Raw genomic sequence first — 72,089 nt, 5'->3', positions numbered from 1 at the left:
CCAAAAATAGCGCGATTTTTGCCGCTAGCGGCCAAAAACCGTGCGATTTTCGCCGCTAGAGGACAAAAATCGGGCGATTTTTGCCGCTAACGGCCGAAAACCGCGCTATTTTGCGCAAAAACAATGCGATTTTCGCACCTGGCAGGCAAAAATCGCGATTTTCGGCGCTACCGGCCAAAAATAGCGCGATTTTCGCCGCTAGCGGCCAAAAACCGTGCGATTTTCGCCGCTAGAGGACAAAAATCAGGCGTTTTTTACCGCTAACGGCCGAAAACCGCGCTATTTTGCGCAAAAACCATGCGATTTTTGCACCTGGCAGGCAAAAATCGCGATTTTCGCCGCTACCGGCCAAAAATAGCGCGATTTTCGCCGCTAGCGGCCAAAACCCGTGCGATTTTCGCCGCTAGCGGCCAAAAATCAGGCGATTTTTGCCGCTAACGGCCGAAAACCGCGCTATTTTGCGCAAAAGCATGCGATTTTCGCAGCTGGCGGGCAAAAATCGCGATTTTCGCCGCTACCGGCCAAAAATAGCGCGATTTTCGCCGCTAGCGGCCAAAAACCGTGCGATTTTCGCTGCTAGCGGCCAAAAATCGGGCGATTTTTGCCGCTAACGGCCGAAAACCGCGCTATTTTCGACGCTAGCGGCCAGAAACCATGCGATTTTTGCAGCTGGCGGTCAAAAATAGCGCGATTTTTGCCGCTACCTGCCAAAAACCGCGCGACTTTTGCCGCTAGCGGCCAAAAACCATGCGATTTTTGCAGCTGGCGGGCAAAAATAGCGCGATTTTTGCCGCTACCGGCCAAAAACCGCGCGACTTTTGCCGCTAGCGGCCAAAAACCATGCGATTTTTGCAGCTGACGGGCAAAAATAGCGCTATTTTCGCCGCTACCGGACAAAAACCGCTCGATTTTCGCTGCTAGCGGCCAAAAACCATGCGATTTTCCCAGCTGGCTGGAAAAATCGCGATTTTCGCCGCTACCGGCCAAAAATCGCGCGATTTTTGTCGTCTAGCGGCGAAAATCGCACGGTTTTTGGCCGCTAGCGGCAAAAATCACGCTATTTTTGGCCGGTAGCGGCGAAATTCGCGCGATTTTTGGCCGCTAGCAGCGAAAATCGCACGGTTTTTGGCCGCTAGCGGCGAAAATCGCACTATTTTTGGCCGGTAGAGGCGAAAATCGCGATTTTTGCCCGCCAGCTGCGAAAATCGCTTGGTTTTTGCGCAAAAAAACGCGGTTTTCGGCCGTTAGCGGCTAAAATCGCCCGATTTCAGGCCGCTAGCGGCGAAAATCGCGCTATTTTTGGCCGGTAGCGGCGAAAATCGCAATTTTTGCCCGCCAGCTGCGAAAATCGCATGGTTTTTGGCCATTAGCGGCGAAAATCGCGCGGTTTTTGCCCAGTAGCGGCGAAAATCGCGCGATTTTTCCCGCCAGCTGCAAAAATCGCATGGTTTCTGGCCGCTAGCGTCAAAAATAGCGCGGTTTTCGGCAGTTAGCGGCTAAAATCGCACGGTTTTCGCCGCTAGCGGCCAAAAACCATGCGATTTTCGCAGCTGGCGGGCAAAAATTGTGATTTTCTCCGCTACCGGCCAGAAATAGCGCGATTTTCGCCGCTAGCGGCCAAAAATCGCGCGATTTTCGCCACTAGCGGCCTAAAATCGGGCGATTTTTGCCGCTAACGGCCGAAAACCGCGCTATTTTGCGCGAAAACCATGCGATTTTCGCAGCTGGCGGGCAAAAATCGCGATTTTCGCCGCTACCGGCCAAAAATAACGCGATTTTTGCCGCTAGCGGCCAAAAACCGTGCGATTTTCGCCGCTAGAGGACAAAAATCGGGCGATTTTTGCCGCTAACGGCCGAAAACCGCGCTATTTTGCGCAAAAGCCATGCGACTTTCGCAGCTGGCGGGCAAAAATCGCGATTTTCGCCGCTACTGGCCAAAAACCATGCGATTCTCGCAGCTGGTGGGCAAAAATCGCGATTTTCGTCGCTACCGGCCAAAAATCGCGCGATTTTCGCTGCTAGCGGCCAAAAATCGGGCGATTTTTGCCGCTAATGGCCGAAAACCGCCCTATTTTGCGCAAAAACCAAGCGATTTTCACAGCTGGCGGGCAAAAATCGCGATTTTCGCCGCTACCGGCCAAAAATAGCGCGATTTTCACAGCTACCGGCCAAAAACCGCGCGATTTTCGCCGCTACCGGCCAAAAACCATGCGATTTTCGCAACTGGCGAGCAAAAATCGCGATTTTCGCTGCTACCGGCCAAAAATAGCGCGATTATCGCCGCTACCGGCCAAAAACCGCGCGATTTTCGCCGCTAACGGCCAAAAACCGCGCTATTTTGCGCAAAAACCATGTGATTTTCGCAGCTGGCGGGCAAAAATCGCGATTTTCGCCACTACCGGCCAAAAACCATGCGATTTTCGCAGCTGGCGGGCAAAAATCGCGATTTTCGGCGCTACCGGCCAAAAATCGCGCGATTTTCGCCGATAGCGGCCAAAAATCGGGCGATTTTCGCTGCTACCGGCCAAAAATAGCGCGATTTTCGCCGCTACCGGCCAAAAATAGTGCGATTTTTGCCGCTAGCTGACAAAAACCGTGCAATTTTCGCCGCTAGAGGACAAAAATCGGGCGATTTTGCGCAAAAATCGGGCGATTTTTGCCGCTAACGGCCGAAAACCGCGCTATTTTGCGCAAAAACCATGCGATTTTCGCACCTGGCAGGCAAAAATCGCGATTTTCGCCGCTACCGGCCAAAAATAGCGCAATTTTCGCCGCTAGCGGCCAAAAACCGTGCAATTTTCGCCGCTAGCGACCAAAAATCGGGCGATTTTTGCCGCTAACGGCCGAAAACCGCGCTATTTTGCGCAAAAGCCATGCGATTTTCGCAGCTGGCGGGCAAAAATCGCGATTTTCGCCGCTACCGGCCAAAAACCATGCGATTTTCGCAGCTGGCGGGCAAAAATCGCGATTTTCGCCGCTACCGGCCAAAAATCGCGCGATTTTCGCCGATAGCGGCCAAAAATCGGGCGATTTTTGCCGCTAACGGTTGAAAACCGCGTTTTTTTGCGCAAAAACCATGCGATTTTCGCAGCTGGCGGGCAAAAATCGCAATTTTCGCCGCTTCCGGCCAAAAATAGAGCGATTTTCGCCGCTAGCGGCCAAAAACCGTGCGATTTTCGCTGCTAGCGGCCAAAAATCGGGCGATTTTTGCCGCTAACGGCCGAAAACCGCGCTATTTTCGACGCTAGCGGCCAGAAACTATGCGATTTTTGCAGCTGGCGGGAAAAATCGCGCGATTTTCGCCGCTACCGGGCAAAAACCGCGCGATTTTCGCCGCTAGCGGCCAAAAACCATGCGATTTTCGCAGCTGGCGGGCAAAAATTGCGATTTTCGCCGCTACCGGCCAAAAATAGCGCTATTTTCGCCGATAGCGGCCAAAAATCGTGCGATTTTCGCCGCTAGGGGCCTAAAATCGGGCGATTTTAGCCGCTAACGGCCGAAAACCGCGCTATTTTGCGCAAAAACCATGCGATTTTCGCAGCTGGCTGGCAAAAATCGCGATTTTCGCCGCTACCGGCCAAAAACCATGCGATTTTAGCAGCTGGCGGGCAAAAATCGCGATTTTCGCCGCTACCGGCCAAAAATAGCGCGATTTTTGCCGCTAGCGGCCAAAAACCGTGCGATTTTCGCCGCTAGAAGACAAAAATCGGGCGATTTTTGCCGCTAACGGCCGAAAACCGCGCTATTTTTCGCAAAAACCATGCGATTTTCGCACCTGGCAGGCAAAAATCGCGATTTTCGCCGCTACCGGCCAAAAATAGCGCTATTTTTGCCGATAGCGGCCAAAAATCGCGCGATTTTCGCCGCTAGCGGCCAAAAATCGGGCGATTTTAGCCGCTAACGGCCGAAAACCGCGCTATTTTGCGCAAAAACCATGCGATTTTCGCAGCTGGCGGGTAAAAATCGCGATTTTCGCCGCTACCGGCCAAATATAGCGCGATTTTTGCAGCTACCGGCCAAAAACCGCGCGATTTTCGCCGCTACCGGCCAAAAACCATGCGATTTTCGCAGCTGGCCGGCAAAAATCGCGATTTTCACCGCTACCGGCCAAAAATAGCGCGATTTTTGCCGCTAGCGGCCAAAAACCGTGCGATTTTCGCCGCTAGAGGACAAAAATCGGGCGATTTTTGCCGCTAACGGCCGAAAACCGCGCTATTTTGCGCAAAAACAATGCGATTTTCGCACCTGGCAGGCAAAAATCGCGATTTTCGCCGCTACCGGCCAAAAATAGCGCGATTTTCGCCGCTTGCGGCCAAAAACCGTGCGATTTTCGCCGCTAGAGGACAAAAATCAGGCGTTTTTTACCGCTAACGGCCGAAAACCGCGCTATTTTGCGCAAAAACCATGCGATTTTCGCCGCTACCGGCCAAAAATAGCGCGATTTTCGCCGCTAGCGGCCAAAAACCGTGCGATTTTCGCTGCTAGCGGCCAAAAATCGGGCGATTTTTGCCGCTAACGGCCGAAAACCGCGCTATTTTCGACGCTAGCGGCCAGAAACCATGCGATTTTTGCAGCTGGCGGTCAAAAATAGCGCGATTTTTGCCGCTACCTGCCAAAAACCGCGCGACTTTTGCCGCTAGCGGCCAAAAACCATGCGATTTTTGCAGCTGGCGGGCAAAAATAGCGCGATTTTTGCCGCTACCGGCCAAAAACCGCGCGACTTTTGCCGCTAGCGGCCAAAAACCATGCGATTTTTGCAGCTGACGGGCAAAAATAGCGCTATTTTCGCCGCTACCGGACAAAAACCGCTCGATTTTCGCTGCTAGCGGCCAAAAACCATGCGATTTTCCCAGCTGGCGGGCAAAAATCGCGATTTTCGCCGCTACCGGCCAAAAATCGCGCGATTTTTGTCGTCTAGCGGTGAAAATCGCACGGTTTTTGGCCGCTAGCGGCAAAAATCACGCTATTTTTGGCCGGTAGCGGCGAAATTCGCGCGATTTTTGGCCGCTAGCAGCGAAAATCGCACGGTTTTTGGCCGCTAGCGGCGAAAATCGCACTATTTTTGGCCGGTAGAGGCGAAAATCGCGATTTTTGCCCGCCAGCTGCGAAAATCGCTTGGTTTTTGCGCAAAAAAACGCGGTTTTCGGCCGTTAGCGGCTAAAATCGCCCGATTTCAGGCCGCTAGCGGCGAAAATCGCGCTATTTTTGGCCGGTAGCGGCGAAAATCGCAATTTTTGCCGCCAGCTGCGAAAATCGCATGGTTTTTGGCCATTAGCGGCGAAAATCGCGCGGTTTTTGCCCAGTAGCGGCGAAAATCGCGCGATTTTCCCCGCCAGCTGCAAAAATCGCATGGTTTCTGGCCGCTAGCGTCAAAAATAGCGCGGTTTTCGGCAGTTAGCGGCGAAAATCGCACGGTTTTCGCCGCTAGCGGCCAAAAACCATGCGATTTTCGCAGCTGGCGGGCAAAAATTGTGATTTTCTCCGCTACCGGCCAGAAATAGCGCGATTTTCGCCGCTAGCGGCCAAAAATCGCGCGATTTTCGCCACTAGCGGCCTAAAATCGGGCGATTTTTGCCGCTAACGGCCGAAAACCGCGCTATTTTGCGCAAAAACCATGCGATTTTCGCAGCTGGCGGGCAAAAATCGCGATTTTCGCCGCTACCGGCCAAAAACCATGCGATTTTCGCAGCTGGCGGGCAAAAATCACGATTTTCGCCGCTACCGGCCAAAAATAACGCGATTTTTGCCGCTAGCGGCCAAAAACCGTGCGATTTTCGCCGCTAGAGGACAAAAATCGGGCGATTTTTGCCGCTAACGGCCGAAAACCGCGCTATTTTGCGCAAAAGCCATGCGACTTTCGCAGCTGGCGGGCAAAAATCGCGATTTTCGCCGCTACTGGCCAAAAACCATGCGATTCTCGCAGCTGGTGGGCAAAAATCGCGATTTTCGTCGCTACCGGCCAAAAATCGCGCGATTTTCGCTGCTAGCGGCCAAAAATCGGGCGATTTTTGCCGCTAATGGCCGAAAACCGCGCTATTTTGCGCAAAAACCAAGCGATTTTCACAGCTGGCGGGCAAAAATCGCGATTTTCGCCGCTACCGGCCAAAAATAGCGCGATTTTCGCCGCTTGCGGCCAAAAACCGTGCGATTTTCGCCGCTAGAGGACAAAAATCAGGCGTTTTTTACCGCTAACGGCCGAAAACCGCGCTATTTTGCGCAAAAACCATGCGATTTTCGCCGCTACCGGCCAAAAATAGCGCGATTTTCGCCGCTAGCGGCCAAAACCCGTGCGATTTTCGCCGCTAGCGGCCAAAAATCAGGCGATTTTTGCCGCTAACGGCCGAAAACCGCGCTATTTTGCGCAAAAACCATGCGATTTTCGCAGCTGGCGGGCAAAAATCGCGATTTTCGCCGCTACCGGCCAAAAATAGCGCGATTTTCGCCGCTAGCGGCCAAAAACCGTGCGATTTTCGCTGCTAGCGGCCAAAAATCGGGCGATTTTTGCCGCTAACGGCCGAAAACCGCGCTATTTTCGACGCTAGCGGCCAGAAACCATGCGATTTTTGCAGCTGGCGGTCAAAAATAGCGCGATTTTTGCCGCTACCTGCCAAAAACCGCGCGACTTTTGCCGCTAGCGGCCAAAAACCATGCGATTTTTGCAGCTGGCGGGCAAAAATAGCGCGATTTTTGCCGCTACCGGCCAAAAACCGCGCGACTTTTGCCGCTAGCGGCCAAAAACCATGCGATTTTTGCAGCTGACGGGCAAAAATAGCGCTATTTTCGCCGCTACCGGACAAAAACCGCTCGATTTTCGCTGCTAGCGGCCAAAAACCATGCGATTTTCCCAGCTGGCGGGCAAAAATCGCGATTTTCGCCGCTACCGGCCAAAAATCGCGCGATTTTTGTCGTCTAGCGGTGAAAATCGCACGGTTTTTGGCCGCTAGCGGCAAAAATCACGCTATTTTTGGCCGGTAGCGGCGAAATTCGCGCGATTTTTGGCCGCTAGCAGCGAAAATCGCACGGTTTTTGGCCGCTAGCGGCGAAAATCGCACTATTTTTGGCCGGTAGAGGCGAAAATCGCGATTTTTGCCCGCCAGCTGCGAAAATCGCTTGGTTTTTGCGCAAAAAAACGCGGTTTTCGCCCGTTAGCGGCTAAAATCGCCCGATTTCAGGCCGCTAGCGGCGAAAATCGCGCTATTTTTGGCCGGTAGCGGCGAAAATCGCAATTTTTGCCGCCAGCTGCGAAAATCGCATGGTTTTTGGCCATTAGCGGCGAAAATCGCGCGGTTTTTGCCCATTGCGGCGAAAATCGCGCGATTTTCCCCGCCAGCTGCAAAAATCGCATGGTTTCTGGCCGCTAGCGTCAAAAATAGCGCGGTTTTCGGCAGTTAGCGGCGAAAATCGCACGGTTTTCGCCGCTAGCGGCCAAAAACCATGCGATTTTCGCAGCTGGCGGGCAAAAATTGTGATTTTCTCCGCTACCGGCCAGAAATAGCGCGATTTTCGCCGCTAGCGGCCAAAAATCGCGCGATTTTCGCCACTAGCGGCCTAAAATCGGGCGATTTTTGCCGCTAACGGCCGAAAACCGCGCTATTTTGCGCAAAAACCATGCGATTTTCGCAGCTGGCGGGCAAAAATCGCGATTTTCGCCGCTACCGGCCAAAAACCATGCGATTTTCGCAGCTGGCGGGCAAAAATCGCGATTTTCGCCGCTACCGGCCAAAAATAACGCGATTTTTGCCGCTAGCGGCCAAAAACCGTGCGATTTTCGCCGCTAGAGGACAAAAATCGGGCGATTTTTGCCGCTAACGGCCGAAAACCGCGCTATTTTGCGCAAAAGCCATGCGACTTTCGCAGCTGGCGGGCAAAAATCGCGATTTTCGCCGCTACTGGCCAAAAACCATGCGATTCTCGCAGCTGGTGGGCAAAAATCGCGATTTTCGTCGCTACCGGCCAAAAATCGCGCGATTTTCGCTGCTAGCGGCCAAAAATCGGGCGATTTTTGCCGCTAATGGCCGAAAACCGCCCTATTTTGCGCAAAAACCAAGCGATTTTCACAGCTGGCGGGCAAAAATCGCGATTTTCGCCGCTACCGGCCAAAAATAGCGCGATTTTCACAGCTACCGGCCAAAAACCGCGCGATTTTCGCCGCTACCGGCCAAAAACCATGCGATTTTCGCAGCTGGCGAGCAAAAATCGCGATTTTCGCCGCTACCGGCCAAAAATAGCGCGATTATCGCCGCTACCGGCCAAAAACCGCGCGATTTTCGCCGCTAACGGCCGAAAACCGCGCTATTTTGCGCAAAAACCATGTGATTTTCGCAGCTGGCGGGCAAAAATCGCGATTTTCGCCACTACCGGCCAAAAACCATGCGATTTTCGCAGCTGGCGGGCAAAAATCGCGATTTTCGGCGCTACCGGCCAAAAATCGCGCGATTTTCGCCGATAGCGGCCAAAAATCGGGCGATTTTCGCTGCTACCGGCCAAAAACCGCGCGATTTTCGCCGCTACCGGCCAAAAACCATCCGATTTTCGCAGCTGGCGGGCAAAAATCGCGATTTTCGCCGCTACCGGCCAAAAATAGTGCGATTTTTGCCGCTAGCTGACAAAAACCGTGCAATTTTCGCCGCTAGAGGACAAAAATCGGGCGATTTTGCGCAAAAATCGGGCGATTTTTTGCCGTTAACGGCCGAAAACCGCGCTATTTTGCGCAAAAACCATGCGATTTTCGCAGCTGGCGGGCAAAAATCGCGATTTTCGCCGCTACCGGCCAAAAACAGCGCGATTTTCGCCGCTACCGGCCAAAAACCGCGCGATTTTTGCCACTACCGGCCAAAAACCATGCGATTTTCGCAGCTGGCGGGCAAAAATCGCGATTTTTGCCGCTACCGGCCAAAAATAGCGCGATTTTTGCCGCTAGCGGCCAAAACCCGTGCGATTTTCGTCGCTAGAGGACAAAAATCGCGCGATTTTTGCCCGCCAGCTGGGAAAATTGCATGGTTTTTGGCCGGTAGCGGCGAAAATCGCGCGATTTTTGCCCGCCAGCTGCGAAAATCGCATGGTTTTTGCGCAAAATAGCGCGGTTTTCGGCCGTTAGCGGTAAAAATCGCCCGATTTTTGGCCGCTAGCGGCGAAAATCGCACGGTTTTTGGCGGCTAGCGGCGAAAATCGCGCTATTTTTGGCCGGTAGTGGCGAAAATCGCGATTTTTGCCCGCCAGCTGCGAAAATCGCATGGTTTTTGGCCGCCAGCGGCGAAAATCGCGCGGTTTTTGGCCGGTAGCGGCAAAAATCGCGCTATTTTTGCCCGCCAGCTGCAAAAATCGCGTGATTTTGGCCGCTAGCGGCGAAAATCGCGCGGTTTTTGGCAGAGAGCGGCGATATTCGCGCGATTTTTGCCCGCCAGCTGCAAAAATCGCATGGTTTCTGGCCGCTAGCGTCGAAAATAGCGCGGTTTTCGGCCGTTAGCGGCAAAAATCGCCCGATTTTTGGCCGCTAGCAGCGAAAATCGCACGGTTTTTGGCCGCTAGCGGCGAAAATCGCGCTATTTTTGGCCGGTAGCGGCGAAAATCGCGATTTTTGCCCGCCAGCTGTGAAAATCGCGTGGTTTTTCGCAAAATAGCGCGGTTTTCGGCCGTTAGCGGCAAAAATCGCCCGATTTTTGGCCGCTAGCGGCGAAAATCGCACGGTTTTTGGCCGCTTGCGGCAAAAATCGCGCGATTTTTGGCCGGTAGCGGCGAAATTCCCGATTTTTGCCCGCCAGCTGCGAAAATCGCACGGTTTTTGGCCGGTAGCGGCGAAAATCGCACGGTTTTTGGCCGGTAGCGGCGAAAATCGCGCTATTTTTGGCCGGTAGGGGCGATAATCGCGATTTTTGCCCGCCAGCTGCGAAAATCGCATGGTTTTTGCGCAAAATAGCGCGGTTTTCGGCCGTTATCGGCAAAAATCGCCCGATTTTTGGCCGCTAGCGGCGAAAATCGCACGGTTTTTGGCCGCTAGCGGCAAAAATCGCGCTATTTTTGGCCGGTAGCGGCGAAAATCGCGATTTTTGCCCGCCAGCTGCGAAAATCGCATGGTTTTTGCGCAAAATAGCGCGGTTTTCGGCCGTTAGCGGCAAAAATCGCCCGATTTTTGGCCGGTAGCGGCGAAAATCGTGCGATTTTTGGCCGGTAGCGGCGAAAATCGTGCGATTTTTGGCCGGTAGCGGCGAAAATCCCGATTTTTGCCCGCCAGCTGCGAAAATCGCCAGGTTTTTGGCCGGTAGCGGCGAAAATCGCGCGGTTTTTGGCCGGTAGCGGCAAAAATCGCCCGGTTTTTGGACGCTAGCTGCGAAAATCACGCTGTTTTTGGCCGGTAGCGGCAAAAATCGCCCGATTTTTGGCCGCTAGCCACGAAAATCGCACGGTTTTTGGCCGCTAGCGGCGAAAATCGCGCTATTTTTGGCCGGTAGCGGCGAAAATCGCGATTTTTGCCCGCCAGCTGCGAAAATCGCATGGTTTTTCGCCGCTAGCGGCGAAAATCGCTTTGTTTTTGGCCGGTAGCGGCGAAAATCGCGCTATTTTTGCCCGCTAGCTGCAAAAATCGCCCGATTTTTGGCCGCTAGCGGCGAAAATCGCGCGGTTTTCGGCCGTTAGCGGCAAAAATCGCCCGATTTTTGGCCGCTAGAGACGAAAATCGCGCGGTTTTTGGCCGCTAGCGGCGAAAATCGCGCTATTTTTGGCCGGTAGCGGCGAAAATCGCGATTTTTGCCCGCCAGTTGTGAAAATCGCATGGTTGCAGGCGATGAGTCACAATAACGTGGCTGAAGTATGTTGACCAGACCACACACTAGAAATTGAAGGGACGACGACGTTTCGGTCCGTCCTGGACCATTCTCAAGTCGATTGTCTTTCAAATCTCAAAAAATTTGCATTAAATTTCCATTCTCAAATCGCATGGTTTTTGGCCGCTAGCGGCGAAAATCACGTTGTTTTTGGCCGGTAGCGGCGAAAATCGCGCTATTTTTGCCCGCCAGCTGCAAAAATCGCATAGTTTCAATCCGCTAGCGGCGAAAATCGCGCGGTTTTTGGCCGGTAGCGGCGAAAATCGCGCTATTTTTGCCCGCCAGCTGCAAAAATCGCATAGTTACTGGCCGCTAGCGGCGAAAATCGCGCGGTTTTTGCATGGTCGCTAGCGGCTAAATTCGCACGATTTTTGGCCGCTAGCGGCGAAATTTGCACGATTTTTGGCCGCTAACGGCGAAAATCGCCCCATTTTTGCCCGCTAGCGTCGAAAATAGCCCCTTTTTTGGCCGCTAGCGGCGAAAATCGCGCGATTTTTGGCCGGTAACGGCCTAAATCGCGCGATTTTTGCCCGCCAGCTGTGAAAATCGCACGGTTTTTGGCCGCTAGCGGCGAAAATCACGCGGTTTTTGGCCGTTAGCGGCAAAAATCGCCCGATTTTTGGCCGCTAGCGGCGAAAATCGCACGGTTTTTGGCCGCTAGCGGCGAAAATCGCGCTATTTTTGGCCGGTAGCGGCTAAAATCGCGATTTTTGCCAGTCAGCTGCGAAAATCGCATGGTTTTTGGCCGCTAGCGGCGAAAATCGCGCGGTGTTTGGCCGGTAGCAGCGAAAATCGCGCTATTTTTGCCCGCCAGCTACAAAAATCGCATAGTTTCTGGCTGCTAGCGGCGAAAATCGCGCGATTTTTGGCCGCAAGCGGCGAAATTCGCAAGATTTTTGGCCGCTAGCGGCGAAATTTGCACGATTTTTGGCCGCTAGCGTTGAAAATCGCCCCATTTTTGGCCGCTAGCGGCGAAAATAGCCCCTTTTTTGACCGCTAGCTTATTTTCTGTTTCAAATTACGACTTTTCATACCGAAAAGATGCCAATTACTGAAAACGACGATGGGTCATATTTTGCCCAAACCCCCCTGCAGTTTTTAAGCACTTTGGCGCATTCCTGCAGACCGTCGTTGTCACCAATATTATTAATCACACCGCACGCGTGCCCCTCTCGGGAGTCACGAGCAAAAATATTTGTATAAAATCCATTTATTATCCGATCAACTTGGGAATAGTTTACAAATGTTTGCCATGAAATTTACAATTTCTCTAATAGCCGAACAGCTTATTAAAGAAAACGGCGTGGCAGTGAATCATCGTGGTAAAACAATTGTATTATTGACACGACGAGTATAATCGACGTAGTTTTTATATATGTTGCCGGTCGAACGCATCCTTATGTGACCTTTAATACTTATGTTCTTATAGAACAATCTATTGCGAGCACATTGGTACAAAAATGAAATACATACATTGACAAATAATGTCAGGACAGTGAATTGAATATACACTTTTCAAAGCGAGTTTCGCCGATATGCCGCCGCGGGTAACACTTCGGCCACTTCCCACACTGTTTTGGGTGGGCTACGACATTGAATCTATATTTATATGTATATGTCCGTGTAGAGAATTTTATTGCGATTCCAATGATTCCACAATTAGCGATGCAGGACAACTGTAGGCTTCGCAACCATTAAGAGAGTGGAAACATTTTGTTGCTGTTTGGCGCTCTCGGCTAGTGATCTGAATAGTTTTTTTATTTGGTGTTGATAATCCTTATGCTTTGGCGGCATTTTATAGATATGTTCTTATAGACAATTTTATTGCAAACACAGTGATACCAAATTTAAATACGTGCGCCTTCAATTATTGTCAGGACAGTCAAAAGAGTGTACACTTTTTCGGTCTTACCGCATAGGCGCGCGAAGCGCCGAAAGCATCTGGGGTATGATTTTTTTTTTAAATGTCTGAAATGTCGGAAATTTGACTCCTGAGCGTGATTTTTGAGCCGAATTCTGACTCTCTGCACCTATTTTCAGTTTCAAATTACGACGTTTCATACCGAAAATATGCCAATTACTGTAAACGGCGATGGGTCATATTTTGCCCAAACCCCCCCTGCAGTTTTTAAAATGTCTGAAATGTCGAAAATTTGACTCCTGAGCGTGATTTTTGAGCCGAATTCTGACTCTCTGCACCTATTTTCAGTTTCAAATTACGACGTTTCATACCGAAAATATGCCAATTACTGTAAACGGCGATGGTTCATATTTTGACCAAACCCCCCTGCAGTTTTCAAAATGTCTGAAATGTCGGAAATTTGACTCCTGAGCGTGATTTTTTATCCGAATTTTGACTCTATGCACCTATTTTCAGTTTCAAATTACGACTTTTTATACCGAAAATATGCCAATTACTGAAAACGGCCATGGGTCATATTTTGCCCAAACCCCCCCTGCAGTTTTCAAAATGTCTGAAATGTCGGAAATTTGACTCCTGAGCGTGATTTTTTATCCAAATTCTGACTCTCTGCACCTATTTTCAGTTTCAAATTACGACTTTTTATACCGAAAATATGCCAATTACTGAAAACGACGATGGGTCATATTTTGCCCAAACCCCCCTGCAGTTTTTAAACACTTTGGCGCATTCCTGCAGCCCGTCGTTGTCACCAATATTATTAATCACACCGCACGCGTGCCCCTCTCGGGAGTCACGAGCAAAAATATTTGTATAAAATCCATTTATTATCCGATCAACTTGGGAATAGTTTACAAATGTTTGCCATACAATTTACGTTTTCTCTAATTGCCGAACAGCTTATTTAAGAAAACGGCGTGGCAGTGAATCGTCGTGGTAAAACAATTGTATTATTGACACGACGAGTATAATCGACGTAGTTTTTATATATGTTGCCGGTCGAAGAGCTATGACATGTTTATGTGCCTCTGTAACCTTTTCCACTACCGCCCACAAGATGATATATGGGGTGCATAATTAATGAACTAAACTAAGTAAACATGTTTAGAATCGAGAATTATATGAACGGACAGCATAAAACTTCCACTAGTGTCACAATGACAGTGTGACATTGTAATTGCCAGAATTAGGGTAGGATATCGATATGTATCGCAGGTGGCTGCAGGTAATGAATAGCCCCCAATGGCGAATATTCCAATTGTAAACTATGTGAACAAGAGCTGGGACATACTCACCAACACTATATCTGTGATTGCCCTGTTATAAGTGACTTCAGACCAAATGGTATAAGGTACTTTGAACTCTGTAATTACTTCATACACTTAGGAATATTGGAAGATATTCTTATGCTGCACCCGGATTTTGCTAACGGAGGCTAATAGATCAGCCTTATATTTTATGTTCTCACCTGATTGTTACCTTGAGGTAGGCCCGTAAGTGGTAGTCCTCTTGATCCATTAACAGTATCAATAGATGATACTGGAGATCTGTGGAGGTGCGACTGGACCCTGCGTGACGGGAGATGTATCCCTTGTTTCTTGTGATTGATTGATGAGGATTAAGCCACCCAAAAGGTAGCACGGGCATGAATAGCCCGTAAGTGGTGTTCTTGTTAGTCAACAGTTGATTTTTTGTTTATTGAGGCTGGTATTTTATCCCCTGATTCCATGTATAACTAACCATCCTGTGAGATGGGAATATTTAATGAACTTATAGCTAGTTTTTGATATACACTGTGTAATCTTTCATATAGAATAGGGTAGCAGCACATTACTGTGTATACCTAAGCTTGTTAATAATAACAAAAAAAAAAGTTAGTTTCTATCGATAGGGAGAGCGATGGTTCAAAAATCCTTCTTTAAAATATGAATATCTTTGCTATCTCACTAAGATCTAATCTCTGTGATTAAAATGCAAAATTGACTTTGTCACTGCCTTTTTGATAACGTATACAATCATAAGCTTATTTGTGAATCTCTATTAAACAGTAAATCAGAGAGCGTGTAAGGTTCCGTGTTCCATGTCCGAAGAAACAGGGAGATTTTACATAAATACAGTACATGATAGTTTAAGTAGCGAACGCATACCAACAAATAACGATTAGTATCTATAACAAAAATATTGTTCTATGGAGTTGATTTAACTTCCAACCATGTATTTCTAAATAATCTTTAACGTTTTCTGGCTAGTTATGTTAGATTTGATTAAAAATACGCATTCTACTTGTTAATATCGTTAGATTTGATTAAAAATACGCATTCTACTTGTTAACATCATAAATTAAATTTGCGATAATTTGAGCAGAGAAGTTCGACGACTGGATCACTGTCTACAGAAGGTTGATACGCCAGCAAACACTTTCCAGAGAGCAATATATCTTGGATAAGTCGCTCCACGATATTGTTGCTTGGACCATCGACTTCCTTTGATATTACATATTTACATCTTATTTTGTTATGAAATTATATTTTTTCAGAGTAAAATTATGTTTTCTCATTTTCTGCATCAAGCATCCACATTATAGTGAGTAAATATACCATATTACTTCATTGCTTACGTAATGCTAGGAAGGTTTGAGTAGCTTTGGGTCTTTAGTGGACAGAATCTCCAATAGATGGGGCGAGAGTCGCCCCATCTCTCTCGACCGGGCGGGACTCGAAACTTAAATTAAAATTGCTATATCATTGGTCTCCAACATGATATATTTCCTTTGATGCACTCACAATAACGATTATAGCTCTGTCTTTCTGGAGGCATGTAATATTTTAGGCTTTATTAGCGTATCTTTGTTAATTACACAACATATTGGCAAGTTCTTAAATGCAAACCATGCTCTGAAACTCTCCCTGGACAGATGTAATAGGACCCATTATCACCACACCAGAAATAAATATCTCTTTGATATCCCCAGGGTCAAACTTAATCTGTGTAAACACTCTATGCAAATTAAGGGACCTAGTCTATGGAACTCACTCCCTAGTGAATTGAAAAACTGTAAAACTTTTGCCTTATTTAAAAGCAAAACCAAAAAGTACCTAACTTCATCTATTTAGTTTCCTACACTGAGCTTTAAATTTGCTCTGTACCTAGTGGTACCCAATCTCCTAATTTTTATGTAATATCAAACAACCTTATCATTGTGTTCATTGCTGTCTTCTTTTATGTGCTAGCCATATGCTGTATTGTGACTACCAATTTTTGTCAACTACCATTCAAGCTGTCATTGCAATCAATCTTATATTGTTTCTGCTGTATTGTGCCTACCAATTTGTTGTCAACTACCATTTTAAGCTGTCATTGCAATCAATCATAGCTACCTATGTGCTTTAATATACTGTACCTATAATTTTCTCTCATCTTTTTTTTTTTTTCATTCCATGTAATCTGTTATCATTTTTTTGTCTATAAATTTTGCAAGTATTTACCTCCTTAAAATTTTCTTAGATTAAGGACCTGCCCGAAACGCTGCGCGTGCTAGTGGCTTTACAAGACTGTAATTACCATAATTGTATCCTCACATTCCTTATGTACATTCTTGTATATGCATAAATAAATAAATAAATAAATAAATAAAGTGCGTAGGCGTCTGCACTCCATGACTGAAAAGCTACTGAACGCCACTATAAAAACATATATATCTTCACTTGAGCTTTAAATATGTCTAATGTAATGTATTTAAAATAAAGCTTATATTTCTATCTTTCTTAAGACGTGTAAAACATGTGTTTATTAACGAATTTACGTAAAATAAACATTCTTCTGAGTGCTCTGTCGCTCAGTCTATGCGGGGGTCGGAGCTCGGCGATTATTAAAATACATGAATCTTCATTAGAACTTTAATTATGTCTATGATAAAGTGTTTAAAATGAGCCTTATATTCCTATCTTTCTTGAGGCATATAAAAAATTTACGATTATTTACAAATTTACGTGAAATAAGCATTGTTCTGAGAGAGAGTTGCTCCGTCGATCGATCTGTCCGGAGTCGGAGCTCGGCTATTATAAAAGTACACGTATCTTCGCTTTAAATTTAAATATGCCCATGGTAAGGTATTTAGAACGAAGCTTATATATCTGTCTTTCTTGTGACATAAAACTCTTACGTTTATTAAGGAATCTGCGTGAAATAGGCATGGTTCTGAGATGAATGCTGCGGTTTTGGAGTTTGACGAGCGATGAAAACTGCCACTTTTATACAACTACAAATATCTCCGGTTTTACTTAAAATATTTGTCTGGTAGAGGTTTTACATATAGATCGCATTTCTGTCTTTCTTCTGACTAATAAATAATTTTGGTTTAATCAGTTATCAAGATGTTTTCAACAATATTCTTTCAGCGTTCGTCTTTTCCAACTTGAGCGACCCTTTTGGAAGCGCGATACTTGGGTTAACCCATCCTATAGTTGGGTCTGTTTCCAACTGGGGTTCGAATATATATAATCAGCTATGTAACTGTAATCTTGTATAATAAACTGTACAACAATAATAATAATAATAACAGAAAAAGGGGGTGGTAGGAGCAAATACTCATAAATTCAGAGTCAAACGATAAGTTTTCTCTAAATGCTCTTTATTCCCTTTTCTGAGGCTATGGGTCCCTACAATTGCACCAGAGGTGGTACCCCGCACATGCATGCATGCACACATACATACATACATATAAATATAAAACAGGCTGCATGAACACGCTAGCCATAGATCACTAACAACTCTAAATGACTCGACCAGAATTCCAACCAATGCCACTCAAGATTACCCATGAACGTACACAGTACTGTGACCACCTCACCAATTTTAGTCTAGATGTGGTCTAACTCCAAGTCACTAATGGTAGACTATCATTGGTGAGGTGCTAACAGTACTGTGTACATTTACGGGGTGATCCAGAGTGGCATGGGTTGGAATCCTGGTCGGGTGATTTAGAGTTCATAGTAATACCTGTATTGTATATATAAATTACTCATTTCTGTAATGAAGCTGTTAAAATACATATAAATTGTAACTTATAACTATTGTGCAGTTAATTATTGTAAATGGAAAAAAATATCACTTTACCTTTCTAGTATGTTGCATTTACTGTGGTTGTGCTATTAAAAGAAAATTTCCTTTTGAATGTATAAACTTATGAAGTAGCAGCAATATCTAAAATTAGCAATACATTTAGACAATATTTATAATTCTTGTGTAAATAATATTGCAGCATATATAAAAGCACCCTCTCAACCAGTTGCTGCAGGCAATGATGAAATTACTGTAGTTACAGTAGTTGGCACAACTTAATGATGTGACAGACCAAAGCAAGAGTTTATTTTACTATTTTTACAATTGGTTTCATATATTCTATCACTTTAAAGGTTTTTAGCTTTTGGCATACTGAGGTGATTTTATTGTGAAAATATTGCAAAATAATTTACACCATAGAAATGTAGAAATCTCTCATTCACAGCCTTTATATGTATGTTAATACTGTGGAGCATCTAGAAACCAAAATGTCAGGAGGGGGGGGGGGTAAAGGCCAAGCAATATGTACATTAAACATTTGTTTGGTTTGTATAACCTGCATGCCACCAATACAGTACTTTATCTGTATTTAACGGGATGCATGAAAATAATACACAGTGTACAACACAAGTATGGCCAGGGAACAGAAGCCTACAACCTACTGTTCTCATGGTTACTACACACACTCAAACCTAAAACTACATAAATAATGTTGCAAAAACAATATTGTGCGTTGTTTCAAAATCAAGCTCCGTTCCAGTACTACCGTTTCCTCCTGGTCTAGGGTCTTGACTTTCAATTGGGGTATTCAATATTTGGTTCCCAAGTAGGACAGAAATGGCTGGTATATGTTTCCTTTCACCTAATGCCTCTGTTCATCTGGCAGTAAGTATCTGGGATTTAGGCAATTGGTGATGGGTTGCATCCTGGGGATGATCAGTAGTCCACCTTGGAGGAGACCTCGGTATAAGTCTTAATGTATGTGTAATTAGAGGATGAGAGCTACACTTGTACTGTCCTGTCATCCCAGTATTCTGTCACATAATGCTTTGAACCTATTGACAGTTTTGGCCTCAACCACCTTCTCACTTAATTTGTTCCAACCATCTACCACTTTGTTTGCAAAAGAAAACTATCCTAATATTTTTTTTGGCACCTTTGTTTCCTTTTGAAGTTGCTGGCTTCAGGAATTTGTCAATTCCTGTTATTATTTTGTAAGCTTTATTTTATTTTATTTTATTTATACTGTATATACAAGAGTTCCTTTGTATGTAAAGAGTTTTACATTGTTCCTTTGAATGTAGTGTGTTTTACATTCTTGTAAAACCACTAGCATGCATAGGGCTTCTGGTAGGTCCTTAATCCTAATATTTTCCTTGGAATAGGACCCACCTAATCGTTTAACAATCAGGTACCCATTTACTGCTGGGGGAACTGCTTTGCTACAGTTAAGGATTGGCACCCAATCAATCCTCCCCGGACACGATACGAACTCAGGCCGAAGCGCCGGGCAAGTGCTTTACCACTACGCAACGAGGACTGCAAGGTGGTGATTATATCACCTCTTTTCTATCTTTGGCATATTTAACATTTCTCTTAACTCTGTTTTTCAATTCCGGAGGCCATTTTGTAGCATGTCCAGTTTATTGATGTGCTTCTTGAGATATGGGCACCATACAACTGCTGCATTTTCTAATTTTGGCCTCACAGAAGTCGTGAACACTAGAACCTCAGTACTCAAACTTACCGGTAATTTGTTCCAGAAGGCCATTCGAATACCGATCTGTTAAGAGTACTGAATAATCTTTTCCCATAATACAATAATGTGAAATTAATTTATTCCAGACCCCCAAAAATACACCAAATACAGTAAATGAGAATTTAATCTCACTTTACCTGTACTGAAGGCAGTTTATGCCATGTGGAAGGTGGTAAATTAGACGAGAGATGATGCTTGTTTATGCAAATCGGCAACAATTTCTCAGCCTCTTCAATTGGTTGAGAACTTTTGGTGAGGTTTCTGCTTTCACACCTTTGATAGCCTTTATTTTGCAATATCGTAGGTCTAGGTATACCAAACCTTGTAGCAAGAAGCGACATGCAAACACCACTTTCTGATTTTGCTACAGAGTTCTTATTTTCATCTCGTCGCGGTTGTAACATTTTCTTTTCATTTGGCTCTCATCATTAACCTTCTTAGGTGCCATGGTGACTTATTTAAGCTAAGGATATAAAAAATATCAAAGACAACCAGAGAAAGTTTAGTGGGGGTTGTGCACTGAATGACAGCTCTAAGTGTATGTGGATATACATGTGAAAATCATTGAGGCCATGGACCTACATTCAGTTGAATCCCAGACACATGCCCTAACCGACTTTTCCATGATGGCTCAAAAGCCAACCAACCCCAAACTCTATCGAATTCACTCGAAAGTTCTGGGGGGTTGGGTCCCAAACCAGATCTCAACCATGATTTTACAGTCTCCAGTGTGTGGTCGGTCAACTGTATAGACCATTTTTGGGCTCCGGTTTGGTGCCCCCCAGAACCTCCACGTGAATTCAAGAGTGTTTGAGGTTGGTTGCCTTCTGAACCATCGTGGCAAAATCAGTTAGGGCAGGTGTCGGATTTACCACAATGCAGGTCCATGGCCTCAAAATGATTTTCATATTTATATATCATACCATTGTGATTATATATCACACACTGTACATTATGTACACAAGTTTTGTGCCTGTCCCCTCCACCCCACCCCAACAAACTATTACTCAAACCAGACGACATTGCAATTTCAGAGTGGTCGTGCACATGTACAAAATGTTTTACTACTAAATGACTTGCCACAGCCATAGCCTTTACATAGGCTATGTTTATAAAGCTTGCCACATTGTGCTGCCTTCAATTTAAAATAACTGTAGTGTATATGTACACTATTTGAGCAAACTATATTGCAGGTCTATTTACTCCAAAGAAAATTGCTTTTTACTTAACATATAGGCAAGTGGTAGCCTAATGCTGTCAAGGGTAACAAATATGGGCACTATTGTACCTTAATGTTTTTTCAATCTGTCGAATGTGCAGGCCTATTCTTATCTACATGAAGTAATATCTCAAGTCTCCCCCTAGCCTCAGGCTACACTTTGAGCAGCAGCAAGTATGCTTCAACTCCTAATAAATGTTTAAATTATTCTGTACAGTATTAGACACAGGTATATTCTCAAATTAATATATTAACCCTTAGCTACTATGGAAATATAGTCATACCTGCCTATGTGCAAGCAAATAAATTTCCAAACAAAAAATTTAATTCAAGAATTATAAACTTGTATGCAAAAAATGTAATATTTTCAAATATTTTCTTTCATTTCATTGGGTGGAGATGGTTTCGAGTGGCTGTCAATACCTGGTGTCCGACTCTGCTGCCGCTCCCAGTGTTATCCTTAGATGTTTCACAGATTATCACTTATCTTTATTTAGAAGTGTGTAAACTGTGTGTAAAACTCTTGTAAACAGTTTTTAATTCAAACAGTATGGTGACTGGATTACTGAGAGCCTTTGAGAAGAAGGGCCATCATCATCTTCAATCTTTGGAGGTCCTCCCCTCCTAGCTATTTGTATCCATTTGAAATGTCCCCCCCCCCCATTCTGCCATAAATGTTATAACTGTGGCTTTAGGGTGCCTTCACATTACTAGGCTTGTTCACCACACTTCATACATACAAGTGTTCTTTTATGTTTCCTTGGCCCCATTTATAGTTCCAATGTCCACCTGCCTTCTTGTCTCATTTTCCCTAATTTCAAATCTTTTGTCCACCTTGTTTATTCCTTCACTCGAGTCATTACATTGCATAATCTTGAAAGTCAGTCTTCATGGCTTAGATTTCTTAATTTGTGCAATATTCTTATTTCAAGTAGGTGTTGTGCATTCTAGCTTAAGAGGTATACAAGTGCAGTGGTGTGGCCATGTATCAGTGTGTCCTGATGTGTGGAAGTGATAAGTTTAAAGGCATGTACATATTATTGACACGCATGTATGTGTCCTTGTGAATGCCATTGTTCATGTGTATATAAATGTTATTGGTACACATCAAAGTGTGCATGTTCACGAGTACAAATGCATCCGACATTGTATATTTATCCCTTTTTGTATATAAATTTTCCCCTTGAAATTTCAAGTTTATGAGCAAGAGCAGTGCAACCCGTCATACAGAAATGATAGATTATTATGAGTGGGTGCAACAGTCCATAATAGACTGTTGCTCAAAAATGCCCCCATTTTGTAGAGGGTATAACAAGGCAACCAACACATCCTATGCCTAGTATAAACCTATTCTGTACTAAATTAGGCCTACATTTGCCTATTTGGATATAGGACCAGTCAAGTTACGCTAACCAAAATTACAGCTGCACCTCCAAAATCCAGAAATTTGCTCTTATTTGGCTATTTATCACACTTTTTAACTTTCGTTCATTCATTTTTACATGGCACCTTTCATCTCTTTTTTCCAGAATACCTGGAGAGAGGATTTTGAGAGTAGTTCTACTGAGAAACCAGCCTGGGGCCAGACTATTCATGGTACATAGAATAGTTTTAATTATACTCTTAGGCATTCACAGGGAACCAAACTTCTAATGTTGGTGGGGGGGGGGGGGGGGTGATGCATACAAACACATGCATACAGGTATGTATATGCTTGTACACTTTCTAAATATGGAGGAAATCCTGCGACAAATTTCATCCATTGTCTAGATACATTACAGGGTAGTACAAATTTAGGTGGTGCCACTATATTACTGAAAAGAAATAGGGATGAAATTATACCAAAACTTGTATTGTTCTAACAAAATACATGCCACTATGCTTATTTTTCTGTACAGTTTGCTGCAGGTTCACTACTGATATTACCAAGTTGAATCCAAATACAAAATTTTACTGTTTAAAGTTATTCTTTCAAAAGAAATTGAAAGATTCTTTTTTCCCCCCCTTTTTAATAGCCATAATAAAAGTTAGTAATTTAGTATAATGGGAATCTTCGTAAATCATCCCTACACACAAATAAAAGTACCATTGTTGTAAAGAGTAGAAACAGTAAAAGGGGGGGAGGATTTTGTCATCTAAATTTGTGCATGGGAGGCATGATAAATGTTTTATACAGTACAATGTACAGGTGAACTATACATTGTAAACTATACTATATATATGTATATTAAATATGCATACAAAACATGAAGTATGCATTGTACAACCATAAACCAAGGGGGAAAAGTTTAACCACCTAAATACTGCACAGAAAAAATATAAAAATCAAATACCATATTTTAAAGAGTGAGGAAATTGTCAAAATTGTTACTATAATGAAATGAATTTGTTGTATTTTGTCGCATGATTTTGGTATTTTATCCATTACCATGTTTTAGAAAGTATCAAAATTCTTAGTGCTAGTAGGTAATCTATAATTTAATATACAATTTACAATTTATTAAAAATGGCAAGACATATAATTCACAAGATAATTAAATACTATGAAAACTACACAACCATATAAAATACCTGCACTAGCAAGAGTAGTACTCGCCAAGAGGCAGACCATACAGTCTTCGAGGAAAACTGAACACGCAAGTTCACTAGCAGTACCTTTGGAGTTTGTCTTGCAAGGTTTGTAACCAACACTGATTTAAAGTCTGCATTAAAATGAAGAGTGAATACAACCTTAAAACAAGACTTTCACTCAATTTTAATAATCAAGACATGGCCAATCAGTAACTTGCCAGAACTCTGCAAAAACTACATTTTCTACCTTGTCAATTATGTTTAATTCCTGTAATAACACTGGGTTTTCATTGGGAAAATTGATTTTAAATAAAATTACCAACAAAAATTGTTAGAACATCTATGCATACTAGTGATTAATTGCCATTTAGATTGTGCAGAAAAATACAAAAATCTATACCCCCAATTTAAATATGTTCACCTATAATTATTTCCTAGTAAAAATAAAACTTTTTGCTAAGACAACATATTCAACTAAACTAGTTTTAAAGAAATGATTAGGGAGGTTCAATAAAATTAGAGTAGACATCTCATTCCAGGACTACATGACATTTTGTTACCAAACACTGGTTAAAACCTATAGTGTACAGAAATAAATTAGATAAATTATTTGTTATATAAATCAGCTACTAAAAAGGGTCACAGTCATCTGTGCCCAGGTTATATATATATATATGCTTTATACTTATCACATACACAAAATGTGCTTATTGTGCTTTTTTTATGCCACCAATTCTATCAGTTTAATACTGTTTATTTTACTTGGATGGAGCTATAGGTTAGTAGTAGTGACAGCAGATATTCCATGCACCATAACTGTAGGTCTGAGGCCATTAGTAATACTTGTCAGTAACTCAAGGTAACGAGGATAATGAGCTGGCATCTCTGGAGGGCGAGGCAGGTAGAGGAACGTCACGGCAGTGTCTACACTCTGTCCCGAGATAAGTCCATTGACACCATTGATATAAGCATCATTAAGGTGTGACAGGGAGTCTGCATCTGCCTCTGCTTCAGACTGAGAATCACTTGTATCCTGTCAATAAATATCATCCATTAATATAATACTGAATAGCATTTTATTTACATATTTTGAAGTTTTTCAAACATGCACTTTTCCAAAATTAAAATCATCTGTAAGACTAGTTTGCATATATACCCCCGTATATGCTTTTTTCCCCCCAATATGTGGAGGGGGGGGGATAGGACTACATTCCCAGTCATGGAAACATTGTATATTACATGGATACTTTACTCTATATTGTGTGAAGATTTGTGCATAAGTGGCAGAGAGAGCTGCACATTGAAATATGCAAATGTCACTCCTACTTCATGTCACTTCTCTTGATTCCTGTGCCACCTTCAGAGTGGTTTAATCTTTATCATCAATCGACAAATTATCCCAAAACTAATTCGAATCATACCAGGAATGGTCAAGGGTCACAGGTGCAAACACTGCAAACCTGATATGAGGGACTGGTCTTGCAAATAAAAATGCTAAACTATTTGGAGGATATTGATCCAGACCACTTCATAAAAAGGCTAAATTTAACTCGTACAAAGAGCAGTTTTCAAGCTGAACAAGCCACAATGTAGGACAAAACGGATGCTTTTTCACCAATAGGGTTATAACCACAGAACTGCATAGCTGTAAATGCCAAAAACATTGCACCATTTCAAAATCAAGCCGAATAAAACAGGACAAATGGGAGGGACCCTTGACAATTTGGTGGCTTCCTATCTCCAGTGCCACTAGCGAGATGGTAGCCCTCACAAATTCAGACGAATAATAGTTACCAGGTATTGGTCGAACAATGTTAAAAGTGCAAAACCTGAATGCTTAAATGATATGGGAATTATGATTTCTTGGCATCTAAAGCCAAAACAATTAATGCATAAAAGTACATTATAAATCAAATAGGATATCGAGATTTATTTATTTCTACAAGTGTTAGCAATAAGATACCTAATATTCTTCTGCTAGGATTAACTTCTGTCATCCTTCTCTGTACAAGTCCAGCGAACTTATCAATTCTACAGTGGTGGCCAAAACAAATGCATTATCTAAATGGAGCCTAACAAGGACACCGTAAAGTTGAAAATCAGGAGTCTTATTACTAATGTTTCTACAAATCCCCTATCCCATTTGTTACATTTTAAACTTTTATACAATGATTTTTTAGCCGAGACTAACGGCAAATAAGATTTTGTTTAGCAATTTTATTTAGTCATAATTTTTGTATTTACTTAATTAAAATTTAATCCCTTCTATCAATATGCACATATTTCATATAGCTTTAAAGGATTGATGAATTCCGAGGGAATACAAGACAGCACACTAGAGCAGCTACGCATTGCATATCTAAATCCCATTAACGTGACAATGAGAAAAATCTGGAGCCATGAGGATCCAAACTCGCTCACTTTGTACTCCTAACAAAACACCTAAGACCACTACATCATAACATGGTTAAAGCAATGCAGCTTGGGATTCTATGGGGACAATGCGTGAAATCCTTATTGGGTTTCAGTTGAAGCCTCAGGATCCCTAGAGGATTCGGTGGAAATCCCAGGTTGCAGTGCTTTTACCATTTCGTGGTGTAGTGTCCAGGCCGTTTGTGCCCAAGCGAGCCGGTTTGAACCATTCTCCTGGCTCCCGACTTTCTCTTAAGCTACACGTTTATTAACAAAGCAGTTGCCAAATACTTCCACTGAGAAACCAATGCCTGTGACAAAACTGGACATCTCCAAATATCTCCAAGTACTGTACTTAGAAGTGAAATTATGAGGTGGAGGAAATTAAACCACACCAAGTGGAGAGATACAAAGTATTACAACATACATAAAAGGATTACTATTTGATTACATACGTGAGCAATATGAGTGGTGATATGGTCCCAAGGAACAGGAACAATGGTTGCATTAATGCGAAGCTCGTGTAACATGTGCTCAACTTGCTTCTTTTGGGCTTCTGGATCGGCATCTCTAGATGACACACACAGAAACACTCTTAACATAGTCCTTTTCCGCCATGATGATACCTGAAATGCAACCTTTCATTATCTGGAGTTTCCAAGTACAATATGATAATGACCGATAATGTCTACAAGATATAATAGTGACATTAAGCAATGAAAGCAAGGTATCTGAAGTGGAATTCTGATTAGTACAAGTTGTCTCATGTAGAATGAAATGCTATCTTACATATACTCAAAATGGGAATGTTTAGGTAAACCTAACATTTACAGCCCACAACAGCAGTTAATCTGGAACCAAGCAGAAAAATAATTAAATTAGCAAGTTATAGTGCACTACTATTATAAAGTGTGTGGTAAAATGGGGAAGGTGGGGGAAGGGAACAATGTTAGAAGCATCTCCCAAAATTTCTTCCCACTAAAAAGACAAAAATGGGCTATGATCTGGGGCCTGCACTTGTCAGGCAACAGTCAAGGCGGGTTTATATATGGCAATGCGAAATATTACGAATATATGAAGAATAGTTCGGAATTGGCAAGTTTTTACACTTTGGTGCGCCACGTTTATGCAAGACGAATACAAATAAAGGCATTTATGTAATAAGAACAGAAATGAAAGAAAATGGGTGCTTACAACAGTAGGAACCACCCAGGGCTTTATAATACAGTGGCAGTCTTACTACAGTATTGCTCTCTAAACACGGCCAACTATTACCACTCAACTCTCAGTGCCTTCTTGCTGTGTAATGCTATCTGGAGGGGGAAAGAAGCCTCTAGGATTTACAAAGTGCATATAGATGTGTACTGTGTACACAGGAAATATAAATCTTTGAAGTCTTACCATATTTAAGATTGTTGCCAGCTGCATCAAGAAGAGTGAGGTGGTGCCAAATATGTTAGATTCATCCGGATTTAAAAAGTCAACTGGCCAAACATCAATGTAAAACTTTTGTCGGTTGTCCTTTCTGCAAGGTAAACACTGTTTAGCCAAGTAGCATTGGGACTGTATATGTATAGTAAATAAATTGAAGGAAATAGAAAATTTGCCAATGATATAAACATCAGGATGGGAAATAAATTAAGGAAATTGCCACAAATGTGCCTCTTATGTTACAGCAACACATACCTTAGAATAGCAGCCTTGTCCATTTGATGGAAATGCCGACACAGGCAAACATTCTTGCCTAAATTGAGGACATCAGCAATCATTCCAACATACTCTTCTGCAGTAATAGTAGAATCTGAGGCAGGGGCATGTGCCAGCAGGGATGGAGATGCAGAGGTTGGTGATGTCGACTGGTAGTTGCCGACATTAAATGGAGAAGACTCCCTGCAATTATTCGTAGAGTGTTCATGTTTAACAGAAGTAACCTTGTTTTTTGAATTGTGTTACATGTAAGGTTATATGAAATGCCTAATTAGTTCAAAGTTGTGTAGACCTTCCAAGCACAAAAGGTCACTTCCTAAATATTTAATGTTATTTTTGGACAATTTTATTTGCTACTTTAAATCAACCACTTTCCATTATTAACACACTCAAACTAAGTTTTAAATTGTTTTTATAATTATGTTTCAACTCTACATAATGGTATACAATGATTCACATCACTTTATGCACAAACCAAGTAGAGGCAAACCATCACTTTACAATACTATAGCATTATTTATTACACACCAAGTATTATAAACTCTAGTGTAGAAAGATTAATATTCAAACCAAGTTCTCCACGTTATCAAAAATCAGCCTCTCTCTACCTGGATATTTTAACTCCACACAAGAACCCATCTAGATAATCACAGTCTGAACAAAGCCATTCAGGAATTCATTAGCCATAATTAAACATGCATATCAACATACAGCCTTTTATATATTTCTTCCAAGAGACATTGTCTAGGCATTGCACATTCTGCATCTAAATACCTAGCTTCTTACGAACCGTTCTCTTCCAGGTGCATTGATCCAGTATCGGCCCATTTTTTTGGAAGTAAAATTTCAGCAAATGCTTTGATTTTGTTAATAACTTTTAAACACATGGTCTAACATCTGTGGAAAAATCTTCAATAAATGATTAACAAGACATTCAAAATGGTCATCAGTTTTGATAACCCTCCATCCCTCTCATCCTTGTATATAAATACTCTTGTAAAAAATATTTTTATGCAACACAAAACTAATGATGGCGATTATCACTCTTTGCAATAGATGTTAATCTCAGTTCGTTAATCATTATGACCTCCAAGCATTCACCCGTTACTGTTGATCGGCACACTTTTCAGACATATTAACAATTCCATTCCAAGACAAAAACAGTAATTTAATAAATTAAATTATAAATAGCAACACTAGAATATAAATAGATAAATAACACCAGAATAATGTTTACAGCAACATAATTTAAAAGAAATCGACATGAAAATTCAAACGTCCGATTATTAGCAATTTATAGTAAAATCAGTAAAATAATATATCTGAAGGCTCTACAATTCAAAGAAAAAAATCTTTATATTAACTAAAGCTTTGTCATTAATGCCCAGTCCACAATTGTTCCCACACTATTCAAAATAAAGTGCATATAGTAGGATTTATGAAATCTCTCGGCTTACAAATTTGCTAAAGATAATTCTTCCCATCTCATATATAACTAATACTCTTGCTTGGGTGAGAATTCTGGTTAGGGCACTAAAATAAAATGTTCCTAATATAGCAGGCTGTTTACACTACTAGATCATGGGTGAAATTATTCAGGTTAATCACAGCAGTATGCACAAAACATAAATGACCCAGTCGTGCAAAACAATTTTTTTTGGTCAAATACCCTTGCAGGCCATAGCACTTGCTACCTCAAGCATTGGGCAATGGTTTATAGTTAGGCGAGTATAAGGACCATACAAATTATTTCAGTTATAGTGTATTAGAAGACATTTACAAGCATCAGTATACAAAAAAAAAAAATGCACAAACATTACGACAATTTGTTTCTACAACTATTTAAACAAATTAGTCAAACAAGTTCTTATTGTCAAGTCATGGGTCAACAAAGAATATTTAAAAGGAAAAAATTCAAGAACACTAAATGTAATCAGGTTACAAACAAATGAAACCATACAACAAGCTAGGAATAAATGATGTTTTTACCCCTGGAATGGCGACTCTCCAGACCCTGCCTCTATAGAGCCGTAGGAAAAGGTTGCTGGAATCTCGTATCTATTGCATCAAATGAAGAAAAGCAAGTGTCACAACAAAGAATATGTAAAGGGTAGGAAAATTAACCTCTGGTTAGCCATAAAAATGTTAAACTAAAATGTGCATTATGGCATCTCAAAATGGGATATGAATCTTCAGTAAATAATATAATTAAAACCACCAAGCAGTACTTCAGTTTACCATGTGTTGGTTTGTAAGTCTTATTTACATACACATTCAAATATTGACATGCTGACATGCATCTATATGAACATTTGTAAAAAAAAAATATACATGTATAACTACACACACATCCAAATGTATATATACAAAGCAACGAATTTCAATAAGCTTCTGCTAATTTTATTATTTTAAGCTGTTTTAAGAAGTGGTTAGGAATAGCTTTTAAGTATAAACAATTTAAATCCATATTCATAAAAAATTAACCAATACAAAACTATTAAACCCAATTATAATACTGCTTAAATTATGCAACAATTCTTTGTTGCTGACCAAAATCTCCCACAAATATATTAGCCTTTAGATTTCTCCTTCAAAATTCCTTAATATTTTACTACCCGTTATAAGGCAGTTGTTGATCTTAATGGGAAGAAATCCCACAGGAAATTACATCCAACATTGGTGGATGGAGGAGTTTCCATTCCCTATGGCCATCTGTACAAACAATTACATTCACTCCCTCCTTGTAACCCCTTTCCCCCTCAACCTTCTCTTGCCATATCACATGCGTAGGAATGCAGCACAATTAGAAAGCAGAGCTAGATCTTGCTTCTCAGACAACTAGGCAAGAACTCTTAAGAGTTCCTTTCAGGCCCTCCTTTCCTCCATCTACCCATTAATTCACAAATTCACACAAGTTACTTTTTATACAAGTGTTCAAGATGTCCATATTGTCTACAAATCTTCCTCCAACTCTTGCAGTTTAGATTTTTACACACTACATCTCTCCACAAGATTTTCAGTTCTGTCGACAGTATTGCAAAAATATTTTTATCGGTGTCTAATTAGGGAATGTTAAGAAATGTTTCAAAGACCTTGCAGCGTTACAGCCCTGGAGACTTGCAATCAACTCCAAACTTCTAACCTGTGTGGATGATGGGACAGTCCAAAGCATAGTCTATTTGATTTACCAATACATTTGTATGTCATTTTATGATTACAGGTCCTTCAGAAACCGATGGTCGTTATAAGTCCTACATTGACCACCTGCTCTGAACCAATAATCACCAATAAAGCCAGACCTATAATCAGTTTAACAACTTTATAACAGGACATATCTAGATCTATTACAATGTTAATAATGTATGAATAAAAGCAAGAAATACACCTATTAAAAGCAAGTCTAATGAATATGGAATAAATGCCTGCAAGACAAAACATTTTCTGAAACTGCCTAGTGTTCAAAATGCAAGATAAACAATGACTGCCTTAATATTTTTTTTTTTTTTGAGATATATACAAGAGTTGTTACATTCTAGTAACTTCTTCTAGTAACATTCTAATAACATTCCAGCCACATTCTTCTACAGCCACTAGTACGCGTAGCGTTTCGGGCAGGTCCCTGGAATACGATCCCCGCCGCAAAGAATCGTTTTTTCATCCAAGTACACATTTTACTGTTGCGTTAAACAGAGGCTACAGTTAAGGAATTGCGCCCAGTAAATCCTCCCCGGCCAGGATACGAACCCATGACATAGCGCTCGCGGAACGCCAGGCGAGTGTCTTACCACTACACCACGGAGACTGTAGACAAACAGACTGTTCTTATAACAAACCCAGATTGGTTATTTGTGCTCTCTACTTGTATAGGGAATGCTTTCCTTAAACTCAAATCAAAGGTATACTGTATGGACAAATTAGGTAGTTCCTAAGGCCTTAAAAAATATACTACAGTACATTCCACTCTTAATTCTAACGAAAAATCTATTTTGGCAACGATATTCAAGGTGTCCTCCAGCATACAGCCGTAAACTAAATAAAGTTTAGACTGCCTGGCATGTACAATGATACACATGTGCAACTTTACAAACATTTGATACAGGAATATTATGTGTGAAAGCCCGAGACACTGCCAAGAAAACTGACACGAGGATTATTGCAGAAAACCTACATTAATTCTATATTAATTATTATTCAACTTTTCCAAACTTCAGTAACGCACATTTTGAAACTTGGTATAAATGTGCTAACTTGCATAAACCCTGAATCTTCATAATTCAATACTACAGGCATACCTCAGTTTAAGAGTTTAATTGGTTCCTGGAGACGCCTCGTATTCCGAAAACTCGCATTCCGCAGCTAATTTCCCCATAAGAAATAAAGGGAAATGAATTAATCCGTTCCTGACTACCCCAAAAACCCCACATCAAACTAAATTTTTATACCTAATTCATCTAAATAAACCTACAAAACTATGTTCAAGTTATTACTTACCTTGCTGTTGAATGCTGTAGGCGTATGGAAGATGGTGAGGAGGTGGGAGGAAGAGAGTTACTGTTTGGAAGGGGAGTCCCCTTCCATTATTACATCAGGCAGTGAGGACTTCACTGGTATGCACACACTGGCACATTTTGCCTGCATACCACTAGGACTTGTTTTACTAAGAATTTGTCTAATGACACTTGTTTTTCCCTACATTTTAACACTTGTCTGTAGTAAGACATCACATTATCATTTAAAAGGTCAATGCAACGGCCTGCTACAGCTTTATCTGGGCGAGTTTTTTCAACAAAACTTTGCAGTTCTTCCCATACTTCACACATTTTCTTAATCAAGAAGGGACATCCTCTACTGCCTCCACTCACAGCTATTTTCTTAGGTTGAACCTTACCAATGGCTTTCTTGAGACCCATGGCAAGATATATAATGCTCAAATATATAATGCTTTTATGCTCAAATGGCCAAAAAACCGATAAAAAACTGTAAATCCTTGTGAAGAATTCAGGTGGGATAGTCACTGGACACGAGACACTGGTAAACTGAGGCGCGATCGCCATGCCACCACGCACCAGTCGGCCTGTACACGTATCAACAAACTCGCGTCCCGAGGTAACCCTCGCCTTCCGAGACATATTTTTGGAGTAAATCCTGCTCGTCTTCCGAAAAACTCGCATACAGGGACACTCGCATTCCGAGGTACCACTGTACACAAAACATTAGCCATATGTATAGAAATGTATATCAGGATAAAGGGGGGGGGGGGGGAAGGATAAATATAAAAAAATATATTCAGAGGGAAACTAAAGCACCCCTACCAAGGACATCAAATATAGGAAAGAATTACATGCTACACATTAAACAATTATTTGACAAATTATCAAAATACAGACAAAACAACTATACTGTAGAGTAAAATTTAAAATTAGTCACTGGAGGTTACAAGGATTAAATCTAAAGTCACAAAGAATTCACACAAATTTGCAAGGGAATATCTTGGTATCCTTTCAAATAAATGTTTTGTTTTATATGTACAGTACTAGTTTAGAGTTTATGCCATTAGAGAAAAATAAAGTAATTAAGAGTTCGTAGTAGATCCTAAAGCTTAGTTCTGGTGTCACCAAGCTTTGCCCTAACACACCACTCCGAGATCCACCTGTAACCTATCGGAAGCAAAGATGAGTACTGTATCTCTAGCTAAGGGAATTGGATATCTACCATAAACTGGAGAAAACCCACCGATTCTTACTAGTGGGTTTTCACCAGTTCTGTGGTTGACCGATCTCTGATCCTCCCAGCAGAGTTGGCCTGATTCTGGTATTGGGTCTCCGATGCCCAGCATGCTGGCAAAGGCTTTGTGGCACTGGAGCTAAACTTGGAAGCACAAAAAGCCAAGGTAAAAATGCTCCGATATTAATTCGGATGCATGCAACTTTATATTAGAATTATATACCTTTATACACGTGTACTTTTCAAATGCTGTTCAGATATTCAATTATTTTAGATTTTACATTCCTATGGAAAACTAAATTCCATTTTATCCTACCAAGTAAATTTTTTTAACTTGTACTTTTAACCTGTCTAATTATGAAAGGTTAAAAGTATCCCCCCCACCCACCTTTCCTCTATAAATTTTCCCCCACCACACTACATAAAATCTACTACACAAACTGATTCAACAGACTGCACTACTAGAAACTCTAAGACCCTTTCCCCCCCCCCCCCCCAAACATCAGCATGGGAAACTGAAAAATGCATATTGGCTCTTACAAAGCTAGTCACGAGATTCCATGATTATTTTAACATCATTCGTTTCCCCATATGTATTTTCCAAGCATATCATTAATCTAAACTGCTAAAGTGTGTATAAACACAATTTGTGTATAAACAAAGCAGTGTGTATAAACTGCTAATAGTGTGTATAAACACAATTTACACACACTATTCAGAGTTTGTAATCCAACCCCTTTTGGCCCTGTAGCCCCGCCCCCTCTATCTTCCAAATCTAGCCCCCCCCCCCCTCCCCCAACCTTCCCAGCTCTCAAACAACATTAAAAAAACTAATTTACTTGTAGGTAGTGTTGAGAAATGACATGCATTTCCCTATGTTACCTTAGACGATTTCAAGGTATAGAAATGGGTTAATAGCTTGGACTTTCTGGCAAAGGTTTCACAGGAATTCACACTACATAATTCCACATGCTGTTACAGCAGCCACACAGGGAAAAGTTGGTTTCTATGAATGCAGATTTACTAATATTAAAAATGTTTAATAAACTCACACATCTGACTCTGGCGACAGCAGGATCAACCTGGACAAGTATTTAAATACATATTACTCCACATCATCTATGCATAAATATGATATACATATATTTTTAAAACTAAACGACCATTACTGTACATATTTAAGCCATTTCAAATGTTATCCAAGAGTAAATACAAGAAATATAGCAGGATGCTGATCTGTCCTAAATGAAACAGGTGTCAGGATTTACACACTAATCTTCTATAACCTAGATTTATTATCTAGCGCATTTTTCACCGAAATGGTAAACTACCAGATTACGAGACCGTCCTACGATGAACACACCAATTGTCGATAGAAGGCTGTATGGTTATTTTGACTGTTTTAAACCAGATTTATACCATCAGCAGCACTAAAAACACCTCTGCTACTTTCTGCATTTTTGTGGGGTACGAGAGGCAATATTATCAAGGAAAGAAGGAAATACTTTCTACATTTGAAGAGGAAAACCAACATTCACACTTTCGTAGCTTCACAGTAAACTAGCAACACCACATTACCATTTCATCCACACATTTCTGCTATTTCACAAGTCAACAAAATTTTCAGATAAATTGCTTAATCTGGCAAATTATCTAAAGATAGTTAATGTGCTTTGTCAGTTAAAAGTCAAGAATGCACATTAAATTAAGAATTTGTTCAATAGTCAGGATAAACCCTCATGTGGAAAGGTAACAGATGCACAAGGAAAAACTGAAAAAATGTAGAATCACGATATATAGCTGCAATAAGAAGTTACATTGTGTATAAAGAAATCATTACATTCACATTTCAAGACTACACATTTTCCCCTTTCACAAATTAATTTGCCATTTGCTTGTCGATATTTCCGACATTACCGTTTTGATCTTGGGTATATGAAAATGTACGCGCATCTCCAATGAAGTGTTCCCTAGGCGCCCCTCCAAAGGGGTATTTCCCATTCGAGTCAAAGAATGATTTGCCAGACATGGGTCATTGATGTCATACTTAAAATCTACAATAAAAATTAATAATTTAAACCCATGCTCCAGATACAAACAAATTTCACACAAAGTCGAGGCAGCCTCCCTCTTCCACATACAGCAGACAAGTTCTGCAGTGGATTTTACGACTGCCACTTTTACACTGAACATTACGAACAAATAATTTTTGTTCAAGTTAATTCTAGGTTTAAATATTTAAAATAATGAAGCCCTCTTGCTGGAACACATACAATCCTCCCCCCCCCCACATTTGAAACCAAATTCCACAATTCGTTTTCATTGAGATTATCCGGTTTTCTTTCACAAACATGAGCTTCTTGGAGCCATCTCTGGTTACATCAAATTGGGGTTGGTCTCATAGTTCACCGAATCAAGGTTTCACTGTACTGTATATTGGTTAGTTAACTAGCATCCTCATTCAGCACCAGGAACAGAACAAGCACCATCTTCGTGTTGAATTTTATCAAGGTGGCACCATCAGGAAGTTCTTTGGCTGTCTAGCCAGACAGAAAACTCTGCAGGTAGGTAGACCTATAACAATAATCCCATATATCTCTGGTCACGTTTGCCATGCTGAATCTTTTATACATTTTTTTCTTCATAGAGTAGGCAGTTGTATAGTATATTCAACCTAACACGAAGTATTTTATAGTCATGCTGCAGATTGAGATATTAGTTGAATTTGCACCATCATGCCTAATGAAGTTCATTTATCATTAGCAAGATTCTCACTTCATCCAAGTGACAGAATAAGCACACTGCTTAACCAAGGAATAAAAAGCATATCATTATACAAATTTAAATCATACCATAACCATTAACAACAGTCTAGTAATTCTAAAAATTATCCTTTGTAATCACTCATCTGGGTGACTGCACTGTGCCACTACATACATAAAAAAAAATAGCAAGATAATTTAGGACAAAACTTTTAACTTGCACTTGATGGATTCTAACCAACTGGCTGATCAATTATAAATCAAATTTCCTTACCTAGTGAAGAAATCTTGGGAAGGGGCATTGTCTCTGAAGCCAAAGAGTATTGTATTGGGCTTCATGGCTCCTAGTCCAGAAACACGAACTAAATGGCGCAAACCTTCACGTACAGTGTGGCCGACAGTAACTTCGACAAATGCCTTGACCTGAAAACAAACAATAAAAGTTACATAATTTAAATAACTTACTTTGATTGCCCTCGAGCAGTAAAAAATTATATATTCCTTTACCTGGCATATGGGTATGAACAGGTCAGTTAATCCAGTACAAAGGGTGTAATGACTACATACACAGCAAGCACAAGCTAATGTAAAAACTCGAGGCTTCCCCCATCAGCGATGGACTAATATCTGAAGGGGTGTGGTTAAGGTTTGTAGCGTTAAGAGGCTGTGGTGAAGGTAAGGGAAGGGAAGGGAGCACGTAAACCTTGCTAAACTATACCTACACTGTGCTCTAAAAAATATAAACAACTTTTGGGGAATTTCAAGATGGATGACCTGATTTAAATGCAAACAGAATGTTAAAGTGTTGAATTTCAAATTGCACTTTCAATTCTATGACAATCACATGACAGTGCAAGACACAATTCATAATTACAATCACTTGAAATACAGATATACTGTACTGTGCCAGAGCAAATCACATAGAAAGTATACATTGATTAATGGATAAAGTCCATTTACCCAAGTTTATCTGAATTTACCTGAAGGCCATTATCTCCAAGAGACCTTGCTTCGACAAGAGCAGGAAGGCAGCAGCTTGTCAAAAGATATCTCCCCCCCCCTCTCCCACCACCACCTTACATTTGTCCTAATTATGGAACTACATAGTCAATTATGTAGCATAAAAATTCTGTATTTACATCTAATCACACACATTTCCAGTTTCCCCTTTAATTAGCATCTTTCAATGTATTCCAACTGTAAATATGATATAAACTGCACCTTCAAATGATCCACAAGTGCCATCCATTTAGGGTAATCCTCGGCAGCTGGATCTTTCTTCATCTCGTTACAATCAGCAACCTGAAAACGGTAAACACAGTATTAACAAGTCATCACATGCACATTGTTATCTTTTAAGTGGTTTATTAAAAAATAAAAAATAATTAGGTTCTGTACATTAAATCTAGTAGTCAAATTTAATTTATAGTTCCTGCATTAGAAGAAACAGCAAATTTGAAGCATTAGTAACAAGCAACATTTAGTAAATAAGCCTATGGTTTTGTTTTTCCCTGAACTTTACTTTAAACCCTGCTGCAGTAATGAAATCATATTTACCATTACAGTATTATTGGTAATATGGTAAATATTACCATATTAATTATTAAATTTACCAATTAGGCTAAAGCCAGCAGCTGTAGACCAATTGTAGCTTTTTTTTCCACCTCTAAGGATATTGCACAGATGCAAGATACTCTAGTAGACTGCTGCACACGACGACAAAATCCAAAAAAACTATTAATATTTCTAGACAAGACCAAATACTACCTTCACAGTCCAGGAATCACTCTTCCAAGCACAATGGCACTCGAAGTTATCCCTACATCCCAGGGACACTAGGCCTTACCAGAATAGGGAATCTCTACACAAGATGAACATTGATCTCCCACTGAAGAGAGCACAGGAAAATAGCACAAACTCGCTTTCACAGAAATTGACCTTTACATAATCTTATTTCCTCCAAGATGAACAGACCCAATGCAGAAAAGCGAGGAAAGTCAATCACATACTGCTCAGGAGGTTACATCTGACATTTATACACCTTCAAGAACCATCTCTCCAGCCTGGTAACTTAAACCCCACTTTGCCTCTTAACAAATCCAAAGCACCAGGCCAGTAGCACATGCTATTTGAGGCACCACAGTGCCCACCCATCTGGCTAAACAGGACCAATCTACCAAAGGAGGCAAGATTATTATTATTTTTTTTTTTGTTAAGTAATATCAGCTTTAAAAGCTTGTATGAAAAAAAAAAAAAAAAAAAAAGTTTGAAAAAGCTGAATTTTTGTTATATATAATAGCGCATCATGATACATAGGATGCAATCAATGGATATGGGTGGGGAAGTAAGCCGAGGAAGAAAGGGTAAACTAGGATAAGTATGGGGTAGGATTACTTCATTATCACCATGATGCCAAAATTGGCTGGCAAGTTGGGGGGGGTGGGAAGGCAGGAGGGAAATGAAAAATAAAGTGAGTAAAAAGAAGTGCAGGGCAGGGAAAAAAAACAGCCAATGACAAACAGGCACCATATTTTATGCAAATTATACTGTGTGCATGCCAGACAGATGTTCGCCACCAAAATAATTTTCAATGGATAAAAATGAAAAACCTCACAAATAGTATTATGGTGAAGCTATATTTGTGACCCCAAGTGGTAAATCGACATAGTGGCAATCGGCATAGTGTCACTAGGAGAGTCGACAGGTTTTGGGCACGATACAAAATGCAGAATAAAATACTAGGCAGCAGCGGCAGCAAATAGTATGAGAAACTATCATGGAAGCAACACTACACTTACCAAACCTTGTCGATATGAGGTAAACGAGTAGCATGTTCAAGGGGCCTAGTTAGTACCTGGTGCAAAATAAACATGATATAGTACTGTAGAGTGGAGAGCTGGGAATAAATAAAAAAAAATGAACATCAGATGTGATAGTGAAGGTACACAGCCAAGCCAAAAGGGACCCTACTAGAATAATGAGGGCACTAAAGATAAGAGTGGAAGAGAAGCCACAAATATATTTGTATAATAACAATGGACAAGACAGTAACCGAGGGGGGGGCCATCACTTCTAAGGCTCTCTTAAGCCATCTTATTTTCTTAGCCATTACCAAATTTGTTGACCAGACCACATACTAGAAGGTAAAGGGACGACGACGTTTCTGTCCGTCCTGGACCATTCTCAATCGACTTGAGAATGGTCCAAGACGGACCGAAACATTGTCCCTTCACCTTCTAGTGTGGGGTCTGGTCAACATTCTTCAGCCACGTTATTGTGACTGGCCTGCATTACCAAATTTGCTTTATGTTCATTAAACATTAAAGCATCCAGCATCATTATTTGCAGATCCTTTATATGTTTTCATTTCTATGAAGAGAGATTAGAGTATCATCAGTTATTCAGTTTGAATTCCAATTTGTTTTCCATATTCAAGAAGTTGCAATTTTCAGATTGGAAGAGGAAAAAAAAAAAGTCATTATCCAATGCCCAGTAGAAAACACTTATATTTTATCAGGGTCTTTTACTTAAGCAATTCTCATGCTAATTCTGGCATCTGCAAAGGATAACAAAACTGGTTTGTATTTTTGATTGTCTAGTCCGAGGCAAGTACCTTGATGGACAACATTTTACTACAAGACATTTTGTTTTGTTTAAAGTTATAGCAAGCCATGTCAAAATTTAATAGCCATTTAGCTACTTTGCTGATTTTTACTTTGGACCACATCACTCCAGGGTCATATTTACCCAAGTTTTCACAATATCTGTGCACAGTATTGGCCTTCTCTCTCATTGTTTCCATGATTTTGTTACAGTAGTTTAGTAATTGCAAAAGGTAGGATCTTTCTATTTTAAGTACATTTTCAGTACACTTTTTCAAATTAAAACTGGAAAATTTAGACAAGAGAAAGTTCAGAACATTACAGTTATGTTAAGCCAGCCTTGTGAATCTTACGAAAATTTTGAAAATCCAGAACTTGCAGTGAAAGAACCCAAGGTAATAGTTACAAGGGCAGATAAGGAGAAATGACTAACCACACCAGAAGAAACTAGCAAATGCAACGCATAATCGCAATGTACAAGAGATAGGAATTTATGTTTATAGTCTTGTCCAGATGCCAGAAGTCTGAACAAAATGAACAATCTAGAAACTGGAAATGCAAACTAAAATTTAAGGAAATGTGCGCACTTATTCAGCATGGGTGATAAAGTTGTAATATGCTTGGAACAGAAGTCGTGGAAGCTACCACAATTAACAGCATCAAAAGCAAGCATGACAGCATTAGAACAAGGTAAAAGTATCAGGCATTACAACACTGTAAAAGTACCAGGTATACACACAATGTCCAGCCTCTTATAACATTGGGTAGAGCCTGCATTCGAGAAGCCCTTTTTGGGATTCAAACCCAGGCCAGACAGAGGGCATGATTAAAAGCCGTCACATTTGCAGCATATAATGGGGGTTGGGTAGTGGAGGCCAGCACTTTGAAGCACAAAAACCAGAGCCAAGACACCAAGGAGTGACAGCTTCGCTTCAAACAAGTCAAAATTACTGAACTAGTTAGGTCCGGTCCGAAGTAGAGGGGGCCCTCCCGGGAAAAATAATGGAAAGAGTGTGAAGTATCTAGTGAATAAAGACAAATTTAAGTATTTTCAACAATACTTCAGAAGGAAAATAAATAAAAAAATTACGGCGTCTTCACATGCTATTTGTCGAGATAAGGGTCCGAGTGGCAACAAAACAGCCGAAACTTTTAGTGATTAGCAGAGGTTTTGTAGAATTGATGGCAGAGAAAAAAACAAATTGCATCCCCTCCGAATTGCACCAGTCAGTTTTGCCAACCACTATCTGATCCAACGCAGTACATTAACAGATCCAAGCAAAGTCACCAGGTCTGCCACCTGTTAAATACTGCAGGTAATGAGGTTATGCAAGTTGCTCATTTTGATTTTGTATGCCATAACGTTTTAATGTTCAGATGCAAAATGTATCAGAGCTGGTAAGCCAAGTGTTAGGCAATTTGAAATTTTCTAGTTCATTTAAGATTTTGCAATATCTTTTCGGATATACTTAGTGGATTGAAATAACCAGAGATGTCCTGGAAAGTTTGACCAATGGGGGTACAAAAGCCATGTGCCTCGGTCAGCGAGAACAAGTTGCCAAGGCCAGGGCTTAAGTCCATGTTTATAGACAATGCAGTCTAGTGATAAAACCATTTCTGAGCAAGAAAATCTTTGCCTCTTAAAGATGTTAAATGCAATCCAACTGACTACACACAATTGGAGTTTGGAAGGAAGCTCAAGACGCCACGTGATGGCAGACAATGGGTTTAACATATGACAGCTTCACCATTAACATGACAGATTGTGGTGTGTATGCAAGTGGAGAAGCTCAAGAATAGGCATAAAATTCATCAAAGGGCAATAACAATCATCCCTTCTAATGCAAAGAATTACAGAGATCTAAAGCAGAATAAATTATTGCCAATTACCTTTTCATAAAATTTACGAGCCATTTACCTTCATCAGACATTCAGTTTTCAGTGGAGCCAATTCAAAATGTTTAATTAAAATTCATTAACTAATCAAAGTTACACACCAAGTGTAGCTATAGAGTATATATTTAGAGCCTGGATTTAGGCACTTTCCTCTTATCAAGAATGAAAAAGAAAGCAAGAAAAAAAAAAATATGGGCCAATAAAACCATTTCTTTACTAACCTTAACATGACCCAGAACATACAGTCCAGATTTCTTTAGATCATTTGTGAAGTCAATCAACGGACATGCTGATCTTGGGTTGTTCACCATGAGCAGCATCTGAGGGCGCCAAAACTTGACATGGTCCTTTCGAGAGTCCAACAGAAGCAAGTATTTTCGTACCTGAAAATACCCAACACAGATCAAATTCTGTCCAAGAATCATTTTACCTGCATTTAGAATAATTTTTAACAATGCAAATTTTGCTCCTTACAAAGTGTAATGTTAATGACAATTGGGTTTCCACGAATGAAGTTTAGGAAAAAGGGGAACATCAAAGGAACATCAAAAAGTTATCAAAGATGAAACTTCTTTGCAGACTAAGAACTATCCTCCCCTACCCTCTACAGCTTGTCTATTTCTCAACATTATTTCCCCTTAATCCACTTGTTGCTTAACTGGGTACCAAATTAGTGCTCGGATAACACTGGTGCACAACTAAGAATCGGTGTTTAAGTGTTCCTCCTTGCTCAAGACTAACAAGAAGAGCCATACTTGCTCTTTTAACATGCAGGAACAAGTGCTATCCACTACACGGAAGACGACGGCATGTCTGACAGTAACAGTAGGGCAACAATCGGTGCACAATATGTCTTACCTGATGGAATATTAAAGCCTGGGATATTGATCCCCACTGGTGGTGCTCTGAGGGGGACTGCAGATGAAGAATGATTACCAACACCAGCAACACAATGATGCAGATTCCAGCTACTGATGGACTAATTACAAACATCATTGCCCCATTTCCAATCATTCCAAGCAATGTTGTCCACCAAGAGAAGTACCGGAAAGTTGGCCTACAATACAAGTAGAGTAGTTTATTTCATCATATAGTTTACAAATCCTATACATTTTAAATTATTATGTTATATATTAGTATTATAACAAATATTTTTAACTATCAAAATTTAATTTTTTTTACTGTACTGTATATAAAAATGTTACTGTCCAGTACTACACATTATGAATTACGCAGTATAAATGTTTACAGATGGACATGCATATAAACTTTGCTATAAACTATGAATCCAATACAGTATAAATATTTAAGATATACTAACCTAAAATTAGGAGCACTAGCCCACTCCAACCCAAGACAAGCCAAGTTGGTTGCCAAGTACGAGAGAAGGAAAAAAATAGAAGTAAATTTTGCAATTGTGTTTAGTCCACCAATGAGCAGGACACCTTCCACGAGAATGGCCGATGTAACAACAGCACCCACTGGGTTATTTCCCCACGACATTAATCCAATGTAACGTGTCATTTTTCCTGAAAAAAAAATTTGTCTATTTAAAAATACAATGCCATCAACAGGTTACCAATGCATATAAAGCAATGAAGAAATTAATTATTCAATAGTGTATGGACAACCACTTCATACCATTATACTCTACAACATAGCCAATTATTAATAATTTCAACTAGGTGGTCAGATTACATATTAAAAATGGTATTTCTAGTGTGACATTTCAACACTGGAGTTCAGTGATGGTGGTGGTAGCAGTGGGGATGGAATAAATGGTTTGACCCAATAGTTTAATCAAAATTTTAATCACAAACCATAGTATGATGGATATAAAAATCACAAGGTTTTGTAAAAGCTTTCATTAACATACAACATGAATTTATATTACCAACCATAAATATTGTCCTTGGCTAGTGCTGCTAAAACTCTTGAAGATCCGATGATGTTGCTCAAACTGGCACTTAGTGTGGCTGTCACAATCCCTGAAAAACAAGATGTATTGAGGACAAGACTCGATGCTATCAACTCTTAATATCATACCTAGAGTTGTGTCAAGAATTATATTTACCATTTATTTTCAGTGACAAAAATAATACTAGGGTAGGGGAAATGAGAAGAAAAAATGTTCCTCGTAAATATAGGTTATGCATATTACAATACCATTATAAACCGACGCTATTTAGTTGAAGCAAGTCTATATTCTATATTTTATGTTATAAAATTTTGACGTATAAATCTTGCCAATCTAATCGCAAGCCAAAAATTCATGGTCACAACTGTAATGAACGGTGTAACTTGTTACAAATAAACCTTCTTAGTGAAAACTGATGTGTTGGGGGCTTTGGCAAAAATAACCAGCTTTGAATATAATTCAAGCCTTTTCGCCAAGATGTCGGTTGCTCCCCGAAGTAATTATCTAAAGAAGGCACTAAGCCGGGAAGGCTATGTAGCAGTGGCTTCCTGAAGCCCTCTTGCCAAAGTAGATCCTCACTATAGTGACAACTTCAGGAATCCTGTGGACCAGACCCTGGACCCCTGCATAGAGGCACAGGGAGCAGAGGATTGTCACCATCACCTTCTCCGGAACACATGAAAAATAACGCAATACAGAGAACTAAAAGGTTTAGAGAAAGTAAATCACTGAAATGGTAAAAACAACTTTGGAAACAATTCACTTTGAAGCTAGGTTGAACTCCCCTCCCTAGTTACAGTTTGCTACCAATAGGTGACAGCACCATTGGGAGATCCTAGCCTCCACATAACTTCAGTGCAAAGCTGAATGACCACAAACAAGGACCTGGAAGGGGTAGAGAGGGGGATGGGGAGGAGGGAACTGGAGCCATTGAGGCCCTATTTGATAGAGGCATTTCATTACATTAAACATGGTTTTACAAGAACAAACAGTGGCTCTCTGAAGCTAACTAAAAGGTAGATGGTAAACCCGAGTGTTATTAGGGGAGGAGGAGAAGCAAAAACAACACTCATGAAGACGAGATGTTAGGACAGGAAACCCAGCAATCAGGACGACAAGCCCAACAAGGAGCAGGCACACTGACTAGGTAATGAGCCACCAGGACCCTGTTGGACCAAAACCTGAGCTAAAACTTCAGCCCACAACATGTTTGAAAACACAGACAAATTTGCAAACATTATGGGCCATAGGGTAGACTGTAAGCTGGTTGGACTATAATATTGAAAAAAGCAGGATAAACAAGTTTTTCAACAGGGAACCAAGGAGACCGAGTCAACAAAGAGCACATCCACTGAAGCAGAATGGGTGTGTGCAGGTAGCGACAAACTGGCCCCAACCATGCAACAGATGATTCACCCTTTGCTACACAAGCCAAGCAGAGAAAAAGAAAAACAAAAATAAATATAATTAATCATCTAATACTTCATCAGAAAAGGCGGCGGCTTCAAACACCAGGACTGAAGGCACACAATCCTTACTTCAAGAAGAAAGCATCAAGCATCCCTATCTGACAATCGGCGCAGTCTGAATGGCTTAGGAGTATGGAGCCTAGAGAAGTTTAAAATGGCAAAGGACCTGCAACATTCCTGCAAATACGTGCACCATGCTGATCACCAAAAGGAGTGGCCTTTACCAGTGATCCTGGATGGCTTGGAAAGCATTAGTAACAATCTCCAACCCAGTGCCGAGACATCCATGAACATGTTGAGCAATGGGCATGCAAGGTGCCATGGAACCGAATCCCAAGAAGCCTGAAATGGAAGCTGGCGACAAGAACCAATGGTTCGGGTTGATGACAATCCCTGCAGTGTCAGATTGTTAATAAACCATTTCATGTTTCATTACCATTTTCCTGGACTGGTGCTGCCTCATCCTACAAAAGGTTGAAATGGCATAATAACATGTTCATATATTGTTAGTTTCTTTAAATTACTAGTTCAATTCCTCTGCTTAATACAGTTTAAGTATACTGCATGGATGCAGTATATCATCAATCCCACAAACACCAATAATACACAAAGCTAGCAAACTGATTATCCACCCAACTTAAGTCATTTTGTTGCATTCCATTTGTCAATTGCTTACAAATTTGAGCATTTTAACTTACCAATGGTAACGAAAGGTTTCCATATGTTAATGCCCATCATATATATGTAGTTGTTACAGAGTAAAAATCTCTCGCATGTAGCAGCAGTCAAAACAAAGACCAAGAGATACGTCAAGTAGGTGAAGAAAGTTGCCATGAGTGTACCCAACGGGATACTTCGTCCTGGCTTTTTTAGCTCGCCTGTGGAAAAAAAAATTTATGGCAAATAAATAAAAACAAAAACCTAATACAAATCAGTTTTTTTTATAAATATACTGCATGCAGGTAGAATAGTTTACAAATTAGATTTTTTCCACCAGAATAATTCTGCTAACAGACTAATTTATGCAAGACAATCTGCAGTACAAGACCAATATATTTCAATTACTTTTTTATATCATTAAAAAATAACTTTGCCAACATTTTCTCCATGTACAAGTTTTGCATTATTCTCGTTAATGGTGGACATTACATCAATGTGTAGCTACCAAGTTGGAAACACTGCAGCTATTTGTTCAAGCCATCAAGTACCATATACAAAGCTTTACTACTACTACTACTCTGCATGTGTAAGACCAGCTAAATAAAAAATCTCTTGCTGCTATAAGGTATACAAATGGTCATGGTAAAAGGAGAAATTTGGCTTGGGACCCCATCTGCTCTCAACAAAAGGCCAAGTGCCTCCTAAAGATGCCCATTTCCACAATTTCCATACAGTACCCTGCAAGGAAGTAGTTACATTCCCCTCTCACAAGTGCAGCCAATTATACCAACAGCATATAATTCTACATTGCTGAACAGTGTTATTCACAGAAATATCAATCTATAAATGTAACTAATATGCTAGGAAGCTTGAAAAGCAAGAAGCGATGGTAAGCCCCCTCCTGAATGAATTGCCTTATTTTTTGCTTTTGTCAAGCTATTTACCAACAACCCAACTATTTGTCACCGAAATGTGCCACAAAAATAACTAACCGAATTCACATTTCTTAATTTAGGAAGGGTATCTACATTTATGACAGGTTGACCTTCAATTTAAAAAATAATTACAAGATTTATTACCAAGAACCCTTACAAATAAAAAAAAATTCTTATAACCTATACAGTTAGCATATGGTTCAACTATTTACCAGACATATTAGCTCCAGCCATAATCCCCGTTACACCACTGAACAACACTCCAAAGGTCAGGGCAAAGGTGACCACACTGCAGGTTTCATAGTTGTCCTCGCTGCATGTGGTGTAATCACGATATGGTTTCTTTGGAAGCCAAAGGTTGTCTCCAAATGTAACCGAGGAAAATCCTGTGTAGGTACCATTTAACTCATACGAGCTGTTCACAAGAGGATTGGCAGCTGGTATTTGTACCTTTAAGAATGAGAAATGTAACTGATCACTTAAGAATTTTTTTTACAGTACATACTAGTTTAAATTACAAAATCTAAGAATGTTCGCTCAATATTTTTAAACCTCAGGACTAGTACAAAGCCACGTGCCCCTCATTTTTCATTACAGCCGAGCCAAGAAGGTATCCTTTTTCCCCCAAGCCAAACACTCCAACATGAAATTTATTTAAAAATACAACCATTAAATATCCTCACTCTTTTACGAATGTAAATGCCCCCATTCACCTAGCAGTAAAAATGTGCCCAGAAGTTAGTCAGCTTCTTGTGGGGTTCCATCCTGGGGAGGCCCAGTAGTTTGACCTTGAGTAAATTGAACCCCAAATCAAATCTGCATCTCGAACTGCACATCAAATCCAGGGATATTTTGTAGTGCTGCACAAAATTTTAAATACATATCTGGTAAAAGGGGCACCCATACACTGTTGTAGGCTGATAGTAAGCATTATCTTGGAAATTAGGTTTTTAAAAACAGTACAATAGTATTTGGATCACCCACATGGAGTTTAACCATGAGCAGAGACTGTCCGGAAGTCTAAAATGGATAAATGTTTCAAATCACAAGAGAGCTCTGACAACTAACCAGACACATTCCTAACAAAGATCCCAGGGAACAGCAAAGCAATGGATATTCTATTTTCTTCCTCAAATGAAAAGTTAAATGGCCCTGCATCTGTTTTTGTAACTATTCAGCATTCACCCCATAACTAACTGCTAACCCCCAATTCTTGCTACGTCTAGATGGAAGCATTGTACACTACAGTATTAATAGTGAGTAAAGAGCTATGATTTGACGTACAGCAATTTAATAGCATTCCATTTTCCGATGAATGGATCTCGATACAGTATGCAGAAAACCATTAACATTTTGTTATTTGATATAAGTGACCTCTGCTGCCACATTGTGCTCATATAGGGAATGCAGCCCAGACAAAGAGGGATTAAAGTATGGACAAATTTAACGTGTCCAAAACTAAATGTTTTTAGAGAACCATACCAGCTCTTCCCTACTTTAACTACACAAAACCAAATGCTACATTTTGTATTGCTTTAATACTGTAACTTGGAACTATCCTACCTAAATCCAATCATAATTCTACATGAAATTATAATTAAATATAATTTACAATACTCCCTAATCAAATTTTCTATACTTAAATTAGAGAATATTATCCATTATACATCTTAGTTTTTGATCACCTTTACCTAATACTAGGTGTAAAATAATTATTATTTTGATTCAACTTTATACGCGTTCAGCTGCATACCACAAACGTTCCAGATGGTTAGAAAGACAGGTTTCAAGAGAATAGCTCAATTTTGCAAGCACATAGCAAATAATGAAGTCAAATTCCCCATAATTGTGTTCAATTATTAAAAATGCACAAAACAAAACTGAGTAATGAATCAACTCACTTCAATTTCAAAATTATTTATGGGGAAACTGAGAATGACTGACAGAAGGCAGAAGATGACAACAGCGAGGATTACAACTGTTAATTTTGCAAACAGTCCAGCACCAATGAGGCAGACCATCATATTGAAGACATTCACAGCCGAACCATAGCCAAAGCTGTACCATCTTCCCTCTGGTAAAACTTGTGCAATTCTACCTGAGAAGTAACAAAAAAGGAATAGTCTAGTTACTCTTAAGTTAACAAAATTTTAAGTACAATTCATTTAAAACTTGAAGATGTTATTTAAACTACAAATGAAGTGTAAGATAATTATCAAGAGAAATCATGAAGCCAGTCTGATGACAGTACATATAGCACAAATGCCACATGGAAATTTGGAAGAGGAAGGGAGAGCAGTGCCTCTACATGGAGCCTTATATAGAGGCAGAGTTTACAACCGTCATCTTAACTTAGGACAAGGTACTGTATGTCCGGTTTACAGGGAGCTGGATGCTCGAGGGGAACAATAATGCAGGAATGTAATTGAATATAGATTGAAATAAAAAGATGTGCAGACAGTCACGAGATTTAAATGTGGATTTTAGAACGTAGCACAGGTGAAAAAGGGGGTAAAAGAACACTAGTATGAAGACTAGTCATGCATCAGTTGCCTGCAGCAACCGAGACACCGGCGAGTCAACCTCCTCGCCACAAGGTCGCTCTCATCCAGTAACTATGCTTGGGTAGTTACACACTGAACTTTGGCGTTAAAAATAATTTGTGTAAACTAAGGATTGATAGTATTCAAAAATAATTTTTGAATGGTGAAAAAATGTATTGCATTATTTATTTTACTACTATACAGTACTACCAAATAAATAAATGTTGCCAGCAGAGCAGAAAGTTTGCAGCAAAGTTTAAACATTTATACTGAATACTACAGCCATTTGCCATGCCAAGTTTTTTTTGTTTTTAAACGCAAATGATTGCTCTATCATTTGATAAAATTAAAAATGTATTGCATTATAATTTTGATCCAACATCTATCAGTTTCACACCTAAAGTGAAGAGTGTAGTTAGATGATGCATATTGCATATAAAAATTCAAATGTTAAGTGTCTTTGTATGATAATGTTAAATTAGCAACTTCTGTATGAAGCATATATGGGAGAGGCAGATATCAAAATATGAAAAATTAAATGACTGCCATTTTATAGGCCTAAAAATTGGACATTTTTTTTTAAACATCCTCCAAAGCTAGGAAGAAAACTAGCTCTCAAGCTGCAAGTGTTGGCTTGAGATCGCATCTCTCTCACACACACACACACACACACACACACACACACACACACACACACACACACACACACTATAATCACAATCTAAAACATTCTATATTTAAATTGGAAATCAAACTCAACACTTACCACTCTCACCAAAGTTGTCGACCAAGCCCTCTACACAACCAGTCGTGTAAAGAGCACTGCTAAATATGTTGGCAAAGAAGAAGAGTGCACCAATGGCTCCCCCAAACTCTGGTCCTAGAGTCCTGCTAATCATATCTATGGTGTATTAAGGAAATATCTTTGCCAATGTTTACTGGGAGAATCACATTGTTGAACACGGTACAGGTGTACGCGTGTTTTTTCACCAATGTTAACAAGATTGTGATAAAATGCTTTGCATTATAAATTTTCCTCCAAACATTTATCCTTTTCACACCATAAGTGGCTTTATTAAAAACACATTTTATATAACTTTTCAATCACTGTTGGCAGAAAAACAAGAAAGCAACAAGAAATTAATGTAAATATCACAAGAGAATCTGAATAAAAGACAAAATTGTGTTTTTCTTGGTTTTTAAAAGCCATTTCATATTCATATCCAAAATGAAATTTCACTTATGACCCCACTGACTAGGCTAAACAAGGATCAGCAGCAGCAGTTGCTCCTTGATGTGGGGGGGGGGGGGACCCATTATCCATTAAGTATCCAGGACAAAGTGAAAATTTCAAATGGTAAGAAAGAATGTAGCCATGGATGTGACACATATTGCACAAAACAAATAACAGAAAATGATCGTGCCAATAGATGAAATTATTCCAGTAGGCACAATACTACAGAAAAAGCTGCAAATCATTTTTATCATATTTTGAGCAGAAAGAAAATGCTGCGGATGAATTGTGCAAGCATAGAAAGCTTAAATATGGCAAATGGGCAGAGGAAAATTTTACAACATAATCCAGAGCTCCATATAATTCTCATCACATTATATCTCGAACTAGAAAAGTACACGGCAGTGAGAAAAGAGGAAGAAACCGGAAAAGGGATAAAAGACATACAAAACGGATCAAGGCCTTTCCTATAAATTTTGTAAAAAGCATGCTGCATGTAAAGGACAAAATCCATAGATTGAAAATGGGCAGCTGATTCAGAGAATTAAAAGGAAATGTGTGAAACACTAAATGAACAGTTCCAAAGTGAATGAGCAGGCAAGTAAAGAGAGCACTCACTTTGAGAGCGAGCGAGCGTGCTAGTAAACTTCATGTTGCACACATGAACAAAATGAGGTGTGCGTGTGTGTGTGTGTGCACAAACATATAAATTTAAATCCTGCCAACGTATATCCATGGCTTCAAAACCATTTACATTATGTCTAGCATATAAATTTATATATAAATAACTGGACAAATTTTTATGCATTTGATGCAAATGCTTAAAAAACCAAGAATACCAATCATAATATATAGTATACTGTACATTTATACAGTACATGTTATAAAATACATATACAGTACATAATACCATGTAGTTTAAGAACCCAAGTATAAAGGGATACAGTATGCTCCACCTCCTTCAACAGCACCGTTGGTAGATATGGCACATATTGATAGGATAGTAAAAAGCAGTATCAAGTATGCAAGTGTCAGCGAGCCACATGATGCCAGGAGACCCAAGTTCCCTACGATGAATCCTATTAAAACAAACCAAATGTTGCATTAATCGTGTATACACAAATTCATAATGGTTAACTTCATACATAGCATTAAATTGCTCTCAAATCAGGAAAACTTTCAATTTTGTACACATTCTATAGTTATAACAGCACACAGTTTAAATTAGGCATTGTATTACATATCAAAACCATTGAGGAAGAACATGTATACAATAATTGTCATTTTGAAACTCACAAGACTGAAAAGTATCAGTCCAGAGAAAGTGAAAATAAATGTTATAGATATTGTTTAAAAAATAAAGCTATACCAATCTACCAATATTAGTATATTTTTTTGTAGTATTTTGCCATATTTTATAGGTAGAACTTATTGAAACCAGGTATTTTTAACATACTTTATGCACTTAAAATCCAAATTTTGAGAGGTTTAGGTTTCAGGCCAATGGTTCCTCGGCCTGAAACAAACCATGAAATGCTGTATTGCTCCAAAACAAAAAGAAGGTTCCTAAAGGCAACTGGATAGGTTCTTTAATTAAGGAAATGCTTGATCAGCTCGGTTGTAATGAACATGTGGGCTTTATGGTTCAAAGCAACAGCCTTTCAGATTAGGTCTGAAGGGAAGCCTGGGTCTAGGCCAAGTTTGGAAAGCATAACTCAAAACATGCTACAGCTAAACAGGTAAATCATTTATAGCCCCCTGTACAAAGTTTATACTGTCCTCTAAATGCATGGGAGGCTTTGCTAGCAGATTTTATTGTTGTGGCACTTATTAATGCATCAATAAAGGGTAACCTTTGATAACGGCTTTCAAAACACAGTGTAACCTTACTTTGATGAATCTAGTTTCAATACACACTTTTGTGGGAAAAGTCAATCAGGATTCGTTCATTTACACCTGGACCTTGTCTGGAGTGACTTTTGGGAGTGTTACTCCTTACCTGGCCTGGGGTTAGGCTTGACTTTAGGTAACTTGGTCCAACAGGCTGTTGCAAGGAGCACACACTATCCACTTTGTGTTCCTTAATTGTGCTTATGACACCTACTCTTCAGTGGTTCTAGTCTGCAATAGTGAGTGTTCTGTGTTCCTTCCTATACCCTTCATTCAAATTCACTCTTCACCAATCTTTACTCATATCATTTTGGTATGCTTTCTTTGATACAGTATTGTAGTTAATTGACTTTAGCACACTACATCCATGGTATTTTTATTCCTTTATTATCCACATAAGTGCTATCATCTGCTGCTTTAACCAATAGCTTTAATGTCCAAATACATTGGAAACGTCCATTCCTCCAAGAGGGGGGGGGGGGGGAAGAGAAGAGTTGCAGTTTTGACAGAAATAGTGCATGAAACTATTTTTTATTATTGCTAGTGGAATGGATGTAAATATACCAATAAAAACTTAAAAGAAAGCCCATAGGATGTAAGAGCAAAACCAAATTTTATACCAGTAAACAAAGAATATTCTTAATAAGACGGCATGGAAAAAGTATCGACAGTTATACTATATTAAATCTAGAAGTGTGCAGAACAAGATGGATGACTTGTGTGCACCAAAATATTAGACAATAGTACTAGCCAGAACATAGTACTACTGTATGTCAATTCACCAAACTGGATAATAAAAGTAGCACAAATACAGTGTAATACTTACCGGCACGAAGGAAAAGCAGCGCACTGAACTGTGAAAGGCAGACAGGAGCAAATACTCCTTCAAAGGTGCCAAGTGTACGATGCGTGTCATTATTCTCTTCCAAGCTATTATTGGAAATGTCCCTTCCACTTAAGCTTCTAAACAGTTTGCGCTGTGTTAACAAGGGAGCACGCTCCTAAAAACAAAAGTGGAGTCCAGCATATATAAATTAAATACAGAATTCATAACAGGTATCCAACATGTATTTTACAGTAACAGTGTTCAGAAATTCTGATAGAAAACCATAATTTGTACATAGCCACTGTCAGCTAAGAAAAAACAAAATGGTTACTCAATCACCCCTACTTTGTAGGTACAGTACTTTACTGTACAAACCTAAAATTATATTTACACAGTGCAAGTGTTAGTAATATATAAAGAAAATAGGCATAGGCAAATGTCATTTAACAGTGTTTGGTTCCTGAAAATCAACCAACTGAAGAGTTAAAGTAAAGTGAAACCATAAACTTCATTGGGTCTAGTGTTACAAGTAAAGGTTTCATCCCTAGGGTACAGGAAAAGGGACACTTCACTTTTCGCTCACTCGCTTTTGTTAGCTTAGAAACAAATGCTATCTTCTGTTTGTTTATCTCTTCATTAATTCATTGTGTCAGGGAACAGGCAGCCAGTTTATACATGCTGTACTGTACATGGTAGGCTTATATCGAGGTCCCCTCCCTAGAATTTAATTATTGACCCCCTTCCCAGGATGCAACTCCACAACAAGCTGTCTAACTCCTAGGTATCTATTTACTGCTGGGGGAACAGGAGCATTAGAGATAGGAAACATGCCCGACCATTTCTGTCCCACACAGGATTCGAACCTGTGATCATTACCATCGCAAATCACGATGCGATAGTAGAACACTATCATCCACACTTGCAATAAAAGAAAAAAAGTTTTGATAACCAGAAAGGCCAGATATATATGGATCAAGTGGCCAAAGACATACCAATTATGATTCCTTACCAATTTTACATTATTATTTTAATTGCAATATTGTAGACATTGTCTTAAACACAATGCTCTTTTCCTCTATGCTAGCAGTGTTACCTTATTACTCTAGGATTTTCCCCATTGGTTCCCACTGGGGCAGGTAAACTCATCTAGGCCATCTATTTACCTTCAAGATATATCCCACAAACACTTGCCCAACTCCTGGTTATCCATTTACAGTATGGCTAAGTAAACCGAGGTACTATTAGGTGCAAAGAATGTCCAAATGTCTTGTCTGCACCTGGTATTTAACCCAACACCATGACTAGGCCTAGTCTGCCTACATAAAGAAGAGGCATCTTAACACAGGCAAAAATATTACAATGAAAGCATGATGAAGGCTTTGGGATGAAAGCATAAACAAAGGAAGTTATGTAATTATAATTTTTTGAGAGATAAGGGAACTGGTTAAAACTTCCCTTCATTGCCATGTACAATTGTTTACATTCACTTAGTTTTCCAACTAATCTATATTGCTATCACATACTGGATGGCACAGTGTAAATTGGCATAAACTGATAACAGACTAATTTACTTTAAATTTAGTAACCAATTTTTATACCAACACATGATTATGTAAAGCTTATCTAAAGCTATTTATAAACCTAGTCAAACCTAGGATTGACAAAAAAAAGAAAAAAAAAAAACAGGATGTATCACTTTCAACACCAGATTCTACGAGTATTGCACTTGTACTTGCCGTCTACCATCATAAGCATTAGACCTATTCAAATGGTACAATGGCTTCATAAAAGCCATCCTCCTTTCAGCCCCTCATCCTGGTTTTTATCCATCTTAGAATATTGACAATGCCTTGTACCCATTAACTACAGAAATTACTGAAGTTGAAATATTTCAAAATATAAGATACAGTACTCTATAATGTCCTTTGTGTACACTATTAGTACAATACATGTCAGATTTCATGGCAGTTCACAAACATTAAAATTGTCCTAAACAAAAATATTAATACAACTAGATCAACACATCTTTGTTACAATAGAATCCCCTCAAACAAAGAATTTTATATTGTTTAAGAAATTAATCAAACTACTGTACTACTACTACTAGTTGCACCATTCATAACATCTCTCCTGTTTATCCAACTTTTCTTTTTTACATCTAATAGTACAAACTACATTTGGTTAACATAAATAGGCAGAAATTGGGGCCTTGGCAAAGGTGAAAAAAGGGTACTCTTGCTACTATGTCAAGGATAAACAAAAATACATCATTTCAGTGCATAATGCCTTCGTGAAGCGAGTCGATTGTCTTATTAAAACACAAAGGGTATTTCCATTGGTCACCCCCTGGCCCCACAACATGGCACTGTTTGGCTCATTAAGGCACCAATTAGCGTGGGATGTAGAACGTGAACTTTAGGAAGCCAAGTGACTCACTCACCTTTTTACTCACGCCCACCACTGCCTCTGGGTCGCCCACTCCCCCAAACTCAGCGTTCGTGCTGTTGATCGACACGTTCCCAGCGGCCATTGTGCCGACTCCTCCACTAAACTAAGTCTCTCACAGGACCCACCACCACGTCAAATATTATCGGGGTTAGTGTCGAGATGAGAGAAACGAGTGAGAAAGTGCCGCGGCGGCCACCAGCACAAACTGACTCGCCGCTCCAGACTCGACTTGATGACAACACAGACCTGAGCCACACACTATTGCCAACTTCCGCCGGAAAAAAAACATTCAACACAACCTCTGAATCTTTTATCTGTTATATCAACTACAACAGCGATACATGTTACATGTACATTATAAATGTATCTAATTAAAATGTATTTTCATTTGGTTATGGTTTAATGTTATTCTTTTAAATGTTTTATTATTAATTACGGTTATAGGGACAGGATGAGTCTGGTAATACTTCTTGAATGGACTACCGAAGTAGGTGTTCCTCTGTTTAATGCTATTTTTCATAATGTTTTGTACAATTTTCATCACGTTAATGTAAAAACTATCAAGACATTAATACTTCAAATATTACATAATATTTTTATCCTGTATAATAATTAATTATAACTATACATAATTAAGAAAAAATGAGATTCACTTAAATGGTAACCAAAAAATAATATTGAAAGAGTTGTTAATTTGGAACGGTAACACTTCTCACTGGGAAGAAAGATTATTAAATGATGCAAGATGATGGGACTCAGTCATATTCATTGAACGAGAACAATCACAGTATAAATAAATCTTTCATTAGACTGATTGACGATTGATAAACTCTTGCCTTTTTGATAGGACCCTCTCCGTGAAAACTATATCGTACGATATCAGCTTATCAAGCAGCCGCTGCTTGTATGGTACTCAGATCCAAGGTGTAAGACAGCCAATTATACACTTAAGATCAATGTTATCTTGTTCTGTAACGCTGAGCGCATGTCCTTGTTTGTTGTATTTAGCCCTAACACAATTGTAGGGTACATCCTTTAATAATACCTTTACATGTTTATTTATCTCGATTTACATGAGGGGCATCATCTATCTACATCACTGGTTCCCAAACTGGGGGCGAATGGCCCCCTAAGGGGGGGGGAGTCTTTTTGCAATATGTATGGGCCATAAGTTGAGGAAAGTGAGCAGGTTATGCTGTAGGGCTGAAGCATACCTGGAGAAGGTTTCGGGAGGTCTACTCTCCGAGCCCGGCCTGAGGCCAAGCTCGACATGTCAGAGGATACCAGACGGGGTCCTTTACTAAGTGCAGGAGGCCATTATTAAGGACATTATATGAGAAAGGGGTATTGACCGGAAAGAGTTTGGGAACCACCGATCTGTATAAGGGGGTCTCGGAGGAGACAGGAGGCCGCCGGCTTGTCAAAAGTCCACCCATTGTTCAGAGATCTTTTTCCAATTGGATTTTGAATTGCAGCAAATGTTTCGCATTTACAGCTTCGGCGGGTAGGGAGTTCCATGGATTTATAAACGTATGGGTGAAAAAGCATCCCTTTCTTTTTCGTTCTACATTGGCTTATTTAGCCTAAAGCTGTTGCTTCTGGTATGTGATTTTTTTTTAATGGTCAAAGCTTCCTTTGACCTTTTACAGAAGTAGTCTGGATTAGTATCTTGCAAACTGTTCAAGTATTTTAAAGGTCTCAATGAGATCCGCTATGTCATTTCTGGTTGGCAGTTGCTGCACCTGTCACCCCCTTTGCGCGCGTGTGTGTGCTTATTTACTATTTACACCAACATGAGCTGTTAGCTCTTGGATCCGGCCTTTCTAACCGTCGGTTATCTAATGTGCTGACTCTCGACCTATTTTCCTCTATCATGTCTTCTACATATATTTCAAACACACACACACACACACACACACACACACACACACACACACACACACACACACACACACACACACACACACACACACACATCCCAATGATGTATCCCGTAACAGCTGTCTAAGTACTAGGTATCTATGTGCTACCTACATCTCGCCTTAATCAAAGCGTCTTTGCTTACATCTCATAACGAATTTATGAGCTTCGAATCACTCCGAGGTTGTTTATAACAATAATAACTTTGGCTTGTGAAGTTTCCAACCTCGTAAAACTTTAATAAAAGTGAACAAAGCCTCCATAATTCAGGAAAGATGTGTAGGAATCTACAATGGCTGCGTGAATCCTACACTAGCAAACTCTGTGTTGAGCACAAGAATATCCTCAAATATTCGTGAGTGTATGAAGTAGTTACAGAGCTCAAAGTACCTCGTGCCATTTGGTCTGAAAGTCATTAATAACAGGGCAATCACAGATCTGGTGTTGGAGTGTATGTTCTAGCTCTGGTTTACATAGTTTATAGTTGGAATGTTCACCACTGTGGGATTCATTACCAACAACCAGCTGCCATAGATATCGATATCCCAGCCTGATTGCAATGTCACACTGTGTAGTAAATGTTTTGTGCAATCCGTACATATAGTTTTCGATTCTGAACATGTCATAGCTCTTTATACTCGTGTTCTCTGCCATTTGAGCGTCAGTGATTGCTCTGCTGTCATCCCAAATGTCCTGAAATAGCACGGTTTTTATAAGAGAGATTGACATACCTAAGTCTAGCTCAATTTCAGGTTTATAACATCCAACTTCAGCAGTCTTGTCCGTGCCATCATACTACGCAACACCTATGTGACATGGTATCCACACACAGAAGATTTTGAAACTCCTGATCTGCGAAGGAATTATGCTGTTTATAATGGATGTTATAACATTCCTTTGCTTGAAGAACTTGCTTTGACTCGCAGGAATTACTACGACTCATCCAGACATCTGTCTCTCCGGCTCATCTGCTTCCTCAGCTTCCGCCTGTGTGTTCTGGTCCGACAGTTTCTAATTCTGAACATTGCCTCTTTGTCTACCTTATCAATTCCTTTCAATGTCTTGCATGTTATTATCATTCCTGATTCTTCTTTTCCATAACGTGCTGATATATCATGTCGCATATCTCTCTATTTTTTTTTAGTGTGTGTGTGTGTGTTTGTGAGTGTGTGTGTGTGTTTGTGAGTATGTGTGTGTGTGCATGTGTGTGTGTGTGTGTGTGTGTGCACGTGCGTGTGTATCATGCGTACTATACACAAACATTTATGCATCATGGTTGCAGTTTACAAACTCCAATGAGTACCAAACTCACAGGAGTCCCGTTCGTGCCTCACATACTCACTGGAGTCACGTTCGTACCTCGCAAACTCACACAGCCGCTGAGTCTCAGTGTTCGTCTGAAACTCTGTGTTCGTCTCATCTTCGAGACGAACAAAGAATATTATATCGTTTTCATATTTTCGTTTAGTTCCTGTATTACGTACCCTATGGCCTTCCTGTCGTGGGTTAGTGAAAGGGTTACAGCATCACATGATGGGTTCAGGAGCTGAACTGAACCCCAAGAACAGAGCCCCAAGAGTTTGTTTAGCTAATCAACAGCACTAATGAGCTTTTCGCATAATTGTTGACATGTAAATAAACCAAGAGAGACATCCCAGTAGACATGTTTGAGATGTACATGATTTCAGCCGTGGCTTTTGTACAGTCAGCGTGGCCTAGAGGTAACAGTACTGGATACCCCAAGGGGCATGGAGCCCTGCCTGTCCGACGGGTTCGAATCCTTCAGGGGTAAAGAGTTTTCTGATGCATGTTTACTTGTGGGCCATTCAAGCTTGACGCACAAATGGTACTACCGTGACACCAACATGATGAAGTGGTTCGATGAAATATCTGTGCCCAAAATGGTTACCTAGAGCTGTTGGGAATTGGGTTAAGGGTCAGACGACTTCCAATACTTTTGTACAGTGTGGCCTAGTGGTAACGGTACTGGACACGCCAAGTACTGGCGTGTGGACATTGAACCCTGGCTGTCCGGGTTTAAATCCTTCAGGGGTAAAGAGTTTCCTGATCACTTACAATATATTTAATGTGATGTAACAGTTATATAAAGCCAGTAACACCTATATAACAGCTAATTAAGAGTAGTAACAAATGCATAACAGAAGTTACAAGTATATAAATGTAGCTGTAAAAACAGCATTCAAAAGTACACCAGAGTATCGCAAAACAAAAGTAGCCGCCTCATAAAAGCATTCACACCTACAAAGCAGCATTAACCGCTACATAAAAGCATAAATAGCTGAAATACAGCAGCAACCAATGTGTAACAGCATAAACCGCTGCAGAACAGCACGAACCGCTATAAAGAAACATGCGTCATCTCTAGTCACATATGTACGTGGGGGACTAACACAAGTGTACGGTACATTCTAGAGCTCCAGACTCGCGCAGGTGTACGGTACAAGTTCGTCTAGACTCTCGCATGTATATTGTACACGCTCGCTTGACCGAGATTGTTGTTCTCATTACTATTGTCTTCATAGTTATGTTGTTGTTCCTTTTAGGCATCTGGAGCCAATATTTACACTGTTGCCAACTGGATGAGGGTATGAGTGACATTGTACTGGGTACTAATGAGGTAACTAGGCTAGGCTAACTTCTATGTACACACATAGAAATCGAACACCTTCGATGTGGAGTACAGCTATCACAACACAGAACATCCCAACATTTGCCTCGTGTGAAGTGAGGTTCCCCACCACCAAACTCCTATACAGTAAGCAGCAAAGTATCCCATTTCCTTGTGTATCACATTTAGTCCAATTTTATTATACTTGATTCACTTAATTGGTATATTTTGTTAATTTTATGAGTTGACGGAACCTCGATTCTGTACCGTGATCCAGTCTCTCCACCTCTCAGGAAGCAAATCAATTTCCTGCTGCTACTGATACTGTCAGTTGCCTGACTCATGAGCTCTGTGGAAGGGACAGACGGCACCAAATAGAGTGTAATTACCTAAAAGTGATTACCGAAGTGTAGTTACAGGATGAGAGCTATATGCGATTGGTGTCCCGTCTTCCCAACACTCTTTGTCATATAACGCTTTGAAACTACTGACGGTTTGTGTGTGTGTGTGTACTCACCTATTTGTGCTTGCGGGGGGTTGAGCTCTGGCTCTTTGGTCAAAGAGAGTGTGTGTGTGTGTGTGTGTGTGTGTGTGTGTGTGTGTGTGTGTGTGTGTGTGTGTGTGTGTGTGTTGCCCAATCGCACTCACCTCAATACCTGCATGGCCAAGCACTGGGTTCACGCCCAGACAAAGTAACTACTATATACTGGCCTTTTGAACTCCCAGTCATTTAAGTCAATACCATTCCTCATGGTTTCTATATTTATTTATATAAATTGTCAATTATTTAAATATATAATCTCATTTATTTGTTAACAAAGATATAACAACTCCCGTATCAACTTAAACACAAACTTTAAATGAAGAACATTACAATTCGCGAATATTTTCCTCCTTTTAAAAACATGTGACTGGGACACCATTATTTATACAAGGGGCGGTGAAGGTTGGAAGACAGCCCCGCTCCTGTGCCAGGTAAGTCCACTACGGGCTCACCATAGCCCGTGCTACTTGGAACTTTTTGTTCCCAGTAGCTGAATCTATAACAACAACAACAACAGAAGGTTGGAACACTGAGTTACCCACTACTGCAGTTCCCGTACGTGGCGCAGTGGCAAAGCACTCGCCTGTCGCTTCGCGAGCGCTTTGGCCTGGGTTCGTAAACTGACCGGGGAGGATTGACTGGGAGCTAATCCTTAACGGTACGCCTCTGTTCACCCAGCAGTGAATGGATACCAAGCGATTTGGCGGGTCGTATTCCAGGGAAAAATTAAAATTAAGGACTTGCCCAAAACGTTATGCGTGCTAGTGGCTTTACAAGAATGAAATATTATATATATATATATATATATATATATATATATATATATATATATATATATATATATATACATACATACATACATATATATATGCGAACAAGCCTGAATGGTCCCCAGGACAATATGCAACTGAAAACTCACACCCCAGAAGTGACTCGAACCCATACTCCCAGGAGCAACGCAACTGGCCAACGCAAGGCGTCTTGTACATACCAGTTGCGTTGCTCCTGGGAGTATGGGTTCGAGTCACTTCTGGGGTGTGAGTTTTCAGTTACATATATATATATATATATATATATATATATAATATTACAGGTATGGAACAAGCTTGTAGCGATCATAGTTATAGATCATATTTACTTACAAAGAAACACGCAGCACCAGCAGCTAATTAAAAATATTAAATTTTTATTGCCATTTAATTCACTATCAACCTCACATATATGCGTCATATTTATGCTATTGTATGATAATTTTTTAATAGTTTATAGAATATGAAATATAAAAATGAGCACAGAAGAAATATATATCTATACTATAAGAGAGAATGTCTGCTTGTCTGTCCGAAGAGGGAGGCCAGACACTTAGGACTAGCCTCATCCAGATTTGCAGGGGGAATGGTCTGGGGTACGGGATGGACATAGGCTGGTTAGGCCTATATTAAATGCTTTAAGAAATATTAACATTTATAGACATCCCCAGGCGAATTTCATGGAGCAAAGAATATTGGCGTGATTCCCATAGAGTATTTACTTTATAATAGTAATAAAATTGAACTCTATGTTTACTTTACATTGATTGTAATAACAGATTTGCTGAGAGACCCATACAGTTGTTTCAGTGACTCTTAATAACACATTTTATGACAGAAAGGGGAGAGGGGGAAGCAGAGGGGGGTGAGGGGGGATAGAGGGAGAGGACGAGGAGAGGGACGAAGGGAGGACCAAGGGGATGGGGGCGAGTGATGGAAATTATGAAAAACTAATTGGGGTACCCGGCGGTACCCGGGCCTCTCCCCACCCCTTTCCTCGGTGTTCCATGGCTGGTTGGTCATGACCTTAATAACCAAATGGTGTTTGACTGGCCTTACGCCCAACACTAACTTGCTTAACAATCAAACAAATATATACAATGGACAATGATACAATACAAACATATTGTTGCCTACGAAGCAATATAACTTGTGGGTCGAGATGATGAAAGACAAGATAATTTAATTAACAGTCAGCCAAGCCTATTAATCGGTAGTAGTTTTTGCGAGAGAAAAATAGCATTGAGCCACTGTCTCACGGGAGTCACGGGAGTCACGGGAGTCATGATAGTCACAAGTCATGTGGCTCCTTAAAACGAGTACTACACAACTATGTTGTTTATAGCTTAAACAACATATGTAAACAAAAAAAAATGACAGTGCAGCAGCTCCTTACTTGGAGCTGTAAATGATTAACAAGATACCGAAAATATAAATCAAAGTTCTTGTATTTAAAATAGCTAAAGCACCAAATATTAAAGAGCAAATTATCAAATGATTAACCACAAGGAGCAACAAACCAGTTAATCACATGAGAAGTGATCAACGGGAGAGACTGAGAGGACTGTGCAGGTGTACCAGTGGTAGAGTCATGCGGGTGCATGGCCATGACTGGCGCGTGTTTACCTGGGTGAGAGTGTAAACAGTGATCTCAAGTATAAGATGCCTGACAAATACTCCCACGGGTCAAGTCACTCCTATCGTCAGCCATTACTTTCAACGTTGACCTCGCCGTGTGTATGACCCATTACACATTCTCGCACTCTACTTGTATATGATATTATATATGAAATTTCCAATTATATTTGACATTTTCCGTGCAAATAGTTTTAGGAGGCCCCATAACTAAATCACTCTGCATATAAGAGAAAATGATAACTATTATTTCGTTGGGCAGAAAATTTCGCTAATTGTCAAGATGCAATTAGCTGGTCTTTGATAATTGTATCTGTAACTATCAACGCAAATTTCTAGGGTGTTAATTCACTCGGCAGGGACCTTTTGTGGAAAGTTTGAAAGGGAGGAAAAGTGGGGGGGGGGAAGAGGGGGGACGAGGGAGGGAAGTGGAGGGGGACGGTGGTGGGAAGACGGGAGAAAATGGGAAAGGGAGAAGAGACCCGGTTGCAGCCGGATACCCCTTCAAATGTACTCACCTAGTAGTGAGTAAGATGAAAGGTTCAAACTTCAGACTGACAGGGGAAAGGTTTGAACCTTTCACGAGAGGAGCTCTTTCTGATATAATCGGCTTGTGGTTCACGCAAGTTATTGTTATATATATATATATATATATATATATATATATATATATATATATATATATATAAAACGGGGTGGTAGGAGAAGTGAACACTCATGCGTATTCCGAGTTAAATGGCAAGTTTTTCTCTGAATGTTTTGTGTTCCTGGGGCTTAGGGCTAGCCTCGCCCAACTTTGCAGGATGAATGGTCTGGGGGCATGGGATGGACACAGGATGATCGAGGTCGGTCCTACTAGTCCTATTAAGAGGGGGGTCGGGCCTAATAGTAACCTCCCCACGTAATCAGTGAAAGGTGGCTAAGCATGTCTAGATTTCTTTACGTTTTCTGAGAGGGGAGGAGAGAGAAAGGGAAGATGTTTGAAGAGAAGGAAAGAGAGAAGGGGAAGATTTGAAAAGAGGGTGGAGAGGAGGAAAGTGGGAGGAGAAACGTGGAGGGGAGGGAATGACTGAGAGGGTGGATAGGGAAATAGGAGGGGAGATGAGAGGGAAATAGAGCTGATCTTGAAGAGGATAGAGAGGAGGGAACTGGAGAGAAAAGATGATAGAGAACAGAGATGAGAGGAAGGGGGTGTAGCGGGGAAGGATTACAGAGAGACCCGGGAGCAGCCGGATACCCCTCTTAATATAATATAAATGAGTGTAGTGTGGGGAAGCCCAGTCTTGCATGGGCTTTCTACAGTTTCCTCTACTCCTATATCCTTTACCCTATCGTCTATGATGATGACCATCCTTATTCCCTGACCAATAAGATCACTGCCGTAGACACGGGGCCCATATACGTGCTGTATTCCCTTTGTTGCAAGGATAAATCCTTATCCTGAAATACGATGGCTTTACTACCTTTATACAAAAACGCTGAAGAGCTAATTTTATGCCGTAACGGGATAGCTTTTAGAGAGAGAGAGAGAGAGAGAGAGAGAGAGAGAGAGAGAGAGAGAGAGAGAGAGAGAGAGAGAGAGAGAGAGAGAGAGAGAGAGAGAGAGAGAGAGAAGAGGGGGCACAAGCAGGCTGTGAGAGTTCCCACATGAGTTGATCGCTCGCTTTATTAACTTCTCACCATATTGACACCCGCCTCAGCCTAATGCTGCAGGGGCAGGGGGGCGGGGGGCGGAGAGGAGGTGGGGGAGTGTCTGATGTTGTTGAGAGATGAGGAGGAGGGGGGAAGGGAGGAGGTGCAGTGACAGAGAAGAAAGTAGGAGCAGGCGAAAAGTACGGGGAAGTGTGAGGGAGAAAATGAGGAAGAAAGGAGAATGAGGAGAAGGAAGATATAGAGGGGGAAGGTAGATAGCAGGAGAGAGGAGGGAGATAATTAGAACGTGGAGAAGGAGGGAGATAAAAAGAGTGAGGAGGAGAATAAAGAAACTAAAATAAGGTATCAAAATAACTATAATCAAAATAACTTAAGAGAAAGATGTAAAACTTTTAATTACGAGACTTAGGTGTGCATATGTAAACAAAACACAGAAGCACCAAAGAGCTAGACAAACGTAAACATTGCCTGAAAACTGATCATATTAGTCTTTCCATCGACTTAGCACAACACAGTCTTGCAATGTTGCATACGTCCACATCTGCCATTCTTATGTGCATCATACAGAGATATTAACTTGGATCATATTGATCTTGAAGCGGTCAAAACGTCTGTTTCATTATGGACTTTTAGTTAGTTTGATTATGGGGGTCGTTTGGCGCTGAGATTAGTAACTATAATTTCACAAATCATTGAATTCACATCCTAGCTATGGTTGGTTAGCCATCACCCAGGGTCTCGTCGCTGTGAATGGTGCAATTAGTAGATGGGATTGGTGCACAAACACCGTGTCTCGTAGATTTGATTGGTGCACAATTACCCAGTGTCTCGTAGCTGTGATTGGTGTATGAGCGTAATGTATGTGTGTGTGTGTAATTACCTAAGTGTAATTACCTAAGTGTAGTTACAGGATGAGAGCTACGCTCGTGGTGTCCCGTCTTCCCAGCACTCTTTGTCATATAACGCTTTGAAACTACTGACTAATTAAATTTTAAATAAAAATTAAAACAATATTTTAGAATTTATACACAAAGTACACACAGAAATCACAATTGCTTGACGCATCAAAATCGTGTGTGTGTGTGTGTGTGTGTGTGTGTGTGTGTGTGTGTGTGTGTGTGTGTGTGTGTGTGTGTGTGTGTGTGTGTGTGTGTGTGTGTGTGTATGTATGCGTTTCTATGTATATATGTATAATTAATACGTATTGTATGTGTCTGCCTGCACGTAAATATATGTGCAAGCATGTACGAATGTATATAGCTAGTGTACATCGCTTCCCGATGTCATGACGGAATGAGAAGTTATTTTCTGTTGTCTTGAAGAGCTAAGAAGTGTTCCCGCGTCAACAAGTCATCTGTACCACAAGTTCACTTCCTCTGAGAGAAGAAAGTAAACTACTCAGCATGACTTCTTCGTCTGAGCCAAGAAAGTAAACTGCTCCGCAAGTTGACGCCCTATGAGAAAATATAACTTCCTGGTGACTGTTCTACTTGATGTCACGAGAAAACTTCCGAGTCATGTTCTTGAGACTTTGTGTGACCGTCAGTCACATTGTTATGGTGAAGTGGGGTCTCGGTGTTTATCTTTGTCCTCCGTGCCTTAAATGTTATTATAGCCGCCTTGTTTTCAAGCCTTTGTTGTCTGTCCTGGCGGAACTTGTTTTGGAGCTTTCTACCTGTCTTGGCAACCTTTTTGAAGCGTTTGTTATTTGTCCTGGCCGCCTTGTTTTGAACCAGACGTCTGTCTTGGCCGCCTTGTTTTGAACCGGACGTTGTCTGTCCTGGCCGCCTTGTTTTGAACCGGACGTTGTCTGTCCTGGCCGCCTTGTTTTGAACCGGACGTTGTCTGTCCTGGCCGCCTTGTTTTGAACCGGACGTTGTCTGTCCTGGCCGCTTTGTTTTGAACCGGACGTTGTCTGTCTTGGCCGCCTTGTTTTGAACCGGACGTTGTCTGTCCTGGCCGCCTTGTTTTGAACCGGACGTTGTCTGTCCTGGCCGCTTTGTTTTGAACCGGACGTTGTCTGTCTTGGCCGCCTTGTTTTGAAGCGTTCGTCGCTTCCATGGGCCAGGCTTGACGTGATAACTTGATCCAACTGGTTGTTGCTTGATGCGATCCGCAGGAATGCGTAGTCTTGCTCAAAGTATATAGAGAGTTGTTCAAGGGATGCGTAGAGTTGTTTAAAGAATGTGTAGAGTTGTTCAAGGAATGAATAGGTTTGCTCAAATGATGCATCAATTTATTCAGAGGATGTGTATGGTCCTTCTAAAAATGCGTAGACTTGTTCAAAGGGACGTGTAGAGATGACTAACTATCCTGGGAGATGGAGACTCAGTATCACTGCTACCTTATTCACTCTTGTGTTGATGATATCCTCATAATGCACCCAGAGTCTGCCAGTGCAGACTACTTATCACATGCCTCTGTATGACTAACCATCATGTGTGATGGGGATTTTTTAGCATCACGTAGCTAGCTTTTTGACACACTCTACTCCCCCTTCATATAGTCTAGGGTAGCTGCACAAATGCAGATATACCTAATGTATTAATAATAATAAAAAAAGAGTTGAATATGTTTACTGGACTTCTGGCTGGATGCCTTTAACCGCAATGCTCACATTGTTGAGCTGGTCTGAAGGACTGACGCACTTACTAGCAGGCGTAAGAAGCGTTTGTGCACGTTGAAGGTCACCCAGATCTGGCGGATCATTTCCCTCTATACTTCTTGCAATGGAGACCGAGGCTATATTCTGTTTATTGTTGCTGCAAAAGACAACTGGTTTACTGTGCTCGCTATACCGAACCAGGAAGCAGTAGTTTATGGTGGTCCGCAAGGCTCACCCTGAGAGCGATTCTGCAAAGTATATTGCAGAGTGCACAAAAGCCCTTAATCAACCCTTAGTTGGTGTTTTTACATTTACAAGTTCATCTAACCTGCAACTTTATAAATTTACAATGCTTAGGAGGCATGTATTTTTGTTAATACAAAATATAATCTTCAATTTACAGAATTGAAGAGTTGCTGTTTAAGATTTTCAATCTATTCACTACACAGTTCATACAGTCACTACACAATTCATACAGTCACTACACAATTCGTACAATCACAGTTCGCTACACAGTTCAATCTATACACTACAATAATCATTCATGGGTAATTTATCTACCAGAAGCAAAATATGGATATTGTGAAATAATTTTATATATTTTATCAGTTGCAATAAGATAATTTGCCCTTTTAAGCAGCGTGAGTTTTTAAGATTTATCGCTAAATGGCTCAACATTTTCACAGACTAAGATGCAATGGTGCGTGCTCATATCTCAGTTCACACAATTTACACTTTTTATCACCCAGATATAAAGTGTCTATATCACACGGTTTGATAATGGTCCAGGATGGACCGAAACGTAGTCGTTTCTTCCCTTTCTGATGTGTGGTTGGTCATCATATCTTCAGCCACGTTACAGGGACTCAAGGAGTGCCGGACCAACCGGGCTGTGGTGGGTATGTGGGCCTGCGGGCCGCTCCAAGCAACAGCCTGGTGGACCAAACTCTCACAAGTCGAGCCTGGCCTCGGGCCGGGCTTGGGGAGTAGAAGAACTCCCAGAACCCCGTCAACCAGGTATCAACCAGGTATTGTCGTCACATCAACTAGATCACCACACCAGCCGAGCTGCCAGAGATACTTGAAGTCGTATATTGGGGTTGTGACAACGTCCGCCAGAGACTACTGATTTACTCCGGCTAAAGGAGTAAAGTTTCTAAGTTTACTAGGTTTACTAAGTTTCCGGTCTTTGGATCCGCCTTGGTCCAAGGACGTCGTGAGTTGCAGTGTTTGTGGTGGCCGTATCGCCTTCGATCTTATATTTTTAGCATGTCCTCTATAAATAACTGGTAGAAAATATTTACACCTGAACGTTATGATAAATTGTGTAAAGGTGTTAGAGGACGTGTGTGTGTGTACTCACCTATTTGTGCATGCGGGGGTTGAGCTCTGGCTCTTTGGTCCCGCCTCTCAACTGTCAATCAACTGGTGTACAGGTTCTTTGAGCCTATTGGGCTCTATCATATCTACACTTGAAACTGTGTATGGAGTCAGCCTCCACCACATCACTGCCTAATGTGTGTGTGTGTGTGTGTGTGTGTGTGTGTGTGTGTGTGTGTGTGTGTGTGTGTGTGTGTGTGTGTGTGTGTGTGTGTGTGTGGTACTGCCCCGGGCCAGTACGACAGAGCGCTCAGGAAATGTGATATGATAAACGACACCCAGGCAACACTGCCTCCCACGTTCCTCTCCTGTGACACACTGTGAGGCTCAGTAACGTCACCCAGGCAACACTGGCTCCCACGTTCCTCTCCTGTGAGGCTCAGTAACGTCACCCAGGCAACACTGGCTCCCACGTTCCTCTCCTGTGAGGCTCAGTAACGTCACCCAGGCAACACTGGCTCCCACGTTCCTCTCCTGTGAGGCTCAGTAACGTCACCCAGGCAACACTGGCTCCCACGTTCCTCTCCTGTGAGGCTCAGTAACGTCACCCAGGCAACACTGGCTCCCACGTTCCTCTCCTTTGAGGCTCAGTAACGTCACCCAGGTAACGCTGGCTCCCACGATCCCATGAGCACTTCTGAGCGTTACTGAACCCTGTAGCGTGCCAGCCAGAGGCTTGAGGCTTCGAGCAGAGATATCCATGAAAAAAATCCTCCTGTCGATGCAGAGATTGTCCACTCAGTCACCCCATCCAATTACTGACTAGATCCAACGGTGCTTAACCGGACTGAACTATTATGGAACATAACCCACAGCGCCCAGTAATAATAATTATGCTTTCCCTCATAAACTTTGCAAAGCCAGGCATAATCAGGGGACTTTGTAGCCTAATAGATGGAATTACGCCACACAGAATCATCAACGATAATCTATATAATGTAGTATTACTAATAAACTGTTACTAGAGTTAGTCTCTCCTGCGCCTCCGCTTGATGGTCTGATGTCACACCTGACATCCGGTCTCCCGGATGTACGTACATGGGTGTACACACGCGCGTGTGCACCTTCGTAGCCTCGCGTGTGCGTGCGCGGGAGTGATGTTACGTCTTTTATATATAAAGTTGTTTGTATTATCGTTATTCTTGAGCTGCTTCATCATCAGCCTCATCACCATCATCCCAACTGTGATCAGTCCTACCGTCTTCGTCATCAAGATAGGGCAGGCTGGTGGGGGAGGGGGGGGGAGGCAGAGGGAGTCCTGTCCGCTACCTCTTGGAGCTGCTCAGGTTCTTCTGGGAGCTCTGCCTGGAAGCTATGGCTTAGTACTTCACATATCTCCTTGTCATTCTCTGTTTTGCCTCATCTCCGAATTTATGTGGATGATATTTGTCATATTGCTTCCCTGTTGCTCTTCTGAGTCTAACATATTTATTAATTTCTCTGTTGCGGCTGTTTCGTTTTTTTTCTGTTGTGCTCTCCTTGTGTCTCTTTCAAGTTCTGTTTGAACTTGAAAGTTCAAGTTCAACCTTGAACTTGAACTTGCTCATCTAACACTCCACACTTGTTGATGTGTGTGTGTGTGTGTGCGTGTGTGCGTGTGTGTGTGTGTATCTACTCACCTAGTTGTGCTTGCGGGGGTTGAGCTCTGGCTCTTTGGTCCCGTCTCTCAACTGTCAATCAACTGGTGTACAAATTCCTGAGCCTACTGGGCTCTATCATACCTACATTTGAAACTGTGTATGGAGTTTACCTCCACCACATCACTGCCTGGTACATTTTACTACTACCATTTACCATTTACTAACAACTCTGACACTGAAAAAGGTATTTCTAATGTGTTTGTTTGTTTGTATGTGTGAGTGCGTGCGTTTATTTCATATAATGTATATATTTGATGTTGAAGTTGATGCTTACAATAATCATTTATAATATTATATAATGTCTTACGAGAGCTTAAAACTTAATACCAAATATTTTATTTCTTCATCAATGTGAACATCAGCATCCCTCGTCTCTACCTTCCCTTCTTCCTCTTCCTCCATACATTCCTCCCTCCATCTACCCATTCGAGCATCAATCCCCCCTCATCTCTCCTCATCAAAGGGAGAGTTGATCGGACAGTAATACAGAATCGCCTCCCTATATTGACACCGTCCTACCAATCGACCGACCAATCGACAACGGAGTGCAACGTCGGCTCTCTGGTACCCTTTCTCCCTCCCTCTCCCTTCTCTCTCTCTCTCTCTCTCTCTCTCTCTCTCTCTCTCTCTCTCTCTCTCTCTCTCTCTCTCTCTCTCTCTCTCTCTCCACACAAACACCATCCTGTCACCTGCATGCTTCCCACACACACACACACACACACACACGGCCTGATAGCTGAATGGAAAGCGCTCTGGACTCGTAATTATAGGGTCCGGGTTCGATCCCTGGTGACGGCAGGAACAAAATGGGCAGAGTTACTTTCAACCTGATGCCCCTTTAACCTAGCATTATATAGGTACCTGGGAGTTAGACAGCTGCTACGGGCTGCTTCCTGGGGGTGTCAGTGTGTATGTGTTGAGAGGAAAAAGTTCTTTAGTAGTTAGTAACAGTTGACTGACAGTTGAGAAGCGGGTCGAAAGAGCAGAGCTCATCCCCCGCAAGCACAACTAGGTGAATACAAAAAGGGGAATTACACACACACCAAAGAGAAAGAAAGCAGGGGGGGGGTGAGGGGGGAGTGTCACTGTTGGTCAAACAAACAGGACTGAAGAGATCACAGTAGAGTAGGATATCAATAATACAGATTATGTTGCAGGAATCACTGCAGTGGAAGGGACAAATGGTTGTGGCTGTAATTTACAATCCCCCACAGAATCATAGAAGACACGAATACGAGAATGCAAACAGAGCTTGCATAAATATCATACAAAGTGTTGCTGAATTATCCTTTAAATTGAGTGCAAGGCTACTAGTAATGGGGGATTTCAACCATGGGCAAACTGACTGGGAATCAATGGAGGAAACACGAAGACGAGGACAAAGCTAACTAGCAAGACTGGACTTAAAGTCTTCACACAAAGCGAAATGGACATTGAGCATGAAATGCCATTAGGATCAAGTGACCATTGTGTACTAATCTTTGATTATGTAGCTGTTATGAAAGCTGTGGGAAGAGGAAGAGAAGAGGGCGTTGGGAAAAATATCTGTCTATAAAGAAGAGTTTTATCTCTTAGTTATATTTCCCATGGTACTCTAAATAAAAAAAGACCCTCTGGTTCTTCTCCGGCTCCGACCACGGCGGTCTCCGGGTTTGGAGTCCCTGTGTCTTTTTTTACCAACTTCGAGGTTAACTCCGGAACTGGAGCCCATAGGGCGGTTCGTTGTTGCCTTCAACCTCGTTCTGACAGTTCCTGCGATGGCATTGGAACCAACCGTATTAGGGTTTGCTTTTCATTCGAGACTTTCGGCGCCGTGGAGAGGGGAAACCTGCTGCTTGAGTGAAGGCTTCTCCTCCATATCAACCTACCCTGGCTTTGCGCCCTGGAGAGGCCACTC

General features: G+C 40.9%; 1 protein-coding gene across 3 annotated transcripts; it reads right to left on the bottom strand.

Annotated features, from left to right (window-relative positions):
- Positions 1 to 23,264: 23,264 nt before the first annotated feature.
- Positions 23,265 to 55,637, bottom strand: LOC123766515 (solute carrier family 12 member 9). Of its 3 annotated transcripts, XM_045755730.2 has the most exons (19): positions 55,370 to 55,617; positions 52,930 to 53,104; positions 51,158 to 51,292; positions 49,746 to 49,880; positions 48,338 to 48,534; positions 46,649 to 46,886; positions 45,540 to 45,719; positions 43,353 to 43,442; positions 42,776 to 42,983; positions 42,313 to 42,511; positions 41,676 to 41,837; positions 37,178 to 37,258; positions 36,231 to 36,379; positions 34,247 to 34,276; positions 29,460 to 29,528; positions 27,450 to 27,653; positions 27,165 to 27,288; positions 26,219 to 26,389; positions 23,265 to 24,384 (listed from the first exon to the last, which is right to left on the bottom strand). In XM_045755730.2, exons 1-19 carry the CDS (start codon positions 55,457 to 55,459, stop codon positions 24,124 to 24,126), a joined length of 2,898 nt encoding a protein of 965 aa, XP_045611686.1. In that variant the 5' UTR covers positions 55,460 to 55,617; the 3' UTR covers positions 23,265 to 24,123. The 3 variants fall into 3 exon arrangements, with proteins under 3 accessions (XP_045611686.1, XP_045611687.1, XP_045611688.1); XM_045755731.2 differs by lacking the exon at positions 34,247 to 34,276; XM_045755732.2 differs by lacking the exons at positions 29,460 to 29,528; positions 34,247 to 34,276 and having other exon boundaries at positions 55,370 to 55,637.
- Positions 55,638 to 72,089: the final 16,452 nt, after the last annotated feature.

Source organism: Procambarus clarkii, chromosome 62 (genome assembly GCF_040958095.1).
Source record: "Procambarus clarkii isolate CNS0578487 chromosome 62, FALCON_Pclarkii_2.0, whole genome shotgun sequence".
Taxonomy (NCBI): domain Eukaryota; kingdom Metazoa; phylum Arthropoda; class Malacostraca; order Decapoda; family Cambaridae; genus Procambarus; species Procambarus clarkii.
This window is presented reverse-complemented; position numbering and strand designations above follow the sequence as displayed.

Bases quoted from the DNA above. Each gene is read 5' to 3' on its own strand.
- LOC123766515 (XM_045755730.2), bottom strand. From the start codon at position 55,459: ATGGCCGCTGGGAACGTGTCGATCAACAGCACGAACGCTGAGTTTGGG. The intron at 27,289-27,449 runs GTATGTGTTGCT...TTTACCTTGCAG, and splicing joins GACAAGGCTGCTATTCTAAG to AAAGGACAACCGACAAAAGT. The intron at 26,390-27,164 runs GTAAGACTTCAA...GTTGCATTTCAG, and splicing joins TGGCAACAATCTTAAATATG to GTATCATCATGGCGGAAAAG.